We start from the raw sequence: 72,089 nt of genomic DNA, 5'->3' as shown, positions 1-72,089 counted from the left end.
AAAGAACCAAATGTAGTGTCTTTATATGTTGTCAATTCCAAATAAATGTTTGATAGATAAATAGGTGGATGGATGAATACATAAATAAAGATAATAGAATTTGGGGTTGAGGAAAAAAGTTAAGGTAACTAAGAGAATGGTTTCACTACTATTTGAAATAGAGAATGTAGGAAAAGGAATAAATTTGCTGTCCCACAATGAGCTTAGTCTGGGCCATGGCCTTTTGGAACATCTATGAGTCTTGTGCAGTTGTAAAAATTCAAGTTCTATGATACGACATATACTGCAGAAGAACGAAGAAAAGTAGAATTTACCAAAGAGTAGTATGTTCCATTTGCATTTACACAAAAGTGAATTCAAATCGATTCAGCAGAGAGTTCTTGACATACTTGTCCAACATGGTGCAAAACTAGTTTGAAAGTTTTTCTTTTAATCTTTGCCACTGGTTTCTAAGGGAGGTTGAGAAATGGCTTCTAAGAAATCCTTCAACTAGGGCAGGCCACAACAGTGGCTCGATTCATTAGCACCCACCTCTAATGGATAAACAAGAGGATTGCTCAAATCTCTTTCAACCCTTGAGTTGTTTGGTTTTACAGTCTCCACCTTCTACCACTGAGCCAAGGTTTTTGTTGTCCAGGCCCACTATTTTGCAAACTCTACAGCTCTTTCTGCCAAAACCAAATGCTATCTCTTTTCCCCCTTTAGATGATTAAATCACACAACCTTGGACCAAAATATACATCCACATGCCAGCAGTCAATGTTTTAGCTCCTCTTCTGTCAACATTGTCCCTCTGCCCAGGGCCAAAAAAGTCAGAAAGATCAGTGCCAAATAGTACTGTGCTTTTGTATTGATTCTCCTTCTTAAAATTAATTTCTCTAGAGACTTCTGAATATTTTGTTTACATTAAGTATTTTTTTTTCTCTTGAGTTCTCACTAGAGGATGTTTTATCTTTTCAAATGCTTTAAAGACAATGGGTGTATATATAAAATATGTTCTGCTATGTTATTAGCCTAGTTCCTGGAGATTTCTGACTTTCAAGAAGCCAATGTACACATTTACAACACAAATAACCAAAACAAAAATGCCATAGTATTTGATTTTTATTCACTTTTCAAGGCAACTGTCCAAAGCAGAGTCATTTTATTTTTTAGTTTTAAATCCTCACCTGAGGATATGTTTTCATTGATTTAAGAAGGGGAGAGAGAGAGAGAGAGAGAGAGAGAGAGAGAGACATAACTGTGAGAAAGAAACATTGTTTGCCTCCCATTCGTGCCCTGAACAGGGATTGAACCCACAAGCTAGGTATATGCCCTGACCGGGAAACAAACCCACACCATAGCCACCAGGCCTGGAAAAGCGGGGTCATTTTAAATATTCAAGTCCTCTGGTCCTCTGTGTAGATCCACACAGTCACTGGGCTCAGCAAAATTTGCCTCCATTTGTTTCTGATTATATACAGGAGATTCCTAATGTATCGAACGTATCTTTTTCAATAGCTATATAAGTATAATATTTAACGTCACAAACTCCTATTCAAAAAGTACACAGAAAGAAATAAAGTGAAAATAACTAGGCTTTTATTTATCATATTATGCAAATGGTGTTGAATTGACAAGCCAGGGCACTATAGGATCTTGAGTTAATGTTTGAATCTGAAGATATTCAGATACAATCTATGATTCACAATCTATGATTATGTTCAGAGCAGTTTCAGATGAAGTACCTTTTGTTAAAAAGATTTTAGTTTTTTGGGAATGTGTAAACTGCATTTGTATTTATGGTAATATGAGGGAGTCAAGATATTCAATTTACCAGAAAACTCAATTTCTAACTATCCTGAATAGAGGGAAGGGGTGAACTTGGGGGGTGGGGGTGGGGTGAGGAAGGATGGGGAAGGGAAGCCTTGAAGAAGCCAAGCTAGCAAATCTAGCTTCAAATATACCCTCTTGTCTCTTATTCCAATTTCAGCCATTTATTTTTGCTACCCTGTTCTAAACTTAGTTTTTTTTCTGTGCTGCTATAAGAGCATGCTCTTATCTTAGAAATATAACATTTTTAAATTGCACGTTGTTTTCTGCTTAAAATTTTGATCCCTAAATTTAGTTCTCTGGGGCAAAGCCTGGCTTTTCCAATCTTAGCCACAAGTATGTTAGGAATTATCTCAATACAACTCTTAAAATTGTTCCCATTGCTTAGTTGAGATAACAGAGGTTTGTAGAGGTAAAATACTTTGGACAAAGTCATAGAAATAAAGTGAATAAATTGGAATTTTCACTAAGATTTGACATGTCATGAGGTCCATGCTCATTTTCTTCAATATCACAGGAAATTATTATATACTAGAGACCCGGTGGATGAAAATTCGTGCATTGGGGGGGGGCAGGGGGGGATCCCTTCAGCCTGGCCTGCCCCTCTCACAGTCCAGGAGCCCTCAGGGAATGTCTTAGGCTTAGGCCTGAGCTCTGGGCCTCGCAGCCGCAGCTGTGGCTGCCTGCCCTCGGCCCTCACAGCCACTACGGCTTTGTCTGGAAGGTGTCCAGAAGGACGTTCGGAAGACGTCCGCTCTAATTAGCATATTACCCTTTTATTAGTATAGTTAGGTATTCTCTGATTTTCATTAGATAGAACAATCTCCATTAATAAGAATCAAATGAATGTGACCCTCAATTATTTTTTAGTTGAATTCCTTTTTTAAAAAAAGAAAAATAAATTACATGAATGGTTACTCTATTAACAATAATTAAAACATAAACTTATATACATACAATTCCAGAAACTATTCTGTCATTCCCCTAAAACACATTTGGTGTAACACTCTACTCTTTAATATTGTAAATATTATAGAACAAGTAGTATCTTCAGAGATAATCTCAGAGCTTTTAAAAAGCTCAAATCAATGCCAAAATACTAAACTAATTTAACATCACTAAGACTGGAAAGTACATTTATATATTTTATTTCATTTAAAAAATGTTTCCATTTCAGCCCAGCTGGTGTGGCTCAGTTGGTTGAACATTGTCCCATGCATGGGGGGAGGGGGTCGTCAGTTAGATTCCTGGTTGATGCCAGGTTGTGGGCTTGATCCCCAATGGGACTTGTGCAGGAGGCGGCCGATGGATGTTTCTCAAGAATGTTGCTATCTCATTCTCTCTCTCCCTCCCTTCTTCTCTTGCTCTAAAATGAATAAAAACATATATTTAAAAAGTGTTTAGATCTTAAACTTTTTCCTTAGTTTTTTAATTTATAGTGCCCTTCTTATCAGTGGGGTGCCCTCTGTGTCCCCACCTGTTGCCAGTGGAAGTGAAATTCTTGGGGTGCTGCTGGGAAAAGAATTCCCTCGGCCCCACGGGAGGATGAGGTATTGTGGAAAGCTTTATTATTAATGTAAAATTAAGGGGGCTCCCTTCCAAGGCTCCATTTCCCTCCATCCTGCCAGGGGAAAAGTCCAATCTTGCCTTCAGCAGGGCTAGGATTAAACCCACTCACTGCCCAGAGTCTCTGCTCCATATTAAAGCACAGCCCACACCTGGCTAGCTTAGCTTGTGCTCCCAGTTGCAGTCCATTGCGTGGCCATGGGTCATGAGGCTGCTTAAGGCCTCATGGCTATGGAGAGAGGATGGGCGAGTGTGGTTCAGGGAGCAAGTGAGTGCAAGGGAGCAGGAGGGAAGCAAGAGCAGAACAAGAGCGTGAGAATTCTTTATCTCTAGTTCTAACCAGGAGCTTAACCAATTAACCCTTAGGATTTCCTGCTTGCAGTGGCTCTGCCCCTGTAGCCAATTACCTTTTCCCCAGGTTAGACTGACAGGCAAGCACCTTCCCTTTGTCACCCTGACTTCACTGCACATGTGCCCATCTCCCCCTTTGCTTTTTTCCTATTATTGATATTAATAAACCAGCTAATTGTGATGATAACAGCCTAACTGTTCTGATGTGTTGTTTTAAATAATCTATATTTTATCTTATAAAACAAGTAATTGCTTATTGTTGAACATTTAGAAAATACAGAAAAACAAAGAAACTTAACAATCCAGAGATAAAATTATATACTTTTTTTCTGCCATGTGCAGATATAGGTAACTACATGATTTTAACTTACAAAATTGAGCATTCTCTACTCTGCTATGAGCATTTACCATGTCATTTATAGTTTCTTATTTGCATAAATAAATGGAGCCTGAAATATTCTCATGAGGGTAAAGCATATTTTACTTAATAGTTTCTCTGTAGCACATCTGAGTTGCTATATATAACACAGCAATTATATTTTCTCATATCCATTTTTTTCCGAGGTTAGATTCCGAGCACATAGTCATTGCCTTAAAGGGTGGAGGGGCATGTGTGGCGCTCTTGACAGGTGTTGGTAAATTACTCTCCAGTAATGTTGTACCACTTTTCACTCTACGGCAGTGGTTCTCTACCTTGGCTGCACATTAGAATCACCTGGGAATCTTTTTAAAATCCTGATTTCTGGGCCTCATCCTCTGAAATTCTGTTTCTTTGTTACTAATGTTGTGGCCCCACCCCATAACAAAGAAACAGAATTTCCAGATCAGGAGATTGCGATGCAACCCTCAGTCACGCTCAGGGTAGGGCCGATTGGGGGGTTGGGGCACTGCCCCCTGTCACACTCAAGGCAGGGTCGATGGGGAGGTTGTGGCGCCACCCCCTGTCACACACAGAGCAGGGCCCATCAGGGTGTTGGGGAGCTCCCCCCTGTCACGCACAGAGCAGGGCCGATCAGGGGGTTGAGGATCTCCCCCCCCCCCCCCCGTCACTCACAGAGTAGGGCTGATAGGGGAGTTGGGGCACCACACCCTGTCACACTCAGGGCAGGGCCAATGGGGAAGTTATGGCTCTACCCCATCACACACACAGTAGGGCCTGTAGGGTGGGGGTTGGGGCGCCGCCCTCTATCACCCACAGAGCAGGGCCGATCAGGGGTTTGGGGTGCCGTCACTCTCACACTCCTCAGGGCAGGGCCAATGGGGAGCTTATGGCTCTACCCTGTCACACACAGAGCAGAGCCGATCAGGGGGTTGGGGCGCCGCACCCTGTCACACACAGAGCAGGGCGGATTGGGGGTTGGGGCACCACAGCCTGTCACACACAGAGCCACAGGGCGATCAGGGTGTTGGGGAGCTCCCCCCTATCAGGCACAGAGCAGGGCCGATAGGGAGGTTGTGGCCCCGCCCCCTGTCACACACAGAGCCGCAGGGCGATCAGGGGGTTTGGGCGCTGCCCCCTGTCACGCTGATTCCAGTGCCGGGAGACCTCGCGGCTCCACTGATCCCGGTGCTGGGAGGCATATTACCCTTTTACTATATAGGATAAAGGCCTGGTGCACAGGTGGGGGCCGGCTGGTTTGCCCTGAAGGATGTCCTGGATCAGGGTGGGGGTCCGCACTGGGGTGCCTGGCCAGCCTGAATGAGGAGATGAATGCTGTTTGCAGCTGGTCACACACCCTTCAGGGTGGGGTTCCCCACTGGGGTGCCTGGCCAGTCTGGGTGAGGGGCTGAGGGCTGTTTTCAGGCTGGCGGGTGACTGAAGCTCCCAACTGCTCCTTTTTTTCTTTTTTTTTTCCTTTTTTTATTCTGGGCCAGCTTTAGCTCTGAGGCTTGGCTCCAGCTCTTAGGCCTCTGCTGCTGAAAGCAGGTATCTGGTTTGTTTGGGTTCTATAATCGAAACACTGTTTCAACTCCAGCTCTGAGATCCCGGCTGGCTGAAAGCAGGTTTCTGGGGTTTTGTTTAGCTTCTATATTTGTAACAATGTTTCAAACTGCAAGCTCAGAGGCCGGCAGCGGCAGGCGGGGAATGTTGGAGTCCTCCGTCACTGAAGCAAGCAAGCCTCATGTTCGCTTCAAGCTGCCTGGCTGCTGGCCGCCATCTTGGCTGGCAGTTAATTTGCATATCGCCCTGATTAGCCAATGGGAAGGGTAGCGGAGGTATGGCTAATTACCATGTTTCTCTTTTATTAGATAGGATTATAATAATTTTCTAAATAAAAAGATTGTCTTAAAAAAAGTGTAGCTACTTGCTCAAGATAGCAGTTAAGAGTTGGTACAGTTTCAAACAGGCCCATTTCTGATACATATATAAAAATGTATTTAATTTTTTTTTCAGCAGACACTTTAAGATTAGGTACCCAAGATTTATCACCCCAGCATTTCTCACATTATTAAAATGTCTGATCTCTTCCTTTCCAATTTTCCAGATGAACTACATAATCATCTTATCAATTCCTTCAAAACTGACATTTTGACTATTGTTGCATTAGGATATATATTAAATTCAAAAAATACTAACATCTTCATAGTATTAGATCCTCCAGCCACTCCATGTCAATTGCCCATTTGCTATGTCCCCTTCAACTTAGCTTCTTCATCTCTCTTGTTAAGGAATTTTTTTTATTTGTTTGGTTTTTTTCCTTTTTTATAATAATGAGTGGGACATTTTCTTTATTATATTTATTTTTTTAATATATTTTATTGATTTTTTACAGCAAGGAAAGGAGAGGGAGAGGGATAGGGAGTTAGAAACATCGATGAGAGAGAAACGTTGATTCAGCTGCCTTCTGCACTCTCCCTACTGGGGATGTGCCCTCATCCAAGATACATTCCCTTGACCAGAATCAAACCTGGGACCCTTCAGTCCGCAGGCTGACGCTTTATCCACTGAGTCAAACCGGTTAGGGCTTCTTTATTATGTTTTAATTGACTAAAGCAGTTAGCACTGATTTGTGTTCTTTTTTAGTTATAATAGTTTACTATTTGATTTCCTAAGGTTTCCAAATATACACACAATTGTGTGTCTGCAATATTTTTTCTTAATTTCTTATCTCTGTCTTTTTATTATTTTATTGAATTGGGGAAAACTTCTAGCACAGTTCAAATATTAATGATATGGTAATTACATTTAAGGAAGATCTGTTTTTGTCCTTTACCATACTGAGATTATTTCTAGTATTTTACCTTTAAGTTAGTGTGTGTGTGTGTGTGTGTGTGTGTGTGTGTGTGTTAAAACTGTGGTAAAATATAGGAATAATGAAGTTAGTGGAAATGCCATCTTGACTTTGCCAATTTGTCAGTTTTTAGTTTTCAGTATTTTTATGGGCAATTTAATGGAAGCATGTGTATGAAACCCCAAATTTGCTGCTATTATACCTTTGAAATGAACACATACATTTTAGAAAGATTTTCAACAAATGGTACATTGTATTGCCTAATTAACTTTAAAATTCAGTGCATTTCCCTAAGCCCTCAGTCCTCTGAGATAAGATTATAATTGGCTTTTCCTAATTAGATTTATCTCACACTCTATTATTTTCCATTATACATGCTCTTTCTACCTCCCATTAGAATGTATAGCTTTCCAGACCAGGACTAGAGAAAGTCAAACTTATACTTAATAAGAAAAAACTCTTGAGCTGAAGGTCCACTATCCATCTCACCCCAGTGCCCTAGAACCCACTGATTTATGCTGTTGAATGGGAGAACTTGGTTCTGGCTATTCCCAAAGTCTGAGCTTTTGAAAACCTCATGATCAAGCAAGTCTAGCCACAGGACTACAGGAACTGGGGTTTCCTGAGAATAAAAATATGTGCTTTTGTCCATGGATGAATAAATAGATAAAGAAAATGTTATATACATATGATGGAATTTTATTCAACCATAAAAAGAATAAAACTTTGCCATTTGTCTCAGCATAGATGGATCTTGAGAGCATTATGCTAAGTGAAGTAAGTCAGACAAGGACAAACACTGTATGATCTCACTTACATGTGGAATCTAAAAACAAAAATGTAAAACACGTACAGAGATACAGCAAACAGATTGGTGGTTCCCAGAGGTTAGGGTAGGGGTGGATAAAATGGGTGAAGGCAGGTAAAAGTTCTAAAATAAATGTCACAATAATATAATGTATAGCTGGTGACTATAGTTAATAATACCCTATAAGAGAGTAGATCTTAAAAGTTCTCATCACAAGAAAAAAAATTGGTATCTATGTCTGGTGGCGAAAGTTAATTACTTTTTGTGATGATCATTTTGCAATATATACTAATATAGAATCATGTTGTACACATAAAAACAAGTGTAATGTTATATATCATTTAAAAATATAGGTTTATAGAGGGGAACACATGCAATTTTACATTTGTCAAAACTCATAGAATGTACAATACCAAGAGTAAACCCTCATGTAAACTATGGACTGTGTGCGATAATGACTTGTCAGTGTAGGTTCATTGATTAGAACAAATGTACTACTCTGGTGTGGAATGTTGATAGTGGGGGAGGCTGTACATGTATGGGGGCAGGAGGTATATGAGAATTCTCTATACTTCTCACTTTTTCTGTGAACCTAAAATTGCTCTAAAAATTGTATATGACATGATACATAACATTTATATAATATTATATATCATTATCTATAATAACTAGAGGTCCATTGCAGGAAGATTCCTGCAAGAATAGGGCTTCCTGCAGCCAGAGTATAGCAGAGAAGGGAGCGAAGCCCACCTCCACTTGCTTCCCTCCCGCCTCCGCCACCCCTGCTTGCTTCCCTCCTGTCTTCGTTGCCCCGCTTGCTTCTCCTCAGCTTCACTCCCTTCTGCAGCGCTTGGCTTCCTTCTACATTGTCTTCAGTCTTTGCTCCGTGCCTGCATATGCAAATTAACTGCCATCTTTGTTGGGTTAATTTGCATACTCATCTGATTGGCTGGTGAGCATAGTGGAGTGACACCAATTTGCATGTTTCTCTTTTATTAGTGTAGATAAAAGCATAATATGCTAATTAGACCAGATGACCTTCTGGATGAAGCCGCGGGGGCTGAGGCAGAGGTGGCCGCCTCTAAATAAAAGAAAGAAAAAACAAAACCCACATACCCAAATACATATGGGCTTCATGGCCCCCAGATATTAACTGAACGTCATGCCCAAAGAGCCCTGGGACTCCATCTCTGCCTCTTGGTTGAATGTTTAGCACAGCCGTGGGCAAACTATGGCCCACGGGCTGGATCCGGCCCATTTGAAATGAATAAAACTAAAAAAAAAAAAAAAGACCATACCCTTTTATGTAATGATGTTTACTTTGAATTTATATTAGTTCACACAAACACTTCATCCATGCTTTTGTTCCGTCCCTCCGGTCCAGTTTAAGAACCCATTGTGGCCCTCGAGTCAAAAAGTTTGCCCACCCCTGGTTTAGCATCTTCCCACAGGACATCCTCAGTGTTACCAGGTAGGATTCTAAATCCACCTGGGCTAACTTTTTCTGCCCCGTGTCTCCTTTTGTTCTTCTTTTATTCCTGCACTTTCAGCCCCACCATTCCCCCTATTATGAAGGATCTGAGGAGGGTCCTTCTATAAAATAACCTTGGCCCCTAAACTCTAAGACAACTTTTGAGAGTCCTTTTTTTATTCACTTCATTTTTAAAAGTTTACTTACCAGCAATTGGGGTTATCACTGTGCCTGAAATCTGACAGTAACAAACAACCGCACCTTTTGATAATACTCTAAGTAGAATATTTCAAAACCTGCCCTTTATTCCACAAACATTAAGCATTGGGAAAAATAAAATGAGTGACAGGGATCACAAGACTAAACAGGACCGGTAGCTCTGTGGTGGATGGTATGATTTGCTGCATCATACTGTGCTCCCTTAATGGGGATCCATGGGAACATCTGGAACAAACCTCCAGAGTTATCTTTATCTCAAGACATTTGAAATCACATAGTTTTGTTTTCCTCTTGACTTTGGCTGCCAGGGAACTCAGAATCAAGTGTGAGGAGCTCAGCTTTCAGAAATTCAGGCTATTTGGCATGTGTTGTAAACAATAATTTTATCCCTGTTTTGGGGGTGGTTTTTTTTTTCTAATTTGTCTATTTTATATTCCTTTTGCACTATTTCCTGGTCAATTTAGGCAGTATGCTTTCCTGCAAGCCCCCAAGAACTTAAAAGGAGAAATAAGTACTTTTTAAAATGACATTTCAATTCTCAGCCTGAGTGTCTCTGGCTTTGCAAATTTCATGCTACTTTCTCTGTCATGGGGCACATACCTGGATTGTACAAGCTCACAGAACACAACACCAATACAAATGTTAGTTTAACGCAACATAATTAAGCATCAAATTTTTCAGAAAAGTACCCCATGTAATGAATTCCCAATGCAAGCAAAAATGACTTTGGTATTTACTGTATTATTACTAACACTGTTATTGCCTGTGCTATTTCTTTCTTTTCTGGCAGCTACATAAAAAAAAATCTAACCAAAATTTTGTTGGAAGAAAACTTTCTCCTTCATGCCACAGTACATGAATCAGTCAGAACTGGTGCTACATTCATCCTGTTTTTATTATTTTTGTTTTAATTTGATCATGAAAACATAGTAAATAATAAATATTGGATGATACTCAAGTTGCATTTGATTTTTCCTCCTGTATCTGTTGTTAATGTTGGGTTAATCACAGCATGTAATTTACCAGATAGCAACAGTAGGTGTGTGTCACGTAATTTTTTTATTCAGATCTGTAACAGTGTCTCATATATAACAGATGTGTCATATTTGTTGAACAAATGACTGTGAGAATAAAGGAATGACTGGATAATGAATAAAACTAATCAGGCTAAAGCTTAAAGATGAGCTCTGGCCAGGCTGTTTAAGGGAAAGGAATTCTACTGTGGGCAACTCAGAATCCCAGTTAGAAAACACCTGTTCATGAGAGAACCCAACTCTCCCTCAATATTAGAGGTGCCAGTATGCAGCTCTAGGCTTCTAGAATTCCTGGGAATAGACGTTATTAAAGGCTGAATCCCTAATGAGGGTCTCTGTTGAGATGGTCTAAAGCAGTGGTCGGCAAACTGCAGTCCCTTGAGTGTGGCTCTTCCACAAAATACCACGTACGGGCACGCACGTACAGTGCGATTGAAACTTCGTGGCCACACTCAAGGGGCCAAAGAGACACATGTGGTGCGTGAGCTGCAGTTTGCCGACAACTGGTCTAAAGGATTCCAGGCACTTTAATTTTATCCCATGTGCCAACTGTCCTTTCTTACTTTCTACAGATGATAGGAAAGGAGGTGGGAAAGCACTAATTACAAGGGAAGGGATACAAAGAACTCGGCACCCAAGCTCTATCTCACAGGTGTGGGGCTGGCTGCATAATTTGAGGAGCCCAGTACCTAAAAGCAGAGTCCCTTGTTAAAAACCATTATGAATTTTTTTTTAAAATATATTTTATTGATTTTTTACAGAGAGGAAGGGAGAGGGATAGAGAGTTAGAAACATCGATGAGAGAGAAACATTGATCAGCTGCCTCCTGCACACTCCCCACTGGGGATGTGCCTGCAACCAAGGTACATGCCCTTGACTGGAATCGAACCTCAGACCCTTGAGTCCGCAGGCCGATGCTCTATCCACTGAGTCAAACCAGTTAGGGCAACGAATTTTAAGTTTGTGACAACAGAGCATTAAACCAAGCACGGGGTCTTCCTTAAGTGCAAGCTATTTGTGATTATACAGGTGACACACCCTTAAAACTAGCCTTGCATACGTGTTCTTAATCTCTTGTTGTTTCTGAGCAAGGACAATGTAATATGTCAGATACAAGCAGTTTTTCTTGTCAAGTGGTGTCATTCAATAGAACTTTCAATGGTGATGGAAATGGTCTGTCAATACATAGCCACCAACTACCTACAGCTATTGAGCACTTAAAATGTGGGCAGTGTGACTTGAAATGTGAGCAGTTGTACTGAAGAACTATATTTTAACTTCATTTAACTTTAGGTAACATAAATTTAAATAGCTACATGTGGACATGGCTGCCATATTGAACATAGAAGGCAAATGCATCAACCAACGCATAGACATGAAAGAAAATAGTTCCATATAGAATTTGCAACAATTTTATGATAAAATTGTAACATTTTGTAACAATGAACAGCAAACAATGCCTTTTATATTAACTGTTTTGAGCAACTGACAACAGCTAAGTTTGCATGTTATTCCAATGGAAAGTTGGAGCATTGCTTCTAAACTCATAAATAGAACAAGAAATTTCTTTAAGACACAGAACTGTGAAACTTGGACGAGATCCCTGCCTCCAAAACTTCCTGAGGATAGAGAGTTTCTATGGCAACGAAGGACCCATCCAAATGTAATTAAACGTGAGTGACTAGGGTATCTTATATTGTTTAGTTCTAGGACATTTTACCTTTCATCATGTTTTTCTAAGCCACTGATGTGCTAATATGTCAGAGAACATTTTTCCAGTACTGAGGCAGACAAGTCATTGTAAGAAGAAAGAAGAGAGGACACAGTCATCTTGAAGCCACATTTGGAACTGTGCAGGTAGAATAACACAAGAAGAAAAGATGTATTCTTTTGTTACTTTTTGCAAATCCATGGAGGGGTGATGAAAAGGCCAGCCACTATTTTAGGTTTTCTACTTTTAGTATCACACTTCCCCATCAAGGACTCCTGCCAGGAATCACCCTTTAAGGACTCTCCCTTGAGTCCCAAGAAGCATCCACTGGGTTCCCTGTCCAGGTTGGGTTCCAGAATCCGAGCCCTTCCCACCCAGCCCAAGCCCATGGCCGGGGGCAGCTTTGGGAGGTCCTGACAGAGGAGTTTCTGGCAGACACCATGGCAAACATTAACCATCACTGTATCCTTGGTTTAAACTCAACAACCAGAAATCAGTTTTGTTATATGTGATATTTGTGGGGGAAAAAGTTTGTCATTAAAAAAAAATTAGGAGAGAAACCAAGATGGCAGCATAGGTAAACACCGGAGTTTACTGCCTCAAACAACCACTTCAAAAATACAACTAAAAGATGGAATGGACATCATCCAGAACCACAGGAAGGCTGGCTGAGTGGAAGTTCTACAACTAGGAGGAAAGAGAAAAGCATACCGAGACTCAGAGCAGGCACAGTGCTGAACTGAAATACTCAGGTGCGGAGTGCATGCGGAGCTGGCTGGAGGCTGAGGGCTTGGTTGTCGTTTTCAATTGGGAGGGAGTCTCAGGCTCTGAGCTCCAGTTCCAGGCGAGTCTCTAGGGACCCAGACTCATACAGGAGAAGTGGGACTGTCTGGCATTGCTCAGAACCCTAGGGCAGCTTTCTCTCCATGGGGCTTGCAGCGATTACTGGGACACTGAGAAGCAGAGCCTCTGAGGGCAAGACTGAGAGCAGCCATAATTGCTAACCCCACCCTGTTGATCCCGAGAGACCCGCCCCACCCAAGCCCTGCAGGGAGACTTTTGCTGGATAGGCTCAGGCAAAGGCTAGATTAGCACCTCCCTAGAGATTCAGGAGCCAGGAAGCCCAGAGGTCAGAGTGGGACCATCCAGTTTGTGCTCCATGGAACCATAAAAGACACACTCAGGGGGCAGACTCAGTGAGCACCAAAGCCCCATCTAAGCAAGTCCAGCCCCAGAGGGGTGTCTCCAGCACAGAAGTTCTCCCACTGCAGACACAGCTGATTCTCACAGCCAATTGGCCTGGAGGTCAATTCCTCACAGTGATAACTACAACAATCAAGGCTTAATTACAACAAGACTGTGCACAAAGCCCACAGGGGGGTGCACCAAGACTGTCTACTTCAGGTAATTGGGACACTTAGCACAGAAAGGCACTCTATCGACACAGCGAAGCATAAAAAATGCCAAGACAAAGAAACAGGACACAAACGACAGAATTGGAGGAAAGCAAACTGTTGGATATAGAGTTCAAAACCACACTTTTAAGGTCTTTAGAGAACTGTCTAGAAGCCGCCGATAAATTTAATAAGGCCTTCAAAAAGACTGGTGAGACCACTGATAAATGTAGTGAGATCTTCAAGAAGACTGGTGAGACCGCCGGTAAATGTAGTGAGATCCTCAAGAAGACTAGTGAAACCCTCAATGTTGTGATAAAGGACCAACTAGAAATTAAGCATACACTGACTGAAATAAAGAATATTATACAGACTCCCATCAGCAGACCAGAGGGTCGAAAGAATCAAGTCAAAGATTTGAAATACGAAGAAGCAAAAAACACCCAACCGGAAAAGCAAAATGAAAAAAGAATCCAAAAATATGAAGATAGTGTAAGGAGCCTCTGGGACAGCTTCAAGCGTACCAACATCCGAATTATAGGGGTGCCAGAAGAAGAGAGAGAGCAAGATATTGAAAACCTCTTTGAAGAAATAATGACAGAAAACTTCCCCTACCTGGTGAAAGAAATAGACTTCCAAGTCCAGGAAGCTCAGAGAACCCCAAACAAAAGGAATCCAAAGAGGACCACACCAAGACACATCATAATTAAAATGCCAAGAGCAAAAGACAAAGAGAGAATCCTAAAAGCAGCAAGAGAAAGAAAATCAGTTATCTACAAGGGAGTACCCATACGACTGTCAGCTGATTTCTCAACAGAAACTTTGCAGGCCAGAAGGGAGTGGCAAGAAATATTCAAGGTGATGAATACCAAGAACCTACAACCAAGACTACTTTATCCAGCAAAGCTATCATTCAGAAGTGAAGGCCAGATGAAGAGCTTCACTGATAAGAAAAAGCTAAAGGAGTTCATCACCACCAAACCAGTATTGTATGAAATGCTGAAAGGTATCCTTTAAGAAGAGGAAGAAGAAGAAAAAGGTAAAGATACAAATTATGAACAGCAAATACACATCTATCAACAAGTGAATCTAAAAATCAAGGGAATAAATAATCTGATGAACAGTATGAACTGGCGATTGTAATAGAATCAGGGACATAGAAAGGGAATGGACTGACTATTCTTGCGGGGCGGGTGGGGAAGGGATGTGGGGGTGAGGAAAGAGATTGAACAATAATCGTGCACCTATGAATGAGGACAGTGGGTGGGAGTGAGGGCGGAGGGTGGGATGGGAACTGGGTGGAGGGGAGTTATGGTGGGAAAAAAGAGTAACTAATGTAATAATCTGAACAATAAAGATTTAATTAAAAAAATAAAGATAGGTGACACATCTAAAAAAAAATCATACATTAGGGTGGTGAACATACAGATTATGTATTACAGAATTGTATACATGAAATATATATAATTTTATTAACGAATTCACCCCAATAAATTCAATAAAATATATATATAAAATGAATACCAGTGATTTATTTGAATGATAAAAAAAGGTTTTTATTTTGTTATGTTTTAGTTGTAAATCACATGTCCCTGAATGGTGAATGTAAACGAAGGCAGTTGCTGAAGTGAGCTGATTTATTGCTAGAAAAAAACAACCAGAGCCTGGCCGGTGTGGCTCAGTGATTGAGTGTTGACCTATGAACCAGGAGGTGAAGGTTAGATTCCTGGTCAGGGCACATGCCTAGGTTTCGAGCTAGATCCCTATTAGGGGGCATGTAGGAGATAGCAGATCGACGATTCTTTCTCATCATTGATTGCTTCTATCTCTCCCTCTCCCCTCCTCTCTGAAATCAATAAAAACGTATTTTAAAAACAACAAAAAGAAAACCGAAGCAGCTACCTGTTCATATAAGAAACGTCCAAACCTGTAGAGAATTTTTATGAGTTTATTTGAGCCAAAACTGATGACAATTGCCGGGAAACAAGATCTCAAATGCTCTGGAGAGTGACAGTTTTGCAGTTTTGTGCTTTTGAAATCAAGGAGGGAAGGTAAGGAAGACTACAGAAAGGTGGGAGAAAGCAAGGCAGGGATCTGATTACCGGGAAGTTATCAAAGCTGGGCTCTATTGAGGGTCACTTTAGGAGGAGAGGTCTGAAAAGAGGTCTTTCAGAGGTGTGTTAACATCGATGTACAGAAACAACAGGCAGGGCTTGCTTGAGGCAAAGATAAAGCTTTTAGCCCAGCCGGCGGCAGCTCAGTGTTTGAGTATAGACCTATGAACCAGGAAGTCAAGGTTTGATTCTCGGCCAGGGCACATGCCTGAGTTGCAAGCTTGATCCCCAGTAGGGGACGTGCAGGAGACAGCCGATTAATGATTCTCTCTCATCATTAATGTTTCTATCTCTCTATCCCTCTCCCTTCCTCTCTCTAAAATCAATTAAAAATAATATATATATATATATATATATATATATATATATATATATATATCTTTTACTAAAGAAGTTGTATGCCTTAAGTATCACTACCCACCATGACCTGCCCAGTTTGGAATTTATGGTCAAATCATCCTGTGAGGTTACTTCTATTGAACATACAAAAACATATGTTCAATTCACACACCAAATGAAAAATCATTCTTAAAAGGAAATAATATTAATGATTTAAATAGCAATTGTCCGTATTTAGGCTGTGGGGAAAACTCAGCTATCTGGGATATGGAAGATACTGCTGGCAAAAAGAAAGGGATGAAAGAAGGAAGGGAGGGAAGAGGAGTGTAATGAAACTGTGAATTAGTTTAAGGCAGGAGTGGGGAGCCTTCTTTTCTGCCAAGGGCCGTTTGGATATTCATAACATCAGTCGTGGGCCATACGAAATTATCAACTTAAAAATTAGCCCGCTATATTTGGTCAACCATTTAATTAACTCCCCCCTAAGGCCTTGTCAGGGCCAGACCCAATGATTTTGCCGGCCTTATACGGCCTATGGGCTGAGATTCCCCACCCCTGGCTTAAGGGAACAATTGGTGTCTATCCTACATTTTTCATTCAGGTGTCACAAGGTAAACTCCCAAGTTACTTACTTGCTCTCGCTTTGGCCACCGGGCAGCAGAACCCGGGCTCTCATAGTTGGCTTTGGTCAGTCGTAGGGTAGCCAAAAATGAGAAGTCCAGCTCTCTGAGCAGTGAGTAATAGGAACATTATGTCTGCTCAAGAACAAGCCCTAACGTAAGCCAGCGATTCTCTGCAGGAAGGAAGTGGAGGACAATCTGCAGTGGAAGGATGTTCCAAATCAGTGGGAAGACTAGATTTTTCTGCAGAGATCCACACAGAGATTGTGATGCACTCCCTTCGGGGCAGGGCCCATTTTCCTTGTTTTGAGACTTTCTACATGCAGTAAAAATTTGCCTGTGGAACCACGTTGTACATGTGAAGGATGAGAAGGCAGAAAAATATTGAGGCGTTGTTTCCTTTCTTTTCCTTAAAAATGCCTCTTAGTGTCTTCAAATGTAGAACAGCACTCCACTCCACCCCACTAGTTTTGTCTGTCTACACAAACATGTTTGTAGCATCCAAACCTATTCTTGTGGAATGTCCCACCATGTGGATTGAGTGATTCCGGGTTGGGGTAAGGGGGGGAGGCAACCTTTCCCATACCCTCAAGGTTCTTCTGGCTGGTCTAATAATCAAGTAGACATGAGGCATATTAGCAAGAGAAAATAACAAAATATAATACATACATATACATGCATGGAAACCCCACATACATGAGAGAGTCACAGATAGAAAGAGGGATTGAGGTATAGAAGATGCCCTGAGCTAGGGATGAGGTAAGGTGCCTTGAGGACCTTCATGGGTTATTGCAGGATGATGATAAGAAGAATAGACTTTTAGTAGATAGAAGTTGGCCCTGCCCTAGAGATAGGTCAAAAGAAGTTATATCTGATAATTCGAATCTTTCTAGGTAGTTAAGGTGAAGAGCAGAAGTTTATCTGGAGCCTGAAGCTAAAATTGCCTTTAGCTCAAAGTAATCTGCACACCACAAGGCGTATCTTGGGATGGCTCCCTGTGAATCCCCACACTTCCCCATGATTTGATTCAGGTTGGCTGTTCTGGGCCAGAACACCACATTGGCGACACGAGGTGCTTGTCATTGTGTCACACACAGCAGAGGCCTGTGAGAGATTCTGATCCCATTGCTGGTGGTGCTAAGTTTGATTGGTTGGTTCAGTTGGGGTTCAGCTAGATTGTTCCACTGAAAAGCTACTTCTTTCCCTTAACAATTAAGAAGTAATTGTTCCTGTTTCCTCATAACTTTTCTACCCAGTACAATAATCTTAGCAACCTTGACTAAATATAATTTTATCTGAGGGATTGCAAAATGATGATTTCCTGAGTCTATCAATCTTTCTATATTTGTTAAGTAGTATCCCTCTATAACGAGGTATACAAATGAATATATAAAAATGGGTTATCCTTCTTTTTAGTACTATTTAAAAATGTAACTAAGGACTCTTGGACTCAGTTTTGTGACCTCCTTTTGTTGTTGTTGTTGAGCATTATATCTTTGTCTTAGATATATTTACTAAACTAGAGACCCATGAAACACCAGTCCTTTGAAATGCTCTGAGAAGAGCATTCTGTGCTCAGATAATTTGGAGACAGAATGTAACTACCGTTGTTTGTTTGTTTGTTTCTTACGTTTCATAGTGCACATTAGGATACTGGAGACTCCAAGGGGTTCTATAGTAAAGAACCGGCTTAATCTTATTTAACCAGGGGTTTCTCAAACTTATTTGATCATGGAATCCTTTTTCCTATTCAACACAGGGTTAGTACTTGGTGAAATACATTTAGGGTCAAGAGCCAAACTTGTCAATTAAATGTTTTAAATTTCATCAATAATATGAAATAAAGACTAATTCATGATGATCGCAGTATCTCTATTTCTTCAAGAAACTTATCTGATTAAATTAATTATTCTACAATTATTTTTTGTTTAAGGTCAACTTAGCATATCATTGAGGTATTAGAGGTAAAGAAACAATCCCAAAGCACCCTTGCCAGTGTGGCTCAGCTGGTTGGAGTATAGTCCTGTGCACCAAAAGGCCACCAGTTCAATTTCTGGTCAGGGCACATACCCAGATGGTGGGTCCCATCCCCGGTTTGGGGCAACTGATCAATATTTCTTTTTCTCTCTCTCCCTTCCTCTCCCTCTAAAAAATCAATTAAACACACATATATTTTAAAAAGAACAACCCTGAAGTGAGGAAAGATTTTTTTAAAAGAATACAAAAATAGCTAATCATAAAAGAAAAGATTGGTACACTGACTTCGTTAAAATTAAGGACTTCTGTTTATGAAAAGAATCCAACAAGGTGGATAAAGGCAAGCTTCAGACTGGGATAGTATATTTACAAATACATATTAGAAAATATAAAGAAATCCTACTATTTCTTTTATTTGGATGGGCCTAGAGGATATTATGCTAAGGAAATAAGCCAGACAGAAAAAAAAAATCATATAATATCATTATTTATATGGGAACCTAAAGAACAAAATAAACAAACAAACAAAATACAAATATATGATATTGAGACCAAATTGATGGAGGCCAAAGTAGGGGGTGTTGGGGGACAGGGTAACAAAAGGTGATGGGATTGGTAAAGCATAGGGAATACAGTTAGGGGCAATGTAATAACTATATATGGTGCCAGCTGGGCACTTGAATGATCAGAGGGAGCACTTTGTAACCTATATGAATGTCTACTATCTGCTGGGCTATACACCTGTAATTTATAGAAAATAGGGTTGAAAGCAAACTGCAATTGAAAAATATAATTGAAAAGAAAGAATTCCTACCAATATATAAGGAAAAGACGAACAACCCACTTAAACAATGGGCAAAAGACAGGTTCTTCACAAAAGAGGATAAACAACGGCCAATAAGCATATGAATATTACTGACCTTAGAGAAATACAAAGTGAAATCCACAATGACATACCACTACACACCCACCAGGATGACTAAAATGAAAAACTCTGACGGCATTAGGTATGCGTGTGGGTGTGTGGTAGACACTCTGAGGCACCGCCTGGAGCTCCTCTCAATGAAGTGATTGTTGCCCCCACTGCTGACAGTCTCCATCTCCAGTCCTTCAGAGAGTGCCTGGGCTGCATCTGATTCAAGGTCACAGTGACAGATGGCCCAACGCGGAACAATTCTGAGAGGCCATTCTAACGTCCCACCCCAACCCCAGGTTGTTGGCCTGCGCTGCAACTCCACTTCCTCTGTCCAATCTTACTTCCTACTACTCTCTTCCACAGGAGTTGATCCCAAGGGCACTCCGTCATAAACATCCTGCACACTGAGCTTTGACCCTGTTCCCCAGGGAGTCCATCCTGTGACATGGCACAACTGAGTTCTCACACCTTGCTTGTTATTGTGTAAACTGGTTCAACCACTTGAGAACACTGTCTATTGTGACTTAGCAATTCCCTTCATAGCTATTTACCTAGAAGAAATGAGCATTGTGTCTGTCCATTAAAAGTCATCTGCAAGCATGTTCATAGCTTTATTCATAACAGACCCAAACTGGAAACAGCCCAAATACTCATTAGGTATAGACTGTATAAATAAATGTATGTTTTTACACAGGAATACTATACAGCAATAAGAAAAAACAAACTGCTATTATAAGTATTAGCATGAGTAATCTCACAGACATTATGTTGAACAAAAGAATCTAGACACAAAAGAGTACAGACTGTGTGATTTGATTGATACGAAGCTCAAGAACTGGTGAAACTAACCCCTGGTGACAGAAGTGAGAACAGTGGTTACTTCTGGGGTGTGGATACTGACTGAGAAGGAGCACAAAGGAGCCTTCTGGGTGACAGAAATGTTCTATATCTTGATGTGGTTGGTGGTTTGGGCATCTTTCTATAGGTCTGCTGTTGGTCAGTTAAAAAAACAAGCCTCAACCTTGGCTGGGTAGCTCGGTTGGTTGGAGCATTGTCCTGTGCACTGAAAGATTGCCAGTTAGACTTCAGGTTGGGGAACATACCTAGGTTATGGGTTCCATCCCTAGTCTAGGCGTCTGCAGGAAGCAACCAATTAATGTTTCTCTCTCTTTCCCAGTTCCTCTCTCTCTAAAATCAATTTAAAAAATATACCCAGGTGAGGATTAATGAATAATAAAAAACCAACCTCAAAGGTAAATTCTTTATTAACCGACTAGAGGCCCAGTGCATGAGATTTTGTGCACCAGGGGGATGGGGGGGGGTAGTGGCATGCATCCCTCAGCCCGGCCTGCACCCTCTCACAGTCTGGGACCCCTCAGGGGATGTCCTCCTGCCAGCTTAGGCCCAATTCCCCTGGGGATCGGGCCTAAGCCAGCAGTCAGACATCCCTCTTGCAGTCCGGGGCTCTTGCAGTCCGGGACCCCTCGCTCCTTACTGCCCGCCTGCAGCAGAGGAGGGAGAGCCTCCAATCACTGCCGCTGCACTCAGCAGCCATGAGCCAGGGTTCTGGCTGAGCAGCACCCCCCCTGTGGGAGTGCACTGACCACCAGGGGGGAGCTCCTGCATTGAGCGTCTGCCTCCTGGTGGTCAGTGTGTGTCATAGTGACTGGTCGATTTGCATATTAGGCTTTTATTATATAGGACTAGAGGCCAGGTGCATGAATTTGTGCACTGGGGTGGGGGTCCCTTCAGCCTGGCCTGCGTCCTCTTGCAGTCCTGAAGCCTCGCGATCGATTGCCCCACAGAGAAAGGCCCTGCCCACCTGCCACAGCCTGGGCCTCCCTCTGCAGGGTGATCATGGGGCAATGGTGGGGCCTCTGACCAATCACATTGCACCTGCCTTGGTTGGCCTGGCACCAATGGGTGTCATAGTGTGGTCATCCGGACAGTCCCAATGTTCGGCCGTTAGGTTGATTTGCATATTATGCTTTTATTATTATAGATTGCAGATGAACTGGTTTGTAGACTAAATTTGGTTAAGGTGCTACAGTGACCTATGTTCACATTTCAGAGATAGTGGGGTTACTGGTTCTGACTAGTTCATTGACAGGCTCCCTGCAGAAGCTCTGCTGGGGGAGGAGAGGGACATTCCAGGTTTCATGCTCCTCAAAACAGCTCCTCCCATCCGGGTGTCTACCACCCGGTCTTATCAGTTGCCTCTTTATTACAAAGGCTCTCTGGGAGAAAAACCTCTCTAGGAAGAAAGATAATCTCATTTCATGGGCCTGTTAAAATAATCCATAAACCAAATCAGCTAATGGGCAACCTGGTCTGCTTCTCATTCTAGGTTCCTCGGCAACCTGAGCCTGTGGGAGTACAGTTAGTGTACTAGTATTCTTCACTGCAGTTCTACAGTGAAATCTCCAGCAAGCAATTGCTGTTCCCTCACCCTGGTGTCTGTGTGTACACAGAAGCTTATATATCTCTTAAGGATGAGATGAGGATGATCAAGGGTAAGATTCAGGGATTTCTTGATGTCAGCCAGTGCTTTCTTAATGGTACCTCCTCATCACTTCCTGACATTGGCCAAGGTCAAGGACACTGGTGAGTCACAATGCAATGGGGTGGGTACTATAGTGTGGGGAGTAAGTCCAGGCTGCTATCTGCTAAGAAAAAGCACTCTGTCGTGAGTTGGCCTACGATTAGACATATATCTTTGTTTTTCTTAAAAAAATATATCTTCATTGATTTCAGAGAGGAAGGGAGAGGGAGAGAGAGATAGAAACATCAATGATGAGACAGAATCATTGATCAGCTGCCTCCTACATGATCGAGGATTGAACCGGCAACCTGGGTATATGCCCTGACTGGGAATCAAACCATGACCTCCTGGTTCATAGGTCAATGCTCAACCACTGAGCCACGGTGGCCAGGCCGATTAGACATAAAGAGCGGCCACTATAGGCTTTAAGGAGAAAACAGTCATTGTTTAGACTTGACATTTTTCTTGATTTTCTTTCCTTCTTCCTCCTCTTACTTTTTTCAAGAAGGTAAGCTCTGAGGGCAAAGGTTAAGTATGAGTCTGAGGAAAGTGGACAGAGACCACAGTGAGCTCGCCATCTCTCTCACTCTCTCTCACTAGAGTCTCAGCTTCACAGGTGACCCAGGCCCCGAGACCTGGACAGAGTCCCCACAGCATGGTTTGGAAGGCAAATATCTAACAGCAACATTCCCCAAGTTTTGCTCCAGAGCATACTACTATGCATTCCATGAAGAGAGTGTCCTGGGCTCAGATTAGTTTTAGAAAATCAGTGGATTTTTTTCAGGGCCTTTTCCAAGAAGTGAGATGTATTATTCAGTTTTCAAACTTACTTGACCTCTAGAATAATTTCCTGCAAAACATCTCATGGTATAAGACCTCTTCAGAACACACATGGGGGAAAAGTTATCCAAAGAAATAAAGAATGTCCGCATGCTGGAATGTTCCATGGCAGATCTCCCTCTGGACCCGGACTCACAGATTGTAGGTCCTGGCTTTCTCACTTTCTTACCATGGAGACATGACTGAGGGCTAAATAAATGAAGTCCCAGTTGCTTTGGTTCACACTTCTTTATTTGCTGTTATTCTTTAAACAGAAATTCTACTGTCCTTCCACTAAAAGTATATAATTTCTCGGCTTTCATAGTGTTCCTCACTTAAAGATGATTTATTTCCATTGCTCTAAGTATATGTGAATCACCCCCCATTTTGTAGGAGCAGCCTAGAAAATGCTTTCCAATCCTGACATTTTAAACTAAAAATCTCACTAAAATCTAAAAATGTTGCCCTAGCTGGTTCAGCTCAGTGGACAGAGCATTGGCCCTTGGATTAAAGGGTCCTGGGTTTGATTCCTGGTCAAGGGCACATACCTAGGTTGCAGGTCCGATCCCGTACCCTAGTCGGGGGTGCATGTGGGAGGCAACCAATTGGTGTTTCTCGCTCTCTCTCCTCCTCCCTTCCACTCTCTTTAAAAATTAATGAAAAAAATTTCTTGGATGAGGATTAACAAACAAATATAAATAAATAAATAAATAAATAAATAAATAAATAAATAAATAAATAAATAAAGTCTAATTTTTAACTGTAGGCATAGACCCAGGATTTATTCTTCAGTGTAGTATCTGACATATCGATCCCTCTGATCCCCTCAGCTTTGCTACTGTCCCCAAGTTAGCTCAGTGCCCCCCTGTCCACCCTCCAGGAGCTGGCCCCTTGCAGATCCCATTGTTAGCCTGAACACTTCCTTAGGAAGTAGACACATCCTACAACAGCGGAGCCCTGGAGCTCTGTTGTATTGCCATCCACCCCCACCCACCAGCATCCAGATGCCTCAAATTCTCAGAATGCAAGAGCTCAGGCTGGTCATGCTGGCTGTTGAGAGAACTGAGCCTCTGTGGGCTGTGCCCAGGACTCCGGCTTGGCCTGTGTTACTGGAGTACTGGCAGGCAGAAGTAGAAAAGGTACAAATTATTTCTTGCCAGTAGGGCTAATTTGTATCTACTTGAGGTAAAGGGAAAGGCAAGGAGACAAAACTAGTGCCATAGATAGACTGAATGGTTGAATCCCCTCAAAATTCATACCTTGACACCTAATCCCCAGTGTGATGGTATTGGGATGGGATTAGGCATAAGGGTGGAGCCCACACATGGGGTTAGTATCATCATTAAAGAGACCTCAGAGAGCTGCCTTCTCTCTTCCACCAAATGAGGTTACAGTGAGAGGTCGGCAGTCTGCAACCTGGAGATGGGCCCTAACCAGACACCAGATCTGTCACTTTTAAAAATATGTATATTTTTATTGATTTCAGAGAGGAAGGGAAAGGGAGATAGAAACATCAATGATGAGAATCATTGATCAGCTGCCTCCTGCACACTCCCCACTGGGGATTGAGCCCACAGCCAAGGCATGTGCCCGACCTGGAATTGAACCGTGACCTCCTGGTTCTTGGTGGAGGCTCAAACACCAAGCCATGCAGGCTGGGCCAAATCTGTCAGTCTTAATCATAGACCTCCCAGCCTCCAGAAGTGTGAGAAATAAATGTTTGTTGTATAAGCTACGCAGTCTATGGTATTTTGTTATAGCAGCCAGAATTAAGCTGTATATCAGGGATGATGTATTGCCTATTTGTGTATTGCTGCATCATGTTAAACGTAGGTGTAACCCTCAATGAGTAATAGCTGAAGGAGCCTGGGTGCCGGGAGCCGGTCCATCCTTGCTGTTTCAAGGGACCTGGCATATATGGCATACTTTTCTTAATATGTTTGCTCACCTTCTTGGCGCTGTGTTTTAACCAAAGTCACCTCTCCGAGAAAGGTTGAATCCCCAGGTAGGGATTTTCCCCTGAAGTTAGGGAGGGAATAAAACCCCTCAACTAAGTGCCAGGCGGGTAATTAATCCCTTTAACTACGAACAATCATGCTTAAACTACATAATCTTTTCTCCCTGGAATGGAGATAAGAAACGCCCTAACCTTTGTAATGGAGATTGATAGGATTGAATCAACTGGTATAAATACAGTTGTAACAAGACAGAAAGACTCAGAACTCAGGAGACAGAATTCAGAAGACAGAACCTACACGGAGCCTAGAGACAGAAGAACTTCGCTGGCAAGAGCATGCCAGAGGATCCTGGACCGGGACTGGCCTCGGAGCCTAGAGACAGAGCCTAGCGGGAGAACATGGCAAGGGATCCTGGACTGAACCTGACTACAGAGATTGGCAGGAGAACCTGACTGGAACCTGGACACTGAACCTGACTGGAGAGCCTGGACAGAACCTCGCTGGAAATCCGAAGCAGAACCTCTCTGGAGATCCGGGCTAGAGATCCTGGCTAGGCTGCTGATCAACTGAACACTATCTCCGTGTCATTCCTTCTTCGCCGACTCCGTCTACACCTTTGGGGACCCCTGGACCCGCTGGGGTTTGGACCCCGGCATCTGGCGCCCGAACAGGGACCCCTAGGTAAGCACCCCGCACTCGGGACGGATAGGACTCCACCATAGGAAAAGGGTGGATAGTCTTCGCCGACTCTGTCCACACCTTTGGGAACACCTGGAAAAGGATTCCCCTAGGTAAGCCCCCCTCCCCCATTGAGAACCCCCACACTCGGGACGGATCAGACTCCACCGTAGGAAGAGGGTGGATAGTCTTCGCCGACTCCGTCCACACCTTTGGGAACCCCTGGAACAGGATTCCCTTAGGTAAGCCCCCCCCATTGAGAACCCCACACTCGGGACGGATAGGACTCCATCAGGGTGCTACAGACCCCCCTATAGAGGATAAGTAGGGTAAGAAGGTGGATAGTACAGAACTTAGATTGAGAAGATGTGCCATACTGAGTCCAAAGAAAGAAGACTCTGTATTGATTCTTAGATTGAGAAGATGTGCCATACTGAGTCCAAAGAAAGAAGACTCTGTATTGATCTTTAGATTAAGAAGATGTGCCATACTGAGTCTAAAGAAAAAAGACTCCGTATTGATCTTTTAACATATATGCTTATTAGCAGAGGAATTAAGGTTACTCCCAGTCAGACAGAACATTTTATACAAGAAATACGTCCATGCTTTTCTGAGGAAGGAAAGGTGCCGGAAAGGTAAATGTAGAGGCATGGGAGAAGGTAGGCCCAAGGAGCCTTATCCTTAACCTCACTGCAGCCTTTCCACCCCGGGAAAGTGCAGGATTGGCAAGCTCTCCCTGGGGTGATAGATCAGGACTCAGGTAATAGCAGAAAGCGCCAATCCTACTCTTAAAATGGATACAAGAGAGCATTTCAGGTTTTTCTTTTTAATGCTTGCTTTTAAAAAATAAAAAAGGGGGAATTTGCCGGGAGCCGGTCCATCCTTGCTGTTTCAAGGGACCTGGCATATATGGCATACTTTTCTTAATATGTTTGCTCACCTTCTTGGCGCTGTGTTTTAACCAAAGTCACCTCTCCGAGAAAGGTTGAATCCCCAGGTAGGGATTTTCCCCTGAAGTTAGGGAGGGAATAAAACCCCTCAACTAAGTGCCAGGCGGGTAATTAATCCCTTTAACTACGAACAATCATGCTTAAACTACATAATCTTTTCTCCCTGGAATGGAGATAAGAAACGCCCTAACCTTTGTAATGGAGATTGATAGGATTGAATCAACTGGTATAAATACAGTTGTAACAAGACAGAAAGACTCAGAACTCAGGAGACAGAATTCAGAAGACAGAACCTACACGGAGCCTAGAGACAGAAGAACTTCGCTGGCAAGAGCATGCCAGAGGATCCTGGACCGGGACTGGCCTCGGAGCCTAGAGACAGAGCCTAGCGGGAGAACATGGCAAGGGATCCTGGACTGAACCTGACTACAGAGATTGGCAGGAGAACCTGACTGGAACCTGGACACTGAACCTGACTGGAGAGCCTGGACAGAACCTCGCTGGAAATCCGAAGCAGAACCTCTCTGGAGATCCGGGCTAGAGATCCTGGCTAGGCTGCTGATCAACTGAACACTATCTCCGTGTCATTCCTTCTTCGCCGACTCCGTCCACACCTTTGGGGACCCCTGGACCTGCTGGGGCTGGACCCCGGCACCTGGGTAAAGTGGAAATCACGTCACCAGAAGAATTAACAGTGAGGAAAAGATGATTGAAAGTTAGAAGCTTGGGTCTGCACCTACCTCTGCCACTTTATTAGTCAAGTGACCTTGGACGATTTGTTTTATAGCCAGTTTCTCATGAGTAGCATGGAGTTATTCATCCTTCTACCTATGTCTTGTGTGTATCTGCATAGAAATATGTTTGGAATGATTTACAAATGTTAATATGTTTTGTTTTTGTGGACTAGGGAATTGGATGGCTTTTCCTTTTATTTTTGTATTTTTCACTAATATCTAATTTTTTAAAGATAAAAATCTGTTATATCCCACATGCTGTCATTTTTAAATTGTAATCATATGATAAAGCAATGAAATATGATACTTTTGAGGGTTGTTTGTTTTTGTTAATCCTCACCCTAGGATATTTTTCCCATTGATTTTTTAGAGAGTGGAATGGAGGGGGAGAGACAAACATTGATGTGAGAGACACATCAAGTGGTTGCCTCCTGCACCCTCACCGATTATCGAGCCTGAAACCAAGGTACATGCCCTTGACTGGAATCGAACTCGGGACCCTTCAGTCTGAGGGCCTGAGCCAAACTGGCTGGGGCTGATACTTTTGAGTTTTTGAAATGGGAGAAGCTTATAAAAAATTCCCCTAAACCAAGTATCATTTCTTTGGTTTCTTTTTTCCTAATTTGTGTGTACTTAAAAAGGTGTTTGTATTTAATCTTTCAAGTAGATAGTCTCCTCCCTTCTTCTCCACTAATAAGTCTTGGAGGAATTCTTAGTAACATGAAGAGTAGTTCTAAGAAAATACTGCAAGAAATAACACATCACCTTACACCTGGAAGAGTGGCAGATCTTTAAAAACCTAATACCATAAAGGATTTAAAAAAAACAAAAACCAGAAAAACAAAACAAAACCCATTTAACCAATGAAGTGTCACTGTCTTATTAGAATTTATATTCTTATTAGAATTTAAACAGGGATATTTGAAATTAAGAAAGAAAGGTCCAGAGGTCAGATGGGCTCCAAACTGGTGGCACCTTATTTCTTCAGCTACTTGCATGTCCATTCATGGACCTCTAACAATAAACTGTGTAACTTGGGAGAATTTCAGAATACTATTTTTTTTTGTCACAAAGAAATTCTTCCAATTGAAACGAGAATTGATTAATTTAAATATTTTGCAAATGCTTCAAGTGAGAATATAAAGAAAGCTAACCAGCAGATATTTATCTATGGTGCTAAAACATAGGCACATTTTCCTTTAAATATTTGAGATTCTGTCAACAGTACCTCTGTTATCTTCATTCAAATTATTCTTATATCCTAACACAATGGAGCTTCTACACTGGTGGAGTGTTGCCAGGGGATTTCAACAGAGATTGAAGGCAACATAACCAAAAGGCATAGTTTAAATTGGCTTGGGAATGAATGGGCTCCTTATCAGAGCAGCTGAAGCTGTATATAATTAACAGCATCTGTCAACATTCACAGGGCCCCATATAGAACAGGCAGGTCCACCAGCTACCTCCAGCTTCTGGCACCTCAAACTCCACAGGACCAGAAAGACAGCTCCAAGCCATCACTGGAAGGACACTGATGCCTTTTGGTGATACTAGCAAGACCATAAAGCAACTGCTAATTAGTAGTAATGTTACCTAGAACAGTTCTGTTAAGATTAGCACTGAGACTTCAAATTAGCCAGATAGCATTATTTTGTGTTGAATAAACTTGTGGGCAGAAAATGAAAATAAAATATGTATAAAACTATGAGATAAGTTTATATGTATTTGCGATTGCTGATTTTTAAATCGTGTTTTTTTTTTATAAAGGGTATGAAAATTAACTCCTAACCTCCCTTTTAATATGATAAATTCTCAATTTTATTCAGCTTGAATATCTCTGTATGAAGAGTATTAAATTCATTTGGTGGCAATTTCTAGTTGTTTTTGTATGTGGTAAATACATTTCAATCATGAACATGTACAAAACCAAATAAAATCCAGAGAAAATTTCATTAAATAAATTTATTTGTTAAAATAATTTAACTCCAAATACAACTGTTGAATTTGCAGAGTTATAACTACAATTCATGTTTTAATTGAAATGTCAAGGTTTAACAACTGACATTGTTACAAAACAATAAACTGTTGTTAAATTTGTAAATGGTCAGTTGTATTAGAGCTCAACAATTAACTGTGAACTATATTTATCTCTGGGAAACCCCAAATCAATAATGATAAGTCTGTTTCCAAAATCCACTGCAGTCATTCTTGAAACCCTGATCAAGATTTAATAGATGCACAATGACATGTTAATTAAAAAAAGAAAAGACCCCCATAGTCTTTAAGATTTGATTGGCTAAGGAGACATTTAAAGCTTACCCAGTGCTAACACAGGACTACCGAGAAGAACAAAAAACTAAAAAACAAAACAAACAAAAACCAACAGCAACAAACAAAATAAGCACTTTCATATTCACACACACAGAGACAACATTCCCACTGGACAACTCTTGAAAACAAATAGCAGACATCCTTAGGCAACATTTTTAATATAGAAAAGCAAATATCAGTAGTTTTACCACAGAAAAGTGATGGCAACTGTAGTAATTAGAGTCACGCTCGGTCCTAATTCTACAAACCAAAAGGAGAAAATCATCAAAGCACCTTTCAATAGTTTAAGAAAGATTTTATGTAATACTTTTGATCAGATGCTGGCTTGTTTTGTGTAAGTTGAACAAAATGAAAAGCATCAGTTACCGTCACTATCACAGCTTAAAAGAACCCAAAAAAGCTGCAACATAAAACAACAAAAATTTAACAAATGCTGCCTTTGTATAAAAGTAAAACAAGACAAAGCAAAACCAACAAAACTTATAAAATAGCTAAAAAAAAAAAGTGGGTCTTTGGATCAAACCATAATATTTTTAAGGCATGTTAGAAAAACTTCCACTTATCTAGTTGCTAGTCTGATCAGGGCATAAAATAATAGTGATACAAGGTCACCAACTTTTCTCTGTAGCCACTATTATTTCATGTGACGACAAATTTAATCCTCCTGTTCTTAAGCTTTTTATTAACATCTCAACAAACACATTCATTCAAGCTGAGTTCTATTCATACCAGATGAAATACCAACGGTAAGAGCACACGAGGGTTTCCACGTTTCTGGATATCGCCGTTGACCTTTTGTCCCCAAGTACGTAGGAAACACTGTGATCAGGCAGCCAAGTTAGTTATTAACGTCTTTACAGTGAAAGCCCACTTTACTGTCTGACATGAACACTTCTAACTAAAACCCCAATTTTTAAGTAATCTTTTCACCTTACATTTTGCCATACCTTTCATATTATTAAACTTATTTTTCTTATCTGCATAGCAATCCATTAGGTAAAACTGTAGAATCTTTATAGAGGTTTCTAATGTGGAATCTTAGTTGTCATAAATTGCTGTTAAATATGGAATTCTATCATTCTGAGAAGTTAGAGGCGTCAAAACTCAACCAATTCACTAACAAATATTTATATTTCAGTAGAGAAATCATACTTCTTAAACCTTTGATTTCTTTACAGGTTGAGTCAAATCAACTTTTTTACACGATAAAATTTGTTTCAATGAAATTGATTAGAACTTTTTGTCCTATAAACAAGGTGCTTCATAATGGGGGTTTCTAAAAAAAATCTATACTGAAGAATGGAAACATTCCTAATTCAGACTTAACAACTCTGGCCTGGTTTTACCCACACACTTGTTTTCTCATCTGTAAGAAGTTACTACCCACCTTTTTTCTATCCTTTAAGCTTACTGCCAGTTTACTAAACACTGGAGGCTACCAATGATTTCAATGATGTTTAACAAACACATAAATAATTTAAGAGAAAAAGATGTTTTTGATAATTATTTTCTGCAGCACGGATTCTCAGTATAGGCGATCATCTCTGACTTGTGCCAAATTCTTAGGAACGATAAAACACACATGCACACACAACATACACTATTCTCTCAGTTACACACATAAGACCAGAGGTTACTTGCACAAGAGTCTGGAACAACAAAATGTGGGGTGGTATGTAGACCACAGGCTCAGCGATATTGCAGTTCCAAAGGCCAAATTTACCTTGAGAATCAGCTTAAGGTACTCTCTTTAGCATTTATAACTCTGAGGTTAGGTAAAAACCCTTCCTACACTTGACTATATAGGTTTTTCCTGTGCCATTAGTCATGCAAACGATAAATACTTCACGGCTATGAAAACCAGAAATGTTGAAGCTTGAGCACCTTTTCAAAACAAAATATTCTCTAGCTTTATTTGCCACTTCAGTAATCAGGGCAAAATTGTTACAGGAAAATCTTTATATAATTCTCCAGGAAAATTAAAGATAAAAGACTTTTTTTTTTTGTCTCTTACCTTCCACTCTATAATTTATGTTCTACTCTTAAGCCCAAATTATTTCACATGGTTATTCAATCTTTTTAAATGCCTGCAATAAAGCTCTGCTACAAGCAAACTTGATTTGGAAAGCAGGTTAACCAAGAATCACACCACAACCATAGCCCTTAAAGGCAAGAAGGAATTTGCTGCTTTAACAAACATAAAAATGCAAAATCCTTGTACTGTCCTGTGAGGTTTCTGCAAACGGGAACATATGGATGCAACATGGCTTCATTTTCCTTACATGATGGTACTAGTTCAGCTATTACTAGAACGCTTCTTGTTAGTAAGGCTGCGCAGTTTCTTTGCATCACAGTTGCTTCCTTCTTGTTCAGAAATGTAATAAAGACCATATCTGCTTGATTACCAGAGGGTGGGTTTGGGGCTTTAATTCAGATCAAACCCTTGTGAGAACCTCCATTTTCTGTGGCAAAGCAGGTGACTTTACACTTCTAAAGCGAGACTGTATGTTTACACAACCTGTTTTGACTTTTGCTCTAGCAAGGACCGATGCATGAGTTAGTTCTGTGTCACAAATTAGAATAACATCTACAATTAAGCATCAATTTTGAAAAACAGAAATGTGTCAGTTGAGCAAAGAATCTCTCCCTGTAATGCTGTTGGCAGGTCAGCTTTTATCTTACTTGACAGAATACATTGATTAGAAGCACTATCTCAATTCCTGAAATTCAGTACTCTTGTAGGAAAATATTTCTCCTTTACTTATTATTTTTTTTACAGAAGATAAAATATTTTAATTGTAGTGGTCATAGGAATTCTTCTGGTTTCTCTCTCATGATTACTTTTTATACAATAGTTGCTTCGGTCAACTCAGCGACGATGCCATCGTTGCTTTCAAAGGAGATCACCCTGTAGATTGATTGGCTATGCCTCAAAGTTGCAGGTGCGTCTAGGAGACTGAGGACAATGGTGAAAACTGTAGTTACTGAACCCAAATGTTACTCAGAGATATCAACGGACAATCACTGCTGAATTCTGAATGAGGGCTGCTATTTCACCATAGATTCACACCACACATCCTGCAAACTCTGCAGTCGGGCAGACGAGGCTTGTATCACCTATGATACTGGGCAAAGCCTGTCCAGGATCGGCATTTCTGAATGCTATTGTATGTTACATGCAGAACAGCATGGGTCATCTTTGTCAGGCTGCGCAGCATAGTTCATCTGCCTCACAATTTCTGCGAAGAGTTCGTCCACCATTGTTTTACTCTTAGCAGAAGTCTCCATGAAGGGGCAGCCCCACTCTTCAGCAAGGGCTCTACCTTCACTGGATGACACTTCTCTCTCACTTTCCAGGTCCACTTTGTTCCCAACCAAGATGACTGGCACTTTCTCATACCTAGGAGAGAATACACAAAACACACATATATTGTAAAAGTTAGCACAAACTTCGGGTAACATGTATTTTCTCTATATTTTACTACAAATATTCTCTTTTGTTGCATGAAAACTTATTTGCCCACTGGCTTGACAGATATCTACCTCAGGGCATTCAGCAGAGGCTCCCATAGTGAATCATATACAGGTTTTTTTAAATGATGTCTTTTAATTAACCAATTACACACCCTTTAAAATCAATTTACCTTTTCAGATATACCTGGAAAACTATTCTCAGAATAAATCTTCTTAGACCGATTATTTTAAATTTTTTTCATTATAAGAGATGCTTTCTCAATATTTTTTTAACATTTCAGTTGATGAAGTAATACACTTGAGTAAACAATTTATAATTATCAGCATTTTACTATTCTCTGAAATATACAAAATTGATCATGTTCTAATAGTTCCAAAATAAGAAAAAAGCTTGTAGAAATCATGAGGATGAAAACCTTCAAAAAAAGCTACACTCTATCCCTTTATAAAACTACTAGAGGCCCGATGCACGAAATTCGTGCAAGGGGCTTGGCCCTCGCAGCTGCAGCGGCTGCATCGGCCCTCGCAGCCTGGCTTTGTCCGGAGGCTATCCAGTCTAATTAGCATATTACGCTTTTATTATTATAGACTAGAGGCCAGATGCACGAAATTCGTGCAAGGGGCTCAGCCCTTGCAGCTCCAGCTTTGTTCAGGTCATCCAGAAGGACATCCGGAAGGTTGTTCGGCTGTCCGGTCTAATTAGCATATTATGCTTTTATTATTATAGATTATACTTTAGCCAGTTGAAAGATAATTATGTTTCTTTTCAGCCTGACAAGGATTAAGCATTTCAATTTGATATTATCTCTTCTTTTCCTTCCTAACTAGAATAGGTGTGCTAGAAATTGAATGTGTGTGTGCCTCCCCCACCCCATTCATATTCTGAAATCTAATTCCCAATGTAATGGTATTTAGGAGGTCAGGCTGTTGGGAGGTCATGAGGTCATGAGGGTAAAGCCCTCATGAATGGGATTAGTGCCCTTATATACTAGTAAGAGACACCCTTACTCCTACAGCCAAGTGAGGACACAGCAAAAAGAGCAGTCTGTGAACTAGGGAAGTGAGCCCTCACTAGACACTGAATCTACCAGAGCTTTGATTTTGGACTTTCCAGCATCCAGAACTGAGAGAAATAGATGTCTATTGTTTAAACCACCCAGTCTATGGTATTTTTGTTATAGCAGCCAGACTAGACTAATATCTTAGGTGTCTCTGAATGAACATGTCTGGTAAAAGCTAAACTAATAAAGATAACAAATGATATGAAAAGAACAAAGCAAAAAGATCCTAAATCAATTTGGAACCTAAAGATGACACTTTCTACAATGGTTATTCACTGTATAACAGTTTTACTTTAAACATCATTTTAAAAGCTTTTGTGATTGCAATATAAACCAGTGTGTGTGTGTGTGTGTGTGTGTGTGTGTGTGTGTACTTTCCCTTAAGCAGAATGCATCTCTAATATATAAAAGAAGTAAACTGCAAAACTGCACACAAGTGATAACAAATGTGACTGGACACAGATAATCTGTCAGAAGAGAAAACTACATAGCCAAGACTTTACTGAGGCAGGAGTCGTATAGAATTTTTATCATTCAGGAAAAATAGGCAGGAATGTTAGCGACAATACTTCTACAATTTCATCATCCTTTCAAGATGGTTCTCTCACTCACCCTAACATGTAAAGCAAACTATATTCCCAACAGAATCTCTTTTTTTTCCTTTGGCACTAGATCAAACCGAGAGTGGTCTCAATATGAGGGCAGATTCTAGGCAGTGTGCCATTTAGCAATCTGAAATATAAAAACAACTTAAAAATGAGCGGGGAGAACAACATCCACAGTAAAAGCTAGAATTTGGATATTACCATCTTGCAGAAAATGGGTTTGGAAAATTTACATCAGAGAGCTTTATATGAATGTACTGTAAACCAACTGTGCCTATGCTTGCTGGCCTCAGGTCACACAGAGAGCTCTGAACACAGGACACAAGGGTTTTCCACATCCAGGACTCTTACACCGTCAATGATGTGTATCCTTGGCCTCTGGGTGGACAAATGGCAATGAGAACGAAGCTGCATTACAAACCCAATACATCAGCTGCTTCACACATAAGCCTTCTTGACCTGCTGTAATAGAGAAGCTCTGTAGGGAGCAAACACTGCCTACAGTGTTAGGACAATGTCAGTTCCTAATCTGTTTTACTTGCAAAGATATAATTGCATTTTCTTTTTCTTATGAGACTGTATATATATACATATATATCTATATATATATATACACACACACATATATATATGTTACAGTGTGCTCTAGAATGCTTTGTTTGGCAGTGAAGTAAAATAAACATTAATACAATTCAATAAAACTGGTTGAATTTAAGTTAAAAATTAATTTCAATCTGTTTACAATATGTAATAATAAAAAGGAGTGATAAAACATCAGTTTATATTATTAGTTAAGTGATAAATATTGTAACAAATATTTCTTAGTTTCAAAAGAGTATTATATGTAAAAAATATTTCTTATATTTTTTAATTAAAAACTACAAATATGTAGATTTTCAAAACTTGTGAACTGGCATACTGTATGAATAAAGACTCTGAATAAATATTACCAACAGATTCTCAAAAGGGCAACAAAATACTGCAAACATAGGTCTACATATAATAACGTTTAATAATTGTTAAATAAAGATGGTAATTTAGTCAGTATCAGAGAACCTAACCTGTCCATTAGATCACTAGCCAAACTCAGTCGTCTTTTTTTTTCTTTCTGATTTTGAGAGTATGTTTATTAAAGCTGGGGACAGGGAAACAAAGGAAGGGCTTAGGATAGAAGAAGCAACAGGAGGGAGCCCAGGCAGGGCTGCTTTGACCCTCTAGATTAGGGGTCCTCAAACTTTTTAAACAGGGGGCCAGTTCACTGTCCCTCAGACCGTTGGAGGGCCGGACTATAGTTTAAAAAAAACAACTATGCACAAATTCCTATGCACACTGCACATATCTCATTTTGAAGTAAAAAAACAAAACGGGAACAAATACAATATTTGTATTTGCATGTGGCCTGCGGGCGGTAGTTTGAGGGCCCCTGCTCTAGATTCTAGATTTGTTTCTAGAGTCTAGAAACAAAGAAGTAAGCCACACAGGGCAGCATGGACTCACTGAGAAGTTACAGTCACAGTAACAGAAGTGAGCCAAGGCGGGGCTGCTGTTAGCGCACTGAAAGGTCAGAGAAAAGGGTGCATTACAGGCAGGTTCAGGGGTTAGCCTGGGATAAACTGCCACTGCCTGTTGCTCCTGTGGTTGCAAGTCTCGTGGAGACAGTTAGAGTTTAGGAGAGAAAAGTAAAGTTGCACGCCTGAGAGGGAAGAAAGGTATGGGCATGCTTCAGAGAGAGACCCTCCTCCCCGAGGTCTTTTCTAAAACCAAGAAGCTAAAGAAAGTCAGATTCACATTCTCAGAATACTTTAAAAGACTGAATAAGATCTTCAGGAAGAAAAGATATTATGTGCATTTCATAATACCGATCAGTGATTCATATTTGTCTCTCTGTCAACACTAAAATAGGAGACAGTGGAAAAGATATAAACTAGGACAGGGGTCCTCAAACTTTTTAAACAGGGGGCCAGTTCACTGTCCCTCAGACCGCTGGAGGGCCGGACTATACTTTAAAAAAAAACTATGAACAAATTCCTATGCACACTGCACATATCTTATTTTGAAGTAAAAAACCAAAACGGGAACAAATACAATATTTGTATTTGCATGTGGCCCACGGGACGTAGTTTGAGGACCCCTGAACTAGGATTTGGAGGCTCAGTTTCCAGTCCAGCCACTCAGAGGCTAAAAGACAGAGCAAATCATTTACTCTACTCATCTGTATTTCACTTCCTTGTCAGTAAAAAAGGGAACAAGAATATCTGTTCCCACTTAACACAAAAGGTTGCTGAAAAGGTCAAAGGAGATAATGTAGGAAAAAGTACTAGATAAATGTAGTGTTGTGTTTCTTTCCCCTTCTGCACACTGAGACCACAGCTTCAGTAAGTTAAGACGCAGGAGATACTAATCAAGGGAGGTGAAGAGCTCCTGAGGAGAGGTGAACCAAGTCAGGGTGCTGGTGCGGTGTGGTCAGACAGTCAAAAGAGAAAGAGAAGGAGTCAAAAGGAGTACAGCAGCTACCTGATGTCAGTCTATCCCTTCTCCGGTCCCCAGGCTGAGTATCACAGTAATGAGGAACTAGAAAAGTGAAACTGCCTTCCCCAAATACAGACACATGTGGGGAAGGGTTAGGTGGCTTTAGGTTGGGATGATGGAATAGGTCCTATACATGGAAATAAGATTTGGAGAAACCTGGACCCTCCTTAAGAAGATGAGTGAGGAGAAGGGAAAAACCAAAGAGTTGTGTTGACAGAATAGAAGAGGGCATGAGGAAACTGGTTTTGCTCTCCGCTGTAGAAATGTGGCATATTAAAAAACAAACACTAATTTGAAAGAATATATGCACCCCTATGTTTATTGCAACATTATTTACAACAGCCAAAATTTAAAAGCAGCCCAAGTGTCCATCACTAGATGAGTGGATAAAAAAGCTTTGGAACAATAACACTATGGAATAAATACAACTTGGCCATAAAAAAGAACAAAATCTCGCCTTTTGTGATACCTGGACGGGCCTGGACAGTAGAATGCTTAGTGAAATAAGCCAGTCAAAGAAAGACAAATGCCACATGATTTCATTTATTTGTGGAATCTAATGAACAAAATAAACTGACAAACAAAATAGAAACAGACTCATAGAGAGAGAACAGACTAATAGCTGTCAGAGGGGAGGGGGGTTGAAGGACTGGGTGAAAAAGGTGAAGGGATTAAGCAAAACAAAACAAACAAACAAGCAAAAAACAGACAGACAGACAACAGTATGGTGATTGCCAGAGGGCAAGGGGGTTGGGGGGAGGTCAGGAGAGGGCAAAAGGGAATAAAATGGTGGCAGAAAAGACTTTGGGTGGTGAGCACACAGTACATTATGCAGATGATGTGTTGTAGAGTTATATACTTGAAACCTGTATGGTTTTATTAACCAATGCCACACCAATAAAAAATGTAAAAAAATTAAAAGGACAGAAAACAAACAGCAGCAGCAAGACACTCAAAGTATTCCAGTCATAGAACTGCTTCTAGCTAGTTTTGTGAATTTAGAAAATTAACTTAATTTCTTGGTTCTTCTGTTTCTTGAACTTTAAAATGAATTGGACTAGAGCATTTCTAAGATGTTCTTAAGCTCTGAAGTTAAATATCAGAACAGACACAGTGGGTCACTCCTGTAATCCACACATACCAGAGTATGTGCTCAGAGCTCCTGGTCTAAGAACAACACCTAGCAGGCCGATCTTTACAAGATATGAAAGGGCACACCAGGAGGAAGGCCAAAAGGTAGCAGAAAACCTCAACAAACTGCATGGGGCCAGGACACCAAGCAGCAGAGATTTTCGACTCCAACCAAAGCAGCTACAGCCAACATGCTGACTCATAGGCAGAAAATACTTCAGGACCAAGGCAGTTCTATTTCACTGACAATACTGTTCAAATACAAAAACGTGGGATGGTTTTAACTATGTGAATACCGAAGGCTCTATTGAAAACTGCCTGTCACTGCGTAAGTAACTCATAATAAACAATCATGTATATTTATTCATCCATTTAACACATACTTATTTGATGAGAGACTACTATGTGCTAGATGCTATTGTAGGCACCTACAGATACATCAATGAATAAAACAAAGATATCTGCCCTCACAATAATGATAGTCTAGCAGAGGAGACAGACATCCTATATAATAAAAGGCTAATATGCAAATTGTCCCCTCGGGAGTTTGACCAACTGGGAGCTCAACCACTCGCTATGACGTGCGCTGACCACCAGGGGGCGGCGTGGAAGGCGAAAGGCTCCAGCCTGAAGCTGGCAGCCGGGGAAGGAAGGCCCTGATCGCAGGCCAGGACTAGAGATCCTACTCGAATTTTGTGCACCAAGCCTCTAGTCAACAGTAAATTATAGGTTTACTGCAAGGTGGTAAGTGCAATGGGAAAAAGAAAATGTAGATCAGCAAAGGGGCTGTTGGGCACAGGTTCAATTTGAAATTACACGACCAGGATAGGCCTTGCTGGGAAGGTAGCCTGTGAGCAAAGATGTGCAGGGAGTAAGGGAGTTTGCCAAGCAAGAACCTGGGGGAAGAGTATTTCAGGCAGGATATGGACTAGACAATGGGAAAGCTGGTGGGAGTGGGTATGGTGATTCAAGAAATAGAAAATGGCCTGTGGGGTGGATAGCCTCCTACAACTCCTGCAGCCAGAAATCCTGCAGCGTAGGAAACTTGCTCATTTGAGGCTAAATGGGACTAAGGAATCTGGGCAGCAGACATAGCCTCAGCAGACAAATGTGACAAATATGACAGGGTCAACTATACTGCTAGGAAAACTAGGCATTTGGTTAGTGGGGATGGCAGTTACTTCTTTCCATGTCCTATATTTATTAATAGTTTTGTGCATTGTCTTCATTTTGTCCCTTTTCTAAACATCACTTGGGAATAAAGTTGAAGATGCAAAATTCTAAAAATATTTAACTTATGTATTATTGTTAACCTGACCATGAGCAGGATACCATCTTGTCCACATCTTAAACATCAGCTGGATTCTCATCAACTTTAGTGCATCTTCCTTGATATTTCCTTTAAGAGCATGACCAAGGTCATACAGTGGCTGCTGTTTATAGTCTGTGAACAAATACTTGTGTTATTAACATGAATTTTCATATTATTGTATTCATGAGCATGATTACATAATGTATTAATAAAGAAAACTAGTTCTTTTAAGCAACTGCTTAATATATCGAATGAAACTTCAGAAATATTGGCTTGAGTATCACTTAGCTGTACAATGTTGATGGACTTAGTGAGGCAGCTTTGTAAATATGAATAGTTACAAGCGCTTGATGTGTTATAAAGGCAAAATGTCAAGAATACTTGATGATTAAATCACTTCCATGACAATTTTACTAAAGTTATGTTTGAACTTCTTTAGTGATGCAACAAAAATAGGTTTTCTTCCTTTTTTCCTTGCTCATATTAAATACATAGTACTTAGGAAAAAATAGTCTCTGGAAAGAACTAAATAGAGAGGAAAATGAAAAACATTCTTACTCTCATCATCGTGAGACTAACCACTGTAACTATTTTGCTGTATATCTTTTTATATTATTTACATATAGATATACATTTTTATAAAAAAGGAGCTTCAATTTTCATGTACTATCATGAAGCTTTCCATTGCAATACATGCTATGACTACACAGTATTCCATTTTATAGAATCTATGCAATAACTATACCATAATTTAATTATTCCCACCCCCCATTAATGCATATAAAGGGTTCTCATCCCCTCACTTTTTTCACTAACATAAACAACAATCTGATGAACTATACCTAGAAGTGTGATTTCTGTCTCAAAGGTGCGCAGAATATGTGTGTATGTGTCTGGCATACCCTTTGAACCAGAAAAACCTTATTTCTAGGTTAGTTCATCAGATTGCTGTGTGTATATGCGTACACACACACACACACACACACACACAGTCTCGAAGGACATCCTGAAATGTATACTAAAAACAACAGTGCTTAAGTTAAGAGTGCCTGTTTTCCCACCCTTGGAACAGAAATTTTTAATCTTTCAATACAATATTATGGCAGTTCTACAGAAAGGACTGTTTTTGGCTGGGAGGTAAAGTCTCCTACCACAGCATGCTTGCATGAAACATCAGTACTTCTTGTAAGAAAAACATGAGCTAAATAAGGCTGCCCTCTTCCTCTAAAGTGACTTGTTTTGACATGACTAAATATTTAATTTTAAAGGGCATTTCTGGTAATTTAGCCTAAATAATGAAAAGAAACCACAATCTTTTGCTCTGACTTTCTCTCGGTTTCAGAATTCATACTGAAGAAGAACAGAGAAACTGTAAATGTAGTGTAAAAATTAAGTTAAGGAGAGTAATGATACTAATAAGACATTTAAAGCTTTCAGGGATATTCCATGCCATTGTAAATGAAAATAATCTGCTTTCATAGAAATCAAGAATTGAAATTTTATCAGAAGATTGAATTTCTAACTGTTTGATTGTGAGGGATCAACTGATCACGACTATGTAACTCAGGCATTTTAAATGTTTTAAAAAACCATTAAGGGTGCTCGCTTTGGCAGTACATATACTAAAACTGGAAGGATACAGAGAAGATTAGCATGGCTCCGGCACAAATGACAGGCAAATTCATGAAGCATTCCATATTTTTAAGACTATCAGCTGGTTTCTCAACAGAAATTTGCAGCCTAGAAGGGACTGGCATGAAATATTAAAAGTGATGAAAAGGATGGACCTACAACAAAGACTGCTCTATCCAGCAAAGCTAGCATTTAGAATCGAAGGACAGATAAAGAGCTTCCCAGACAATAAAAAGCTAGAGTTCATCACCACCAAACCAGTACTATGAGAAATGTTAAAGGGTCTTTTTTTAAGAAGAGAAAAAAAAGGATTAAAAAATGAATAATAAAATGGCAATAACTACATACCTATCAATAATCACTTTAAATGCAAATGAATGACATGCTCCAATCAAAAGACATATGGTAGCTGAATGGATAACAAAACAAGACCTTTACATATGCAGTCTAAGAGACTCACTTCAGGTGAAAGGAGACACAGAGAATGAAAATAAAGGGAAAAAGATATTTCATGAAAATAAAAACAAACAAAATGCTGGAATAGCAATACTTATACCAGACTAAATAGACTTTAAAACCAAGGCTACCATGAGACAAAAAGAGACCCAGCAATTCTACTACTGGGTATTTTTCTGAAGAAACCCAAAGCACTAAATTAAAAAGACATATACATCTATATGTTCATTGCAGCATTATTTACAACTAGAGGCCCGGTGCACGACATTCGTGCACTTTGAGGGAGGGTCCTCTCAGCCCAGCCTGTGCCCTCTTACAGACTGGGAACCCTCAGGGATCGGGCCTTAGCTGGCAATCAAACATCCCCCAAGGGATCCTTAGCACTGCTGCGGAGGCAAGAGAGGCTCCCGCCACCTGCGCTGCACTCGCCAGTCGTGAGCCCAGCTTCTGGCTGAGTGGCGCTCCCCCTGTGGGAGTGCACTAACCACCAGGGGGCAGCTCCTGCATTGAGTGTCTGCCCCCTGGTGGTAAGTGCGTGTCATAGTGACCGGTCGATTTGCATACTAGGGTTTTATTATATAGGATAGACAAATAAGGTGCTAGAGATTACTTTCAAGTTAGGGAAAACACAACAAACAAACAAACAATATAAAGACTGTGATAACTGTAACAAAGAAAGCAACTACTACTGATTAATATACAATAACTTGGGCAGACCGATATTACATGAGGTGATCAATAAAGGCATCGCTAGGGAAATGAAATCCAAGCAGAAACTTGAAGTTGAGAATTGAGTTAGCCATAAAAAAACTAGGGACATTTTAGACATAAGGAGAATAAAATGTAACAGACAGGCAGTAGGAAAGTGCTAGGCTTACTCAAGGAAAAAACAAACAAGACCAGCATGGCTAGAACATAAAGAGCAAGGGGGAAGAAAAGCATGAGAGATGACTGAAGAAGAACCAGGGGCTGCTGTTCTAAGAACAGAAGAAAGCCATGAGAGGTCTTTCAGCAATGAAGTTACATGGCTTATGTGTTAAGGATCAGTATAGCTAGTATACAGAAATGGATTTTAGGGACACAACAAGCAGCATGAAAGTAGTTAGGAGATGACTGTAGTGTTCTAGGCAACAGATAAAGATGATGGAAGTGGGATGAAGGCAACAATAGTAAAAATAGGTAAGATTTCAAATATATTTTGGAGCACCAAAAATACATAATAATGGACTGGTTGAAGGAGACAAGGTGGGTAGTGGTTTTGACAAAATAAGTAATGATCCATGTGTAAACTATTGTATTTAGAATGATAATTTTATCTTATGACGTAAGAGCATAAGATTCCAATGGGACGACCATATATGCCTCCTATTACTCTGTTCCTGTGATCATGTTTAAAATTATCTTGGTTATCCAAATAACTACTATTCCAAAGGAACTTTTAGAACATGATGTTCTTAATAAACTTTAAACACAATACTTCAAATATCCATGTAAAAAAGAAAAAATATAATGATGACTAAATTTAGTCGTTTTTTTATTTATTAGAAATGAAGATTATCCACACAACTAATGCATTATTTGTGAGGAAGTGTTTGCAACTAGAAGCCTCATGCCTTATCATTTAGGAATCAAATGCAAAAATTGTCCAAATAAACCAGTTGAACCTTTTTTTTTTTTTTTAAAGCAAAATATCTGAGATACCAGAATAAGGTAGAGTAAAGCAATTGCTGGTCTATATTTGATACTTTAATGTGTAGCTAACTTTCAATCTGCATTTTAATGTACATTCAGTTACCAAATCAAAAATATCACTTTCAAATCTGTTAATAAAGTATTATCTTCTTATGTAATTTAAATAGCAGGGAAAATTCAAGCTTGGACACATATATGAAGAATACTCAGCTTTAATTTACCAAAGGAACAAAGGAGTTCAGACATATCTTCAATGAGAGTTGAAATCTGAAACCTGTGCATTAAGAAATAGGTCCACTTGCGCTGGCCAGTATGCTCAATGGTTAGAGCATCAGCCCATACATGGAAGGGTGGAGAGTTCAATCCTTGATTAAGGGCATGTACCTGAATTGCAGGTTCGATACCCAGCCCTGGTTGGGGCGTGTGGGAGGCAACCAATCCATCTCTCTCTGTCTCTCTTTCATACTCCCTTCACTCTCTTTTACGCTCTCTAAAAATCAGCGCAAAAATATATACTCAGGTGAGGATTAACAAAACAAAACAAAAAGAAATTGGTTCACCTATTATACTTGAAGAGACTAAATTGAGTCAATTGTTCAGGAATATGCAATTTGAACTGTTCCCTAAATTCATAAATTAAAAGATATATATATATATTTTCTCAGCACACCTTCATTTCAGAACTCTTGGCAAAAAAGTTTATGAATGAAAACTTATACGTATCTGGTATACAAAGTTCAAATTACAAATACTTTTTAAAAGCTACCTTTGAATGAAGAGGACTTAAGGATGCATCTAAGCTATGACGAACTAAGACTTTTTAGAACTTTAAAAATTATTAATAGAAGAGCTTTGTCCTGGAAAATTTCTTTTGATAGTAAGATCTTAAAATATTTATTTCCAAATTACTAAATACAAACAGCACCAAGTAACAGTAAAAAAAAAAACCCAAAAAACAAAACACACACACACACACACACACACACAAATCTGCCAGCTTTCAAGAAAGCTCAGGTTATTGGACCAATAGAATTAGCATTTCTTCTCTCCAACAGTAAACAGCTCGGGGGAAGAGGACATCAAATATATATGACATGTAACTGGTTGGTTCTTCTGTCATAAGATTGACTGCTATCTATTAAGGAGGGTTTTTTTCATTTGAACCAGGAGAAGTAACAGGTGACAGATGGAAAAGGCAAAACAAAACAAATGCATAATAAAGAAAGGAGCTGAAAATTATCATTATTGTTAGAGATTAGGTGCCCAGCAGCTGCCAATGGAGAATGATGAGCTACAGATACTTTCACAGGCTTCACGTCAACACTGAAGTAAAATAAGTTAGAAACAGTTATAAGAAGTCATGGTGGAAGCAAGGGAGAATGGGTGTAAAGCAAAAAGTCTCCGATAGTCCCTAGTAGCAATCAGGTTGAGATGAGAAGCTGTAACAACAGGTCAAGTATACTAGTGATTACAGGGGATGGGCAGAGCAAGAATTAATTGGATGTGAGAAAATATGTCCCTTTATTTTCATCCCCACTATAAAACCACTTTCATTCCCCAAATAACTCATATCTGAGATATCTGAGCTATGCGACAGTCTCCTAACTGGTCTCACCTCCAATTTCCCACCCCTTTCCCAGTCTCCCTAATCCACTACCTTGGAAAAATGTGGAGGCTCTTATAATGACTAGATCAAGTCTATCCCTATGTTAACAGTCAAGGCTAACCACAATTTAGTCACTGGCTAAAATCAAGATGGAATGCACTACAAAGGGGGAGAGAATTGGATTTGGATTTAGAAATAAGACCCAAGTTGGATCCCTTGAATATGTTATGTGACTTTTCTGAGCCTCAGGTTCCTTATTTGTGAAACAGAAATATTAATGATACTTAAGTATTATGTTAGAAAGATGACAGTGATGACTTGACTAATAATAGCAAGATGTTTTAGTCACTGCCAGATACTACACTAAGCAGTTTAAAGTATTATGGATACTATAAAATACTACAGAAATGCTAATTATTCTTTTCTAAGTTTTCACAAACCATCTGTTAGTAAATCAGTTCTAGAATCTTAATTGTGGTGATATATCTGTAAAACAGCACAAAAATTTTTACTTAGTATCTTATCTCCTATCTCTAGCTTCCATCCCCCTGGCAAGGAAAGCCAAATCTAACTCGAGCTTGAAGATCATTAACCCTTGTGAAAAAGATTTGAGAGAGACAGGATATATAGTGTTCCCTCTATTCAGAGGCTGAAAATTCTTTAAACGGAAGTATCTTTCTTTATCCTATTCATGTTGTCACTTCAAACATTGCTAATGCAAGTCACTAGACATGAACCATGGCTCTGAAGCTCTAGTAAGGCAATGTGGGGTAACTAAAAAAGAAAACAAAACTCCATAAAGCTAGGAGTTCTGAAATAGTTTTGTTTCTGCCTTGAGCCAGCTATGCTACCTTTGCAGTTACAACTGGGCCCTTAGCAAGGAAAGGGCCAGGTATATTTTCCTACGTAGCCATATGTCCAGTGCTGGAATTAATTCTTGATACTTCACAGGCATACAAAATAGAATGAGCTAATGAAGTGATGATCTTCAAATATGACAGTTTGCAGCCCATAGCAAAAATGTCACAGAAACAATGCCAACATATCCAAGGTCACCAGGCTGAAAAAGCATTTTTGGATGTACACTCTCTACAATGTTTTATTTTTATTCTTTATCCATAAATTCAACAAATGTTTACTGAGTTTTGTACTGTGGGCCGGATGTCAAAACTGAAGCAGGTTACCACCAAACACATGGAAGAAGCTTCTTTTTTTTTTTTTTTTTGGTAACATGAATTAGGCACTATATACAACTACTTTAAAAAAATATGTCTTTATTGATTTCAGAGAGGAAGGGAGAGGGGGAGAGCAACAGAAACATAAATGATGAGAGAGAATCATTCATCGTCTGCCTCCTGCACGCCACACACTGCGGATTGATCCTGAAACCCAGGGATGTGCCCTAATCAGGACCACACTGGCCAGGCTGTCAACTACTTTTATAAACAATATATACTGTGAGTGGAGTAAAGGGGGAGGAGGCAATGCAGACTACTATTATTATTATTATTATTTTAATCCTCACTTGAGGATATGTTTTTTTATTGATTTTAAAGAGAGGAAGGGAGAGAGGGAGAGAGAAACATCTATCAGTTGCCTCCTGTACATGCCCCGACCAGGAATCAAACCTGCAACCTGGGTATGTGCCCTGACTGGGAATGGAACTCACCACATTTTGAGCCACACCAGCCAGGGCTGCAGACAACTAATACAAGCAGTAACAAAATATACACATAGTCTTAGATTTTTCTCCTGAAACTAAACTTTGATGTTATATTCTTAATAAAAAATGTGAGCATCTAAGTGCAGTTAGTTATGTGTGGGCAGGACCAGCAAAACGACACAGGGCAGATAAATTGTGAGAGCAGATGGTAGGTGCTTGCATCAATCTGGCACCTTTTAAGAGTTAAGATACAGCCAGCCATTCATTCACTCATTATTTACTTTCAATAATATCTTTAAAAATATTTCATTTTTTCCAGATAACTATTGCTGCATTAAAAAAACCTATCCCAGCTATCTCCCCTGGGCAATAACTAATCTATTGTTTTCTCTCAATTTTCTATAAATCAGTTTACTTTTCTACTGCTTTCTAAAATAATAATTCTGCTCATATAATTTATAACCAAATACAAATAGAAAATAAGATATTTACAAGGAGGATCAAATTTACAAATATAAAAAAATTAATACAGATGTTCCTCAACTTTCTCCCGATTAACCCATTGTAAATTGAAAATACTGTATGTAAAAAGTGCATTGAATACACCTAACACCTACTGAACATCATAGCTTACTTAGCCTAGCTGACCTTAAATGTGCTCAGAACACTCACATAGCCTACAGTTGGGCAAAATCATCAAGAACAATGCTTACACTATACAGTATTGGCAGTTTACTCTCATGATCCCATGGCTGATTGGTAGTTGCAGCTCAGTGCTTCTGCCCAGCATCACAAGAATATTGTAACCATATATTTCTAGCCAAGAAAAGATCAAAATTCAAAGTGCAGTTTCTATGGAATGTGTATTACTTTTGCACCATCATCAAATAAAACAAAAAACGCAAGCTGAACCATTGTAAATCATGGATTGCTGTATATAATTGTTGGCATTAAAAGTTTAAGCATTGAACAGACTGTCAAACTACAGCGGGAAGGCTGGGGAGGGTTGGGGGGAGGTAAGAGATCAACTGAAGGACTCGTACGCATGCATATAAGCATAACCAATGGATGCAAGACACTGGGGGGGAAGGGTGAGGGCGTGTGTGTGTGTGGGGGGGGGAGGGGGGTTAGGGGAGGCCGAGGGAAGGTCCATGGGAAAAAAAAGGAGGCATATGTACTATTTGTAATATTTTAAACAATAAAATAATATTTAAAAAAAGAAGTTGGACCTTCTATAATTACTTAGAACGCACAAAAAAATCCTTAGGTGGCTTGGTAAAAATAATGTTCTTGGTAGGAAAATATTATATATATATATATATATATATATATATATATATATATATATATATATATTTATATAGTATCCCCAAAAATGTTTATGCACACTTTGAATAATTATAAAGGGGGTGTTTATTAACCCTTTGCGGTCGTATTAAATTTGGACATGGGTGTCGTACTGGTTGGAATTAATTTCCATTGAAAGAGCAGTGATACATAACATGCAAGATTATGAAGGATAAACAAGATTTATTCATTCTTTTTTGGAACTACGTCACTACTAGTAGAATCACTACAAACGTTATCACTTTCTACGTCAGAGTCAGTATTCAAGGTGCCAAAATTAAACTCTTCGTTACTTTCAGATTCACAGTACACTTCTTTCGGTAACTTTCTTTTTGCCATTTTGGAGTATTATTTTGAAATATCTTAACAAGCGAGGATGCCTAATTACAGTTAAACGTAATTTGTAACGCTTTATTTGAAATTCTGCGAAGTATCTCCAAAGCTTGTCGATTTCTTCACTCTCAAAAGGCGACTGACTCGCCATGGTGTTTTGCATGGCAAGTGTGGAACGACTGCGTTTGTTTATATTGAGTTTCGATATCTCCGATTTGTCGGGGCAATGTTTTGGTTCATGACAAGGTTGCTTAGACACTTAAGAGCTTTCAGAGAAATTATGAACTGATACATGAATGAATAGAGTTAAGATTCGTACCGTTCCTTGCTGTTGTGGTGAGAGTAGACAAACGACCGCAAAGGGTTAAATGTATTTCATTTTTAGAATTAAGCTATCAGTTGCTAAAGTGTGTATGTATTTTTTTGGACACACCCTGTGTAGATATATAATTAACTCCACAATGTCAAATATATATTTATTTATAGTACATTTCTGTCAGATAGTTATTTTGTACTTATTTTGCGTAATGCCCAGGGCAATGTTATACAAATGATGCGGCTTCAGCCATAGTATTTGATGCTGACAGTGATGACTTCTATACACAGACAGATAAAACTTCTTCTGGAATTAATTTATTAAAAACCTTGTCAACACATTACTATATATATCCATCAAGACTGTTAACATTACCTTCATCCCATGCAATTTTTGGAATTTATAAAAAGGTCTATAATCACCCAACTGGTATGGCTCAGTGGTTGAGCATCGACCTATGAACCAGGAGGTCATGGTTCAATTCCCAGTCAGGGCATATGCTGGGGTTGCGGGCTTGATCCCCAGTGTGGGGTGTGCAGGAAGCAGCTGATCAATGATTCTCTCTCATCACTGATATTTTTATCTCTTTCCCCCCCTTCCCTTACTCTCTGAAATAAAAATAAAAATATATATTTTAAAAAGGTCTAAATCAACATTTTTAAAAAGAAAAATGTCACCTAGGGTGGGGTGGGGGTCGGACAGAGGGGGGTAAAAAGGGAGGAAATGGGAAACATCTGTAATACTATCAACAATTAAAAAGAAAACTGTCATTTAGCAAATATTTAATATTTATGCCTGATTGCTTTTTATAAAGTATTTTTAATATTTAAGTTATATGTATAAAAAATCATCACCATTTTCTGTGAGCCACAAAAACATATTGTCATCATTTAAAGCCAACAGTCTCCAGGGCAAGAGAAAGACTCAAAGCAATCAGTGTTTGTGCACTAAGTTCTCTAACATACTCTACTATCATTTCAGATAAAGAGGAGAAAGCAAAGGAAAAAATGGAATTGAAATACTAGATTAGCTATATAATTTATAAGGCAATTGAGTCTCATTCCTAAGAAATCATGAGGTAGTACACTGTTTTATAAAGTCAGATAAATGCCTGGACTTCAATCCTATTTATCTAAATTTTGGTGAAACATTTTTTACTGATATTTTAGAGCTCCTATGTAAAGAAACACTTTACATTCAGTACCTCATTGTTTATTACATTATATTACAGATGAGGAAATTGAGAGACAGATGACGTTAACTTGACCCTAACTATATAATATGTGCTGGAGCTCAGCTTTAATGACAGTAACGCTTAACTGTCTTCAACGATGAGATTAGACCAATATGCACAATTAAATAAAACACTGAATTACAGCAATTATTATATATATAGTATTTGTTATGGTCATTGGAGAACTAAGTTAAGGGTAGGATGAATTTAGAACTCTCCATGCAAAAACAGAAAACACTCTAAGATTTTATATTTGGAGAGTTGCAAAGATACCTAGTAAAGAAGAAAATACTAATATGTACTGAATTATTAATATAATGTAGGATTTCCACATCTGAATTATTAATTTTTAAGGGGATACTCCTAGGAAAGCGTGAGAAGTAATACTAAATGTTTTAAGTAAAGGTTTACAATGTTTCTCTTGGGTGATTTTACTAATTGATTTTAATACATATATAAGTATAGTTATCTTCATCTATTTTTACTGTCTTATAGGGAGAGCTGAATCAATATATTTTCCTGGACAGATGCAGCAAACCGCTTCAAAACATCAGTTTCCAAAACCCCCTCAGCAACCTGTTGCAGTACTAGAGAATCCCTGCAATCACATACTAGTCTGAACAAGAGCCCTTTTCCTATTCTAAATTTTCACAAGACAAGTGCTATCCTGCCTTATCAGAACAAACAAAATTACAGAAGTATGTCCTTACATTTCTAACATGCACAACAAACAGTAATAAATACTTTCTCAAAAGTCACACTTTAGCTGGTTGGCTCAGTGGATAGAGCGTCCAATGGCGGACCAGAGGTCCCAGGTTCGATTCCAATTGTTGCTTTGTTTCTGGACTTCCCAAACCATGACTTCAATACAGTATGTATTGGCATTTGATTCAGATACCCAGTAACCTTATTTTGACTCACAGGCTTAAAAAAATATTATTTCATAGCAGTGACGCTTAATTTAACTGAAATTTATTAAAAGTCCGGGTAATGTTTTCCTACAAGAATAAAAGGGAAAATAACTGGGCTATTGTATTAGGTCTGATATTTTAAAAAAGGTTTCAATCTTTTAGAAGTCTCAAGTTACATTTATTCAAATATTATGTTCGGTATATATCATGTTAAAATTGTAGCAACTAGAGGTTAGCTACTTTTAAGTATTTTATAACCTTAAACTTTACCAATATATGTATATTTTACTTATACTTTTTATTAAAATGCAGATGTCTAAAATTATAGCATTAACATTTATTGATACTATTCTACTGAAAGACTCAGTTTGATCTGATAAAGCATAAATGTATGTTTAAGAAACTTTTCCCTGTCAGGCTGAGAATAATTTTTAATATAATGAACCACAACTGTCAAAGTAACAAGTAAATAAAAAGGCAAATATATATGGCATATTTCTGCACACCACTAAAATTTCATGATATATTTCCTACAGGAATATTATCTTTAATTTTTACTTTTGTTACTATTCTGTGTCCATCAGTTTGATCTCATTTAAAAGTCTACTCATATACACACTCAAATATTTTCCAAAAATAATTTAAAGAATTTATAACTCTTGTTATATAATAGGCCAAAAAAAACTAAGAACATACAATCACAAAAACAAACACACACAGTAGGTCAGAACAGGTGGAGAGAAACAGATAACAGGGCAAAATTGAAACAGAAGCAAAGGAAACCCTAAGTGTAGAATCACACATCCTTCCCCAGGGACTTCGGTTCTGAAGACAATGGCTAAGAGAAGAACTGTGTAAAAATAAATTATCCTTGAAAAAAACACACCTTAAATTAAGTATGGTATACATGGTTTTAAAGATGGCTGCTTAGAAATGTGCATGAAAGTATAATCTATGCATTTTTATGTGCCATATGTAATTTCAAAGAAAATAGCATATAGAAATTACTGAAATGAAACATTTTCCAACTTTGTTGGCACTTCCATTGGTTGTATCCTCTAGAAACATTTTATCAGTTCCTCCATCTCCTCCTTAATGTTTATCTGTTAAGTAATTATCCAACTTTTTCCTAAAAGAGAGCGAGAAAGTCAACATTACCCAACTTGCTCAGTGGCCTGAATATTTCTCATTCAATGGTCAGCCACGTCACCTTTCAAATCCCTCACTTGTTCTTGTCAGAGGATTTATCAATGTGCAGGGACAGGTGATGTTTTTGACTGTGTGCAGTAGAATGGTTGGCTGGTTATTTAAATTACTTTTGTCCCCTCTCCTTAAAAAGTCATTATAATGATTCCCCTAATTATAGACTTTATTAATATAATTACCAAATCTTAACAAGATAAGACCTGCAGATCACAAGCTGCTGGTTCTTTAAGGTTTATATTAACCATTTGCCTGCCATAAGCGACTATAGACCGACTTTAAAATCAGTTATCATGAGGATTTTCAACTGAAAATATTCAAGAACATCCGAATTGTGAGTAATATATTTATTTCTATAATATTCATTGTAAATAGATTTTTGAAATTAAATTCAAAATATCGTGGCGTGTAGGGATGGTTTCCATTTTGGACGCGTGGCAGTTAACTGGTTAAACTTTACCTCTTCTCTCAGTGAAGGAACTAGATAGAAGTACTCACAGAATGTCAGAGCTGAAAGGAGACCATCTACTCCATCTGCAAAGTGAACTTAAAAAACATTCCCTTTCAGAAAAAAATTGGGTTGTAAAAAGTGACTCATGGCTAGTATGCTCTGTACTTTGGAGGCCCAGATTTTTATTACAATTTTGGTTCCTGGAGATATCAAACTGGGCAAGGAGGTGTTTCTGGAGGAAGGAATGGTGACAGATTCCAGAAGGTTCACTTACTTAAAACAAACATCATTTGATGTGTTCCCAGGTTTTGGCTCACAGCACCAATATGTTACCGGTCAAGATTTATGTGTATCAATTGGCAATCTGCCTCTACTTTAAGAGTAGGTTTTTATATGGCTTCTTATTTTGAAGAGCAGAAGTGAAATCACTTGTGTCCTTTGAAAGTAATCACTTATATGATATAGAAATATTAATAATAAAAAAAATAGAAACTCACTTTCGGTAGTGCAAAGCAACCACCCTTTTCCAGCCGTTTTCCCAATCTTAAAACACGCCATGCCTTCTAGCCTATTGCGAGGTATGAAGTCTCCACATAGCTTACAACTTTCAAGTTCTATCCCTGGCTATATTCATTTCTAATTTCTATTTCTGGCCATATTCATTCATTTCTATCTCTAGACTCTACAGAATAGATTTCATGCACTCTACAAATCTGAACTACACAGCTCATCCTGAGTCTTTTATATTCATACATAAATGATGTTTCAGGCTTTACTCAAATATACTAATTATTTATTAGGTGGATCTATGTGGATGATTACTATCTCCAAAGCTTAAAATAATCTTCCCCAGCTATTCCGCCATAATTCTATTCACTCATTTTCAAAATGTCAGTTACTTCCGACCTTTCCCTCTTCTTCTCCCATTCACTTTAATTCATTCTTTACAACATTAATTCCATCCATTCTGTTACTAAAAACACCATGCTAATTCAGAACCTTTACACTTCATGTAGAAACGACAGAATATTACAATATTTCACAACTATTCCTCCTGACTGTTCTATTGCCACTAAGCCATATATCATATCACCACCATGTTATTATTTCTATAATAATTTTGATAATGGTCCTTGACTTCTAAGATTAAGTCCAAAGTCTTCAACCTTATTATCATGTAACTTCACATTTTTAAGCCTTACCTCCTCTCACACTTCTATATTAATTCCTGGTTTAGCCAACCTGGTCTATTTCATTAATATCTAACAAACATATTCTATGTATTTCCCATGTCATTTCCCACTAATATTGTGCTCCTGATTTTTAGTTTTTTAATCCTCACCCAAGGATATGTTGTACTAACTTTAGAGAGAGGGGAAAGGAAAGAGAGAGAAACATCGATCTGTTGCCTCCCTGACTGGGATTGAACCGCAACCTAGGTATGTGCCTGATCAGGAATCAAACTGGCAAGCTTTAGGTGCACGGGATGATGCTCCAACAGAACCACACCAGCCATGGATGTGCTCCTGATTTTTTTTAAACATATTTTTATTGATTTTTTTTTTTTTGAGAGAGAGAGGGAGGGGAGAGATGGTAGAAACATTAATAAGAGAGAACATCGACTGGCTGCCTCCTGCACACCCCCTCATCAGGGACTGAGCCCCCAACCCAGGCGTGTGTCCTGACCAGGAATAGAACCAGCGACCTTTCGATGCATGGGTTGATGCTCAACCACTGAGCCACAATGCTGGCCTGTGCTCTGGATTTTTTATGGTTCATATTAAACTTTACCTCTGATCCTGTTGCCCTAACTAGATATAAGCACTCTCACAGAATGTTAGAGCTGAAGGAAGATCACCTACCTCATCTGCAAAATGAACTTTAAAGAACCATTTCCTCCATCTATAAAATGAAAATGTTTGGGGAAACTGAGGCCAAAGGACAATAAAAATATGTTCCTCTATGTACCAGTAGCTGTGCTGCCCACATCAGAGTTTAATGATCAACAGTATATAAATCACCACACAAATAACTAAGCTTTATGAGTGCCTCAGAAAGAGGGAAGTACAGGTTGCCACTGAAGTCTGAAGTACCTGTGGTTGAGAGATGGGTGAGGCAAGAAGTTAATCTAGAGGGGGAAGATGGGAAGGAGTTATTCAGTTGAGGAGGAGGAGGAAAGCTTCCCTGAGGGGGAAGTCTAGGAATTAACTCTGCAAAAGGCGGATTTCCACAAGTAGAAGAAAAGCTCAGAGACAGACTCTGAAAAGACTGAAAGAAGGTCTGGGTGTTGGCATCTAAGGGATGAGGAATGTTGCAAGAGGTAAGGCTGCAAAGGCAGGAAGGCCAAGAGCGCACTCTGCATGCCTGGGAAGGTCACGTTGGGGATTCCGGGCTTTATCCTAAGAATAACATGCCTTGTTCAAGGATACTTCAAGTCTGGACCATGGCTTACCCTGGGAGGAATGAGAAAAGCAGTTATGAAATCAGAAAGAATTCTAGTGTTATTCCACTTGAAACATTTTCTGTATCCCTATCACGCTTCCTTGTGTGATCTCATCCAAAGTTAAAAAAAAAAAACATGTAAATTATATAGTAACTTTCAGTTAGCCCACTTGGTTTGAAAAACGATTGTGTACATATGTATATATCTGTGCACTTGTAAATATTTAAAGGAGTATTGGCCTGTTTCACATTTTTTTTTTTAAAGCAAAACCTTCTATACAATAACAATTGAAAAGCTCTCTTCCACTGTTTGGCCATACATTAGCACTAGACTTGAAGTTAAATGTTCATTCTTTTGCCCCTTAACATTAGACCTTAATAAGAAAAAGTATTTTAAGAGAACACCAACAAAATCTTTTGTGGGTGTGTGTGTGTTAATCCTCACCTGAGGATATTTTTACATTGATTTTTAGGAAGAGTGGAAGAGAGAAGGAAAGACAGAGAGAAACATCAATGTGAGAAGTACATAGGTTGGTTGCCTCCTGCATGAGCCCCGGCCAGGGCCTGGGCCGGGGAGGAGCCTGCAATCCAGGTATGTGCCCTTGACTGGAAATGAACCCGAGACCCTTTGGTATGCAGGCTGACGCTCTATCCACGAAACCAACTGGCTAGGACCAACAAAACCTTGTTTTTATCTTAATTGCTTTGTAGCCTCATCGTGTCTACACTAGAAATTAAAGATGCAACCACAAATTTATTTTCTATAATATTACATTTACATTAAGGATAAAATTTAAAGGTGACAAAGTTATTATTAATAAAAGAACAACTGGAATTTTGGAGCAATTTCTTTGTTCAAGTATTGTGTTGGACACTTTAAAATATATCTCATTAAATCCAAAATATATACATTTGTACCTGCACTATCCAATATGGTGGCCAGCAGCCACATGTAGTTATTGTTAGAGCACTTAAAACATGGCTGGTCTGAAACGGGATGTTCCGCAAATGTAAGTAACACACTGGATGTTGAAAAATTAGTATGGTTTAACCTGTGTGGCTCAGTGGTTGAGCACTGGCCCATGAACCAGGAGGAGGTCACAGTTAGATTCCCGATCAGGGTACATGCTGGGGTTGCGGGCTCAAACTTCAGTAGGAGGCGTGCAAGAGGCAGCCTGTCAATATTTATCTCTCACTGATATTTCTATCTTTCTATCCCTCTCCCTTCTTCTAAAATAAAAAAAATATACATTTAAAAAAAAACAAAAAAGAAAAATTAGTATGAAAAAGAAAGTAAAATACATCAATTTTTGAGTATTGATTATATGTTGAATGATAATATATTTTATATATTTATTTTGTTAATCCTCACCCAAGAATATTTTTTCCATTGGTTTTTAGAGAGAGAGGCGGGGAGAGGAGGAGGGAGAGACATATGGATTGGTTCCCTCTCATATGTGCCCAGACTGGGCCCAGACTGAACCTGCAACCCAGGTACTTGCCCTTGACCAGAATCAAACCACGCTCTAACCACTTAGAAACACCGGCCAGAACTAAATTATAATATTTTTGATACAGTGGGTTAAAATAAAACGCACTGTTAAATGAGAATGGAGAAGTAAAAAGCTATCAGATTCATATTTTAAAACAGTAGCAGAGGCCATGAAAAGATCTACTTTATTCTAGTTTGAAATTTAATCGAAGAAATAATATTCAACATTTTAGTTTAGGTATTACAGTATATAATCAATGAGTTAATGGGTTAATGGGGACGGTGGTCTTGGGGAGAGGATCTCCCCTTTGATCCATACGTTGGATTAAAAATCCACCGCTGGTGCCCAGCAGTGTGGCTCAGTGGTTGAGCACTGACCCATGAACCAAGTCACCAGTTGGATTCCAGGTTGGGGGCTTCATCCCCAGTAGGGGGCGTGCAGGAGGCAGCTGATTGATGTTTCTCATCAATGTTTCTCTACCCCATCCTTCTCTCTTCCTCTCTCTCTAAAATCCATAAAAGCATTTTTAAAAAATCCACCGCTGATAATGATTTCTTGAGCACCCCTTGAGTACGCGTGACTTGGTCCTTGCTCTTTCTCACTGAGTAAACTCAAACTGACTTGTGATGTGGTTGTATCTACAGTAGACCCACAACTATCTTTCTGTAAATGTCTCCTAATTTTAAGTTATAGGCAGAATTATGTGGGGAAAAAGATACTATATCAAAATTATAAGCAAGTATTACCTAATTTTAAGACCCAGACAAAACAGTAATATGTAATTAAACAGTAATTAGAAAAATTTGCTAAAACTTTGAACTAAGATATTATTACACTTCTAATGTTTGAAATAGGGAAAAATGCAGTCAATTTAAGAAAAAAACAAACATTTTAAGCCATTAAAACTACCAGCCATATTTCCAAAGAACATAGTTTATATTAGGAAAGACCTTAGCTGCATTAACTTTACATTAGATAATATACTTTTAAAACAGCAAAAAAAAAAAAAAAGATAATATACTTGTCACAACTTTGAAGAAACTTGTGTTTTGTTTCCAGGAATGCCTTCTTTTCCCCTCCTTTTTTTTTTTTTTTTTTTTTTTTGAGGGGGAGGGGGTAAGGCAGCTACTGGTAAATTTTTTAAAAAGTTAAGCCGTATTCCTTAATGTGAACGGCATATTTGATCTCCTACATGCTAATATTCTCTCAACCCCATGGCGCTGTTAGGATGTCTTCAAATAATCTGATAATCTGTCTTTAAAGTTTCACCCTAATTGAAGAGTTCATTTTTAAAACGTCTTGGCACCATTCAATCGCTTATGAGATGAGCAAGGTCTCTTTCCTCTCGACTTGACATTTTTACAGGACGCAACACTGTATGTGTCATGTTTGCTGTCCAATATTGCAAAGGTAGATTTTTTTTTTGTTTTCGTTCAGTCTGAACATGTCTCCACTATCCTTGCACAGCTGCCCTCTTCCCATCACAAACCAACTCACCCCTCAAGCCTCTCTGCAAGTTTTAAACTTTGTTTCCTTTGGGGTTCTTTCTGCCCAAGCGCTACTAATAATATCCATGAGACAAAGAGCTGCGCCGTCGGGTTCGCGGGATGCAAAATTGGAGGTGTGAAAACAAACAAAGCACTCCAATGTGAGACTCAAGATGATGATAGTGATGCTGGCAACATGGAAAAAAATATTATAAAAGCCTAAGACCCCAGAGACATTTTCCTAGATCGCTCCCTCCGTCCACGGCCACCCCCGCGCACCGGGAAGAAGAGGGCGCTCCGGCCCCGGGACGGGGGCCGCCCGGCCGCCCCGCGAAGCCCCCCGCCCCCGCCCCGAGCCCGCTCACCGCTTCACGCGGATGATCTGGTCCCGCATGGGCTTGATGTCCTGGAAGCTCTGCTGGTTGACGAGGCTGTAGACGAGGATGAAGCCCTGGCCGTTCTTGATGTACAGGTCCCGCATGGACGCGAACTGCTCCGTGCCCGCCGTGTCCAGGATCTCCAGCACCGACGGCGACGAGTCCACCTCGATCTCCTTGCGGTAGAAGTCCTCGATGGTGGGGTCGTATTTCTCGATGAAGGTGCCGGTCACGAACTGCACGGTCAGGGCGGATTTGCCGACCCCGCCCGAGCCCAGCACCACCACTTTGTACTCGCGCATCGTCCCTCCGCGGCCGTCGCCGCCGCCGCCGCCCGCGACATAGACCTACGCCCGCCGCGCTGCGTCCCTGGACCCTGCCCCGGCGGCCCACCCCGCCGCCTGACGCGGCCGCTCCCGCCTCGCTGCCGCTGCAGCCCCCCGGGCGCCGGCGGAGGGGGCGGCGGGCATGGGCCGAGCCGAGCGGCAATGCGGCTCCGCAGGCGCCTGCGGGCACTGAGAGCGCACAGCGAGTGGGAGCCGCCGGAGCCGCCGGCCCGCAGTGCTGTCCTCCCGCCCCGCCCCTCGCGCCTCCACGCCCAGCTCTCCGCCGGCCGCCGCCGCCGCTTTCCCCGGCGCCGGAGCGCGCGCCCGAGCCCACGCTCCAGCCGCAGCACTGCCGGGGGCGGGGCTCGGCATCCAGGGGCGGGGCCCCGGCGGCGCAGCCCCGCCCCCGCTCTCCCGTCGCCTAGGCGACCGGCCGCGCGCTCCCGGGAGGCTCTGCGCGGGGCGGAAGCCTCTGCCCGCACTTAGGTAAACAACCACCTCTGCCACTCAACAACCTCCTGGCCCGCACTCCCTGGCCCGCCTCTGGGCGGCCGTACTGAGCGTGCGCAGTTCGTCCGCCTGCGCCGGGAACCGCGTCAACCTGAGAATCCCACGCTCAGAATTTGGCGGGGACAAGAGGTTAGAGAGGGACCAAAGCAGCCTCCAGCAGTATCTAAGGAGGGAAGGGAAAAGGAGAGACCGGCAAGGTCCAAAAGGCGGCCTTGGCATGAGGGTCTTTCCCGACACAACCCAGTCTGTCAGCATGCCGGGGGACTTGAATTTTAAGTTGTATAAACACAGAGAGCTTTGTTTAAGGGGCCAAACATAAATACAATAAAATTAAGCGCTCTTTTAAGGGTCAGGACACTGAATAAGAGGTGACAGATCACTGCAATCCATGCCGAGACGAAGGCCAGAGACTAAGAAAACCGGCCCACGCCCGGGGACGTCGCCGGGAATCGGGCCACCTTCCCCCAGCCCCGCCCTTCTTCAGCGCTGGGCTGAAATGGAGCCCTTCCCACGCCCTGTCAACTGTGGGCGCTTGGAAAACCGGGAGCGCGGAGCCCCGAACCGCAGGAGAGGGCCTCGGGCGCCTCATAGTAACAGACAGCTAGGAGACCAGGAGGAAGCTGGGGTTCATTCCAGCCAACCAGACCGCGTCTCTGGACCCCGTGCTACCGTCCTTGGCCAATAGAGGTTCGCTTCGTACCACGTGTTTCCCATGCCCCCCCTCCAGCCGCCCATCGGGGGGGAAAAACCGCTAGTGGCAGGAACAGCCGGCCCACCTCCCACTGCCCGGCCAGGCGGGGCGTTTGCTCCTGCGCGTGCGCTGCCAGCCAATCGTAGGTGAGCTGACGAATGACGAAGCTCGAGCTGAGCCAACCAGAATTCGCGATTCCCCTGCCACCAAGGGCGGGGAGTGTGGAGACAGCCCCAGGACTAGCGGGGTTTGGGAGGAGTCCAGGGTGAGGACCTGGAGCAAGATGCTTTTCAGGCGAGAGTGGTGAATGCCGCTTTTAACTCTGTCTCCGCGGCATCCTCCCTAAATGACGAGCATGAAAATAGCGCTGAGGGCTGTGGGCTGAACTGTGTGATGAATGGAGAAAACAGGGACCTTTGTCTGCAGGGTGAGGCGTTTTTCCGTGCTTCAGGAGACGTACTGCAGCAGCTGCACGGGTCCTCCGTGCGTCCCTCCTACAGTTCAGTTCTAAAACTTACCTTCTGTTTCTCTGTATTGCTAGATGTTAATTACACACTCTTACCCATAACGTCAAATTTAGAAGTTATAGCCCCAAGTATTCTGGATTATATTTTGTAATTGTTACTGAATTTACCTTCCGTAAGCGATGTCCTTCTCAAACTAGTCTGCATTCATCCATTGCTATGTCACATTTCTTGGGAACGGTACGTTTCTATAGTTCTGATGTTTTATCATGGCATACCTCTTCTCTCTTCTTCCTCACAAGGTCGTCGTGTAGAGGGGATTCTGATCTGGGTTCCCTGAAAAACCAGGTGTTCTTTTATCATCTTTTCTGTCACTTATCAAAACTTCTACATAGATGCACTCCAATTTGGCAGTGCCCTTTTTCGCTCCATTATATAAGAATGGATAACTTACATTTGCATTATCTATCTATAGTATAACACACACCAAGTTTTTGTTTAAAATAATGGAGGACACGTGTCTTGTCAAAATATGTAGTAGAATATAACTCGGTCATTATTTCTTGATTATATCACATACGAAAAGTTATATCTGAGCTGCCAGAATTGGCAGTGAAGGCAATTTGCAAAAGAATGTTTTAAGATAACTGAAACTAAAGATGATCTGATATTTTATTCTAATCTAGTAATGTGAATAAGTGAATTAAAATTAAGAGAGCTCACATAGATATGAAATGAAGCTTCATATCTGAGCTTTTTTTTTTGGAAGGGATGTTTCAAGAGATTTTATAGAAGAACACAGTGTTCACCTAGGTTTATAGAAGCCTTACATTTTGTGTAAAACATGTGTGTTCATTTGTGGTTACGTTAGCTTAGTAACAGCTACAAACAAACCAACAGGCTGTCTGTCTCTTTTAAAATTCAAATTGTGCATTGTGATAAGAATTTCTTAGGCTTTTTTGGGGGGGGGGGGGGCGGGGGAGGTGTTAACAGAGTTAAGAAACACCAAATTTTCTCTCTGTTTAGTACCTGGGTAGTGCCTTGCATTCCAGTGCAGCTGAAAAGCCTTTCACTTTGCAAGGAGTAAAGGTTCAGTGATTTTTACTTTATTTTAGAAATTTGCATTTGGGTTCTGGGTCCAGATGTAAGCTTAAGCAACTGGTTTCATTTCTTACGTCCCTAGAAGTTGAGCAGCTCTGGATTGTAGTGCATCTGGTAGAAGTTGTCACACACACACACACACACACACACACACACACACACACACAGACAGATAGTGAGTTTGCTCCTTTGTCACTCCACTTAGGACAATAGAGAATAAGAGAACTTTTTGACCTTTCTCCGGCTATCTTCCCTGACCTTTCATCAATGCCGATTTCCTTGATCAGGAGAAGTGTAGAGACTGTAGGTCTCAGGATAGTTGTACCTCTTATGTCTGATACTGACAGGCCTCAATTTTCATTCACAATGCTGCCATAAAAGTGGGTTTTTCTCACTAAGAGGCAAAAGAAAGGTAAGTAGAAACACATACATTGTCTTGTATGGTGGTCTGTATGTGAAATGCTGGTTGAAGGTTTAGCTGCTATAAGAAAGGATGTCAGGACATGTAGAGAATTTTGAAGATTTGGGTGGGAGTTGGGTGTCTGTCTCCATATCCTTAATCATTCCCAGCATGAATGATCTATTCTGAGAGTAACCTGAGAAATAAAAATTTGTGTCTACATGTTTATGAGAAAGACAAGATAAAAATGAGATGAAATGAAATCGAATTTTCCCCAAGAGCTGTAAATCTGTATGATTGTGAAGACTTAACACTGTACAGTGACACTTCAGGGTCTCTAGCTTCTGAAGTGCATTGCTGGGAGAGGAAAAAAAGAAAAACTTTATTCCTCTTCTCCCCACTGAATCAGAGTTATTTCACTTATGCCCAGATACCCCCAACTATCATACTTCTGTTACCATGGAAACCCAGCTCCTTTCTTTGTTTCTGTGAAAGATGTTAGAAAAGGGTGGAATGAAATACATGGTGTTCTGGGATGTTCTAATGACAGCAAGAAGCAAGTATGCAAATAATTTAATATATACAAGTTAGTAGAGGGTGTTTGTAATAGACCAGTGCTTCTTGGCTATAAGATTCTGATTCCTATTGCTTCCTATTAAAGCTTACATATTTCTGATTAACCATAAAGGGAAAGGATAAGTCAAGTACATTTAGCACTTATGAAATGCTGCTGGCAATTATAAAAAGAAGAAAAGACATGTTCTTGGCCTCAGAAGTTCCTAATGCAGCTCAGAAACAGACGTATATATGAAGAGTGGAAAGGAAGTGACAAAATAAATGTGTTTCCCTTTTGAAAATGTGATATGTCTCAGGATTTTTGCAAAGAAAAAGAATTAGAATGCAGAAAGTAAGTGAGTTTGTAAAAAGTCAGTGAAATAAACCTTTTGGTTGTCAAAGTAAATGTTTTAATAGGCTATTTGAAGCAAAAATAGTTTTTTTTTCTGTAGGAAAAGGCTTAATGAGTAAAATATCAAGAGAAAAAAAGGAAAGGATTGAAGAATCTTAACAGCTTGAAGGTTCTGAAGAAAATAGGGTTTAGTGTGGTTCATGTAACATAGCAGAAGAGTTGGAAAATGTTGCTTGCATACCCAGCAGTCTCCTGTTCTTTTTGCCCCTCTACCCCCAAATGGGATGCATCAGGATTGATCATTAATAGCAGTGCTTTCTTCTCTGCCCACGGTAAGCCCAAAAGTAGGCATTTGACTCAATTCTTGCCATTGGAGCCGGAGGAGGCTGCTGGGCCTGGGAGATATCTGGGATTCTGACAAGAGTGAGTAGATATCCCCATTTTTGACATCACTTCCTTATTTTCTTTTTTGTACTTTGGAGTATGAGAATGTGGTCACCATCTTTGGGCTGTAATGCTTTATGGCTGAGAATAAAAACCAACAAGCTTTGGATGACTAAGGAGAAGGGTGTGAAGAACACAGGTCCTGAGTGACAACATTGAACTGTCAAACCAATACTAGAAATGCCCACTTTTAAACTATGGCTAAGTAAATAGCTAGTCTATTTTAGACTTTTGGTTTAAGTCTGTTGTTTAAGTCAAGCATGTCAAACTCGCAAGTTTGACATGCTTGGTAAGTCCATTAGGTTTTCTGCATCTTGCAGTTAAATACCTCCCAACTGTTACAGAAAGTGTGAGAAATTCCCGACAAAATGGTGTTTTAAAAAATCAGCAAGCATTTATGAGCACTTTCATTCTACTAATATCCTAAATGGTATTTCAAAGACATTGTAATATTTACTCCATACTTACTATGTATATCATTCTAGGCTCTGAGGATACAACCAAATGCAATTAGCCAAAAGTGCTTGCATTCTAAGAGGAGTCAGACATTTATAAACAGAAGAGACAGACATTAAGCAACTGATTACACATTTGCATTACAAAGATGTATAATAACTGTAATATAAATAAAATATTAGAAAATATGTAACTAATTGAATAAAAATTACAAAAACAAACACCAAGTACATGTTAATATTATGTATTGTTTATACATGAATTACTACAGGTCAGGTGATACAGAGAGTAAACAGGAGTGGGTTTAGTCAAGTAAAGCTGTCTGAAGGAAATTAATATGAAGCCATGTTTTTTAAAATATATTTTTATTGATTTCAGAGAGGAAGAGAGAGAGAGAGAGAGAGAGAGAGAGAGAGAGAGAGAGAGAGAGAAACATCAATGATGAGAGGAAATCATTGATCGGCAGCCTCCTGCATGCTCCAACCATGACCTCCTCATAGGTCGACCCTCAATTACTGAGCCACACCAGCCAGGCTGGTGCTATGTTTTGAAGAAAGTGGCCAAAGAATAGACTAGATGGGTCAGAAGGGAGCAATCAGAGGAAGGGAACCAAAAAAAAGAAAGCAGTGAAATAAGGGAAATACAGAACCACTTAATTCTTTCTCTGTAGCAATGCTATTCTAGGGACAGCTATTGGGGAAAAAATCAGAAGCCAGAGATCTTAAAGCAAGATTATGAAAGATATAATAATATGGGGAAAAGTAATACAGAAGAAAAAGTAGAAAGTGTACAAGGGTATATTTTAAATTAAGTCATGATTCAAAATAATGAATAACTTATAATGTGGGTTTCATGAAACAATATAATTACGGACTTGGGGCAGGGAGAAGGAATTCAAACTTTCACAAATAGAAGTAGAAAGATAGGAGGAGGAGCAAAAATGAAGAAAAGAAAACAGGTTTTGCTTATTTTTGTACGGTAGCTCTTATTGACATACATCATGTAAAAGTGAATGGAATTTGATTGAAAAGAAAAATTTCAATAGACCAGTAATATATAAAGATAGTATTTTGGATAAATAATGTAATTTAAAATGTTTTCCCTAGAATACTTTATTAAACCTTCCTATAGAAAAATCTTTTTGGTAGAGCTCGCACCTGCTCACCTTGTGAAGACCCTGCTGGAGTTAGCGGAGGGAGTTCCAGCCCCGAGCCCTTGGACATCTCCCGCCTCTGAGGAGAGTGTCCACGGGGGTGCAGTCTGCTAGGCCACCGGTCCTCCTGGAGGCATCTTGAGCTTCTTGGGGCGGAGGGCCTCCGTCCCGGTGTGGTGCCTTCCTTCAGCCCCTGGTCTTGGGCTTTTCTCCTGGGCCACCCAGTTTGTGGCCTACCAAGGAGAGAGGAGAGGAGAGTTGACCCAGGCAGAGGTGGCAAGGGCCACCAGGACAAAGACTGCCACATTCGGGGTGGGTGCTGTGAAGCCAAGAGGCCATTGTCTAAAAGGCCAAGACAAGAACCCAGAAATGTGCCAAGTCTTGCTCATACACGAAATCCCTGTGTGGTGGTTGTGACAAGAAAAGCTGTGGCAACCGGAATGAGACTCCCTGAAATCCAGTGATAATTGGCAGCCTCATTACAAAACAAGAGAAGGACTTCAGACAAGATAAACCATTGACACCTCCTTGCACCACCGACAGAAAATGCTATCAAGAAACAGAAAACAGCCCTAGTCAGTTTAGTTCAGTGGACAGAGGGTCGGTCAGCCTGGGGTCCCAGGTTCTATTCCAGGTTAGGACACATGCTTGGGTTCCAGCTGAGCTCCACACCCAGTAGGAAGAGTGCAGGAGGCAGTTTCTCTCATAGATGTTTCTATCTCTCTATCCTCTATTCCCCTCTCTCTCTCTCCCCTCCCCTCTCTCTCTCATTAATAGAAATAGAAAACATTGAGAAGCCGCAGAAACCTACCAGTCCACCATATTGGAATTTCAGACACCCTGCCTCGACCCCCAAAGAAAAAGTCCCTAACTCCTGCAGACACACTGGGGCCAGGCCCCCCACTCCACACACTCAGCTGGCTTGGCCTCTGTCACCTGGTCACCATGGAAACGTGCCTAGGGAGCAGCCAACATTCCAGTTCTGCATTCCAGGCCTTGAAAGAGAATAGAACAGGCTCCCACCTGCTTTCACCCGCTGGAGAGGGGAGAGCTAAGGGATGCCTTAGCACCTTCCTGTGCCCACCTTGCCTGGGAGCCAACCTAGGACCATGGCGGGGAGCTGGCGGTACTGGGACCAGGGCTGCAGAAGCCTGGAGGAGGGCACATATACCTTGGTAGGGACAACCCTGAAGCTGCAGGGATCCCGCCCCCCGGGACGTCCCAGGTACAGAAGAAGATCCCCGGGGCATGGCCGCCGCCTGAGGAAGAAGGACGTGCAGGTCACTCCCAGCGCCCAGGGAGTGGGCACCAGGGCTGCAGGCGACCAGCGTGCCAGGGCTGCACCGCAGCCCAGGACCAGAGCACCCGCCAGCACCACAGCTCTGCCCAGAACCAAGGTGCCACGGAAGACTGAAGCCAAGTCCACAAAGGTGGTTCAACTCAAGGGCCCTGTTGCCAGTGGGGTGCCGCTCAAGACCACCGTGGGCTGGACCGAGTGGTTGGTGGCTGAGCCCGGACCCCAGAAATCGCGAACATTTTCTGCCCTTAGCCGCAGGTTTCATGAGTGGCCGGCCTCTGCCACCACCTCCTTGGCATCTGTCGCTCTCAGTGATCTGTGGGATGAAGACTTGGGCTCCAGGAGCAAATCTGCTGATGACTTCGGTATCCCCCCGACCTCGTACCTTGGTTTAATAATTGACTCTTTGAAGCTAGAGAAGCCAACAAGAGCAGCGCTGCGGATTATGGAAAAGACAATGGAAGTGCTAAAGCTGGACAGGCAAATAAAAGAAGCTCGAATCCAGCAGAGAGTGGTGTTGGAGGAAACCAGGCTGCTCCTCGATGAAAAGTGCCAGGTTCAGGCTGACACGAAATTCATGCTGGACCACCTGACCAACAAAACGGAAGAGTATCGGAGGGAAATTAACAAGCTGTGGGACGACTATGCCCAAGAAAGCGGGGAAATCCAACGAAAGAGACACGAATTAGCCTCCAAATATGCAAAACAAACTTCAGAGCTTCAAAAACAGCTCTTGGAGAAGGAAAAGAAGGAATTTGATTTGAAGCAGCAGTTAAGGGCAATGAGGGACATTTCGCTCGTAAAGGAGAAACAGGACAGGGAACTGCAGACATTACATGAGGAGCTAAAGAAAGCCCGAGCTGAAACCATGGCAAAGGCCTACGCCCATTACCTCCAGGAAAAAGCATCATTGGAGATGCAGCTGAGTGAGCCAGAAACAAGCCTATTGGGAAGGAGAGAAAGAAGGGAGCTGAAAAAGAAGGCCCAGGCCTTGGAGGTGGCAGCAGAGAAGGTTGCTTTTGAGTTTTGCCGGGACCTTCTCATAGAGAACCAGTGGGCACACAAGAAGCTAATGCAGCAGTCCCAACAGTACCAGGAGGTGTTCGCCACCCTAAGCCGCTTACAAGATCTCAAGAAGCAGCTGCAGCAGGAACAGTGGTATACCGGGTGCTTAATCCGAGGGAGGCAACGACTGCAGCAGGGTGCTTCGAAGACCACAAAAATCCCTTCCCTGGGTTCCAAATCAAAGACTAATCCACAGTAATCCTAAACCACCACTGATTCAACAAGGACTGGAGCAAGTATTCTTAGATGCTGCCTAAGCCCAGTTAGGAAGGCTTTTGGATCTCATTGCTACTGCAAAACACCCACCATGATGTGTTAGTGTGAAGGACTAGGTGCTTTTTTCCCAGCTGTACTGCTGGGTATTTGTGTGACCAGCTTCTCCTAATTCGGTTTTCCTTTCATTAGCTTCTGATAATAAACACAATGTTCCTCAAACCTCCAGATAACCTAACACCATTTGCCAAACACTCATATGTGAAACTAGGTCGAGAAAACCACCTTGAGGAAGTGAAAGGACAACAGCTGTGGGACTTATTTCATCTAGCTGAGTCAGATTTCTTTATAGATAAAGCACCTTTAAGGATAGCATAGATTAACTTCATAAAGTGCTTTCTGCTCTGTAAACAACCAACATCAGTTTATCCTCATTCCTTTTGGCCAACTCAGAACACAAAGGCAAAGTGTTTTTAAGCTGTTTTAAAAGTTTGCGCCAGTGACCAGGTAGCTCCTTTTATAGTTCACTCATGAGTGAGAAGGTACTCTGATAACAGCAAGCTCAATAAAAGCTAGGCAGAATGACCCTTTGTCTGATGCAGCCCTTACAATTTTAGCTTTCAGTACATTGAAAAGGGAAGATGGGATATATATATTATGTCAACTCTTTTGAAAATGTTTTCTGTGAAGAAATATCTCTACAATTACTGAGGAGGCTAGATGCTTCTGCTTGTTTTAGGAATATGTATCAAAAAGTTTTAAAATCTCTGGATGACCTTTTAAAGAATCTTATGCCATCTAGTTCCCTAGCAACACCCTAAATTCTAAGATGACAAGACTACTTAATGTTAAATATAGTAAGTACTTTAGTTTTAGGTCCCCTATTATTTTTTTTTTATTATGTGTGCATTTAATAGTACATGAAATGCCTTTTGTAGTTCATATGTGCCATATATCTATGCCTATTAAATAGAACTGGAAATAGTATTTTAAATTAGTATAGACTTTTAGAGTAGTTATTTTTTTTTCTGCCTTTATGACATATTGATAGTTAGACCAGTGATTTATTTGAATGCTGAATCCTAGTACAGGAGTATAACCCACATTTTAATTTAGTAACATTGCTCCTCAATGGGAAAATATAATCAGCTTTGTTTTCCAGAAATTGCAGTAATTAAAATAATTTTCATGAATTTTGTTTTATTGATATATAAGATGAATTCCTTTCAATTGCATTTTAAAAAAGGGCTCTCTCTCAATGTGCTTTTAACTTCTAGCTTTAACAGTTTTTCCATTAAATATGTAGTTTCTTTATTAAAGATGACTTTTATTATTAAAAATAAAAGCCTATTTGGATTAACAGAAAATATTTTTAGTAAAAAAGCTGTAAGGAATAAAAATTATAGATTAATAATGCATTCCAGAAATAAAATACATGTGCCAAATGTAATAGGATAGCAACAATAATACACACTTGTAATAAAAATCAGAAGTTTGTCAGACATCATGTGGTTCCTGGTCAAATATTGTTGTAGTAACTTTTCTAATGCTATTTTCTGTATAAATATACGAATGCTAAAAAAAAAAAAATAAGCCACAGAAGGCATATGAATATATCTTAATTATTATTCATAATAATGTGACTAATATTTATAGTGCTTTACCTCAAAGCCCTTTTCCATATATCCAAGATGCTTTTGTATTTTAATAAAAATTAAAAAAATAAGTATACAAATATGTGATAGTAAGATGATGAACTAACATTTTTATTGTTCCTTCTTCCACGATCACTGGAGTGTTATAGAGGGTAAGATACCCTCAGATGGAGAAAACCTTAGTAATGAAGTTTGTTGTTTTTTTTAAACTGGTAAAGGGCCTAGGAGAATAGGGTAGTTAGTGAGGATTTAGGCTCGGGGCCGTAAGCAGCCAGCCGTGCTGTGGGAGAATAATACAGGAAAAGAACTTTTGAAAATCTGCTTGTGCTTCTCACCACTGCCACACATGTGGTGACTAAGCTGGTGCATGTGGGCTCAAGAGGAAATCAGGGCTGAACAGAAGCCCTGTGCTTTCGAGGAGTCAACAAACTCCTTAGGTTCTAACCAACTCAGGGCAGTTCCTCCCAACACCTCTTACTCTAACTTACAACCTAAGGATTGCTCCTTTTGATGTTCCTGTTTACCTGGGACTGTTCTGGTTCTAGTCCAGCATCCCAGAAAATTCCTCAGTCCTAGTGGGTCACCCTAGGCCTATCCTCATACACATTTCCAGAGAAAAATGTGCACATGTCAAATAAGATACTTTGAGAAGTACAATGATTTCAAAAGACAAAAAAAAAAATAATATATTATAGTTTCCATCAAAAGCATAAACATTAGAATGGGCTAAAATATTTAAATTGGCCTAATAAACATATTTTAAAAGATAGAAAATAATTTTAGCTGTATTAAAACAAAGAAAAAAAAGTAACCAAGTGGAAATATTACAAATGAAATATATAATAATTGATATAAAGAACAAGAGAGAGAGATAAGACAGTAGAAGGGATGCACACAGGTAAGAAACACATGAGCACCAGATTGTGGTAGTCTCCCAGAAGGAAGAGGGAAGTTCAGAGAAATAGAAAAGGGAAATACCAAGTGATATGGGGAACAGAAGTAGAAACATACAGATAATTGGAATCCCCAAAAGAAAGGGAAGGAAAAATATAATAGCAGCATAACTTAGAGAAATGGTAGTGTTAAATTTCTCATAAAGTGGATGGATAGATGAATGAACAAATAAAAGACCTGAGAATGAAGGGCCCATGGAGCACCAAAGAAGAATTATATGGAAAACCCGTATCTACACAAACTATGGGAAAACTTGGGATATCCAAGACAAAGACACAATTTTTTTGGTTAATCCTTACCTTAGGGTATTTTTTGCCATTGATTTTTAGAGAGAGTATAAGGGAGGGAGGAGAAGAGGAGAGACAGAACCCTAGTGCACTGCTGGTGGGAATGTAGACTGGTACAGCCACTGTGGAAAGCAGTATGGAGTTTCCGCAAAAAATTAAACATGGAACAGCCATTTTACCCAGTGATCCCACTTCTGGGAATATATCCTAAGAATCCCACAACAGCAACCAGAAAGAATAAATACACCCCTATATTCACAGCAGTGTTATTTACAGTAGCTAAGATCTGGAAACAGTTCAAGTGCCCATCAGTAGATGAGTGGATAAAAAAACCTGTGGTACATTTACACAATGGAATGCTCTGTGGCTATAAAAAAGAAGGATCTCTTACCCTTTGTGACAGCCTGGACGGACCTTGAGAATATTATGCTAAGCAAAATAATCCAGACAGAGAAAGACAAATATCACAATGATCTCACTCATATGTGAAATCTAATGAACAAAATAAACTGAGGAAAAAAATAGGCCCAGAGGCATGGGTCCATGGAACAGACTGACAGATCTCAGAGGGACATGGGGAGAGGACAGGAAGACATTAACCAATGCATATGCATATGCATAGCCCATGGACACAGACACTAGTGTGGTAAAGGACTGGGTAGGGGGTGGACTGGGTGGAGGGGGGCAAACAGAGGAAAATGGGGAACATCCATAATACTCACAACAACAATAAATAAATAGCTTACAGTATGATAAATTAACATCATATTATCATCAGATTTTATAATAGAAGCATAAAGAGAAATAATAGAATAAGCTTTTCAAAATATTGAAAGGAAAAGAACTTAGTGACTGAAGTTTTACATTCAGGAGTGAAAATAAGATACAAATATTCTCAGGTATAGAAGCACCTCAGAAATGTCACACAGAGACTCATTTTGAAGACAATGCATGAGTATTTAAGAAAAAGGTGGAAAAATTTTAAGTGATGTTACATAAGATGTATGAAGAAAGGTAAAATATTTTATTAAAATCAGTTACTGTCTTTAAAAATATTTAAGAACAAAGATATAGAGAAGATATATCTTTTCTTTTTAAAATTAAAGGTCCAGATAATATCAGCCTGATAGGAAAACAAAAAGAATTTTCAGAATGTGCTAAGGATGTTCTTATTAAGGGGGAGATTTTATATATATATCCAAAAAGAAAAAAGGAAGAATGGTACTAAAAATAATAGAATTTTAAAATATTGAAAAAACAAGATAGTCAAAATAGATCCTAAGGTAGTAATAATTATTTAGGAAGCTCATCAGTTAAAATAAAAATCTGATTTATATGCAAATTTACAAAAAGTGCACCTGAAGGATAAGGACCTACAAAATTGGATGAAAAAGTTTGTTAGAAATATTACCAGGCAATTTATTAACCAAAAGAAATCTGGTATAGTAATATATCAGATTAAACTCATTTTAACTCAAAAGCACTCTTAAGAATGGAAATAATTACTATACAATGATAGCATGATTCAGTACACCAAGAATTTTAATCATGTTTGTATGCACTAATAAAATAGCCTCAAGTTATATGAAACAAAAACTAAAAGAGCTATAGGGAAAAATGAATAAATCTACCCTCATAATACATATTCCTCTCTCAATTATTGATAATTTAAGCAGACAAAAATACAAGGATATTGAAGATTTGAATAGCCAATTAACAAAATTGTAATAATGGACATATGTAGAATTCTGCAGTGAATGACAAGAACACACATTTATTTTCCCCGCACATACAGAATATTGGTGAATATTCATCACATACTAGATCATAAAGA

General features: G+C 40.1%; 1 protein-coding gene and 1 non-coding gene across 2 annotated transcripts; one reads left to right on the top strand and one right to left on the bottom strand.

Annotated features, from left to right (window-relative positions):
• Window positions 1-29,193: 29,193 nt before the first annotated feature.
• Window positions 29,194-58,953, bottom strand: RAP2A (RAP2A, member of RAS oncogene family). The gene is made up of 2 exons (XM_059684987.1): window positions 58,321-58,953; window positions 29,194-32,977 (listed from the first exon to the last, which is right to left on the bottom strand). The coding sequence occupies exons 1-2, from the start codon at window positions 58,632-58,634 to the stop codon at window positions 32,740-32,742; spliced, it is 552 nt and encodes a 183-aa protein (XP_059540970.1). The 5' UTR covers window positions 58,635-58,953; the 3' UTR covers window positions 29,194-32,739.
• Window positions 41,288-41,392, top strand: LOC132228915 (U6 spliceosomal RNA). The gene has a single exon (XR_009451521.1). It is a non-coding gene; the product is annotated as a U6 spliceosomal RNA (small nuclear RNA).
• Window positions 58,954-72,089: the final 13,136 nt, after the last annotated feature.

Source organism: Myotis daubentonii, chromosome 2 (assembly GCF_963259705.1).
Source record: "Myotis daubentonii chromosome 2, mMyoDau2.1, whole genome shotgun sequence".
In the NCBI taxonomy this organism is placed as follows: Eukaryota; Metazoa; Chordata; class Mammalia; order Chiroptera; family Vespertilionidae; genus Myotis; species Myotis daubentonii.
Note: the sequence above shows the minus strand (reverse complement) of the source record. Positions and strands in the feature narration are given on the sequence as shown.

Bases quoted from the DNA above. Each gene is read 5' to 3' on its own strand.
- RAP2A (XM_059684987.1), bottom strand. From the start codon at position 58,634: ATGCGCGAGTACAAAGTGGTGGTGCTGGGCTCGGGCGGGGTCGGCAAA. The intron at 32,978-58,320 runs GTGAGCGGGCTC...ATTCTCTCCTAG, and splicing joins CAGATCATCCGCGTGAAGCG to GTATGAGAAAGTGCCAGTCA.